Genomic DNA, 72,089 nt, shown 5'->3' with positions numbered 1-72,089 from the left:
TGACCTCCAGTGAGAGATTATTTTGTGATGATAAGTGTGAGTGAAGTTTACAATATTGCACAGCACAGCCATCCAGTAGCTATTAGTGAAACAGTGATGAATCACCCCCATGCAACTCGCATGACAATAGATTATCGATAGTATATGTGTACGCATGCATGCTCGTGGCGTGCACTGAAAATCGTTTCTCCTATTTCCTGACGGCGCGCATAGTCAAACAGCCATATCACATAATCACATAAAAACTTATATATCCGTGAAAACGGGTCTGATTATCCTTAGACTGGTAACATAGATTCCTTACCTGAGATCAGATGGTATCCAAATGGATTATTCCAATTCCTGATCGCCATTCGAAAAAATCGCTCCTTTTATTGATCGACCGTGTATACTGTAAAACACATATTCCCTGCTGCTCTGAGAGTCCAGCCGGCTGCGTGAGTGAGAAGTAAAATGTGGAGTGCAGGTTTTTTTTTCTCATTCATTTTCATGGAGTTCAATCCAAAAGGGTGAATTACCACTTGGGAGACGATAGGGGGCGCTTTTTTCACATCTGAGCGCCTGAGGTAGCTGAATTTCCAACGGTAGACTCGGTTGATGAAATATGATTTCAGATTGCAAAAAAAATTTAAAAAAAGAGAACAAACGTTCTCGTGAGTGGGCATTCAACCCGCGGGGGGTAAACACGAGAAAACTCGTGGATGGCATTCAAAGTGTTAATCATGAATTGTTACTAGAGAGGAAAGGTTTGTCTCCCTCTCCCTCTGTGTGTGTGTGTGTGTGTGTGTGTGTGTGTGTGTGTGTGTGTGTGTGTGTGTGTGTGTGTGTGTGTGTGTGTGTGTGTGTGTGTGTGTGTGCGTGATCCAGGCTAAGTGGTGGTAATTGTCACTCTGCTTGGCCTGAAAAGGTTGCCCACCCCTGCACTAATAGGTCAAACCTACTATGGTTCAATATGTGGCAATGTGACATCTTTAGCTTCAGCATACAGAAAGCATGACATGTATTGAAAGAATATAAGTTGCAGACGTGGAATTCCTGGTGAATGGGTGCTTGTTGCTAATTTGCATATTCATAGATCCTTGCATTTTGAATGAGGGTAAATGTGTAGAGATGCTGCTATGCCATTTTCAGTAGTTTATTGGAACATAATATACATGTTCAATACATATAATATACAAATTGGAGTATGAGTATGTGAGAGTACAGTTTTAGACCAGTGTATCAGAATAGGTCATCAAACAGAGTAGAGGGGAGTTTAATGAGATTGGGTTAGCGCGGTTAAGAAACACAACACTCTCATAGAAGTAACATGTGTCAGTGCTGGAATCCACATGTATAGATGAATAAATCCCTCTTTGTTTAAAAATAATCCAATCCACACCAACAGTGCAAAAAAACGCTCACATGAAATGACCTGATGGCATCATGACCTAAAGCACCATTTTTGTGTGGATAGGAGGCTGCAGGGAGCTCTCCATGGTCCTGATTGCAGAGGGAATTTCAGTTACACCCACAAAAAGTGCCTTAAGAAGTGGTTGATACTGTATGTCCATAAACTATTGATGCACCAAGGTCAGGGTCCAGGGTATGAAGAGTAAAAAATAAAATGTATTTTTCATAGGAAAAAAATATAAATGATTTGGTGGGAGGAAACAATATAACATCCATCAAAAGTCAGTCAGGCCTAAGGGCGACCAAATCTGTATCTCTGGAGATTATATATGTGAACAAAAGAATCATGTGATCTCCACCTTGGCTTTCACAAACATTGTTGAATGAAATTGACTGCTATACATTTTCCAATTCACTGTCAGTAATTAATTATGCACCACTGTGGCTACTGTCACCTGAATGGACTGCATTTATATACTGTAGCGCTGTATTTGTATTTGAATGTATTCAAATAAAAAGGAAATAACTATGAATTTGCATGTAGCCTAATGAGCTTGGTAAGGTGGTGTGATACTCTGTACAGCAGACCTGGACTGGCCATCAGGAGAGTCGGGACCAGTGTTGGGGGTTTGTAATGCATTTGAGTACTCAGATTACTTTTTTGTTGAAACCAGTTACATAACGCTTTAGTTTTGCAATTCAATGTAATCAGTTGTTTAGTTAAATGTTCAAATAAGCAATCTGTTACTGTTAAAACATTACTGTGTTTCCATGTTTCTTTTGTTGCCGGAAAAAAACAACCCCCCCAGACACATTTGCATGGTTTCTTCTCTGTTTCCTGCGGTTGTGTCCATGTGTTTGCAAGATGGCAGAGAGAACAGTCTTTACGTTGTGGACGTCTGGGGCATAAGTGTCTGTCAGCTGCGAAGAACTCTACTTGGAATTTGAAGAAGCACCTGCGAGCTAATCACAGCTCCACAGCGCTGGTGGAGAGGCCCATCGAAGAGGAGAACGATGCCGGCGGTACAGCCTCTGCCCAGTCCGCTATCATATAGCAGCCAACAGGTTTCCTATTTACTTAAACAAATGTAACTGTTTCCATTTTCGTGCTGTTCCATTCTGCACTCCCAGGGCACTTCACCAAAAAGATCTATGCTGAATTATTTTGCACACAATCCCACACACATACAAAAACAGTTTTGCATGTAATTTATTGAGAGTAAATGAGTTTGGCCACCAGTGATGTCATCGGGGACATTGAATCCTTGCGTTGTGTTAACTACAGCTCAATGGAATGACAAGGTAGCAGTTCCCTGTAAGGTATTGCATTCAATGTCCCGATGACTGGTCACTGGTGGCCATATTCAAACTCATTTACTCTCAATAACTGTCAAACTAAATGAATGTGTGCAAAACTGTTTAGAGTGTGACATATAAATCAGCGTTGCTTTTTGTTATTTTTTTACATATTAGCCTAAATATCCTGCCCTGTATGGTCTACAATCAGTGTTAATTTTGTCAACAAAAATGGTGACGAAAGATGTTCGTCAACGAAGGTTTTTTTCATGACGACAACGAGACGTGACGTCATGTTATTGAAGACCATGTCACGCTAACGAGACTAAATAGTTTATTAATTATCGTTGACCACAACTGAGGACACAAAAATGTCATTTACAAAAACCAGGACAAGATTTCTCTTCATGTATGTTGATATTGTTGACTAAAACAAGACGAGACAAAATAATTATAACTTTTCTTAATGCCGAGTAGAGCAGTGTGATGGGGAGCTCTGTTATTAGCATTAGCTGAAGAGATATTTGAAAAGCTAATTTTAGCTTAACGTTACCTTGGCTAAAGTTGGGACTATTCATAATCCAGCTGCAGACCTACAGTACAGCAAGTTGGCAAAGGAGTATTTCAAGGTAAATCACTTTTTCACCATTAACGTTACATTGTTTGTATTTCCATCTAGCTCGCGTTAACTAGTGGCTAACCTAGGCTAGCTCACGCTAATGTGGCTAACTGATCGACCTCTTGCACACAATTAATGACATGTTGCGGACAGCCATACCGGTGACAATGTTTAGCTTTTAGTGCCAAATGATAAGAGTCTGAGGCGGAGTCTCAAAAGAGAATGTTGAATATTTATTGTGCATTAAAAATCACAACAGAGCCTCTGCTACTAGCTAACCTAAACGGAGCCTTCTGGAAGGAAGTGCAACAACGTATAATGTCCGTGTGGAACCAACGTGCCAACAACCTTTCCGTGGTTGAACTCATTGAGCACATTTGTCATTTAATGATACTACACTGCATAGTACACTGCATAGTATTGTGTATTGTATATTATATGGTAACTCAGAACATTGTACATATGTCTATACCGAACACTGTGACCTCATTTTCTTCTTCTAAATTCATGCTATATTATGTTATTATGTTATTTGATACTATCTTGTCTAGCACAGTCTCTGGAGCGTAACAGTAAGAAGCATTTTGTATGAAAGTATTCTGTACTTCTGTATGACAACTATTAAAGAACTTGAACTTGAACTTGAACTACTAATACTAATCTATACAATCACCTGTTGTTGAATAAATACCATTACTTTCTAGTTATTACTAAAAAACAGTATATATAAAACAGTAGCTGTAAAAAAGAAAAGAAAAAAAAAGTTTTATAATTTATATAATATAAAAAAAAATTAGTAGGCTACATTAACTAAAAATAGACAAAAATATCATCCGTTTTCGTCGACTAAAACAAAAAAGAAAAAATGTTGACAAAAACTGACAGACTAAAATGCTCAGACATTTAGTTGACTAAAACTGACTAAACGAAAAATAAATGAAGATGACTAAATATGATGAAAACGAAAAAGGAGCACTTGACACATGACTAAGACTAAAACTAAAATGAAAATAGCTGCCAAAATTAACACTGTCTACAATGCAAGGAAGTGCAAAGAGAGGTGTGGTAATATTGAGTTGAATTTCATAAACAGCCTTGTATACTGTTTAGCAGAAGTGGTGGCAGGGAGAGTTGAATAGACAAAGGTCACACCCACTATGTGGCCAGATTAGTACTGTATGGTAATAAGGCCCAAAGGGTCAAAGCGTATTCACACCCCCCCCCCGAGGACATCATGTCACACCCCCCCTCGTGAGACAAGACAGGCCCCTTCATCTCAGCAAAAGATCACACGGACGTGGGCCACCGATGGGCCCCTTCTGTCTCTGTCCCATCACGTCGCCACACCCCAGGGGGGGGGGGGGGGCTGCCAGCGCCCACAGGAGACCCCCCACAGGAGACGCCTGATTGGATCAACTGTAATAGTGAACTGTATTCTATTTTGGCTAGAAATGGTAGTATAAAGGAGGGGACATTTTGGTAATTCGGGAGCTCTCAGACCGGACCAACCCAGGGGGTCTGGGGGCTCCACCGCTCCTTCCACCAGAGAGACTGTGCTGCTGCATTTTATGTGAGTAAAATCAGGGACCCATGGTTGGTTAGAATAGAATGTATAGATACTTATCTTAGAAACCAGATTTACTCATGTATAATGTGTGCAGTATGGTTAATGTATGTTCAGATTATGTTAACCAAGTGACTGTTTTATGTACATTATTGAGGTTTGAGATGCAAACCTGATTGTGATATTTCTGTACAACAGACAGCCCTGTTAATGTTTTCTGATAATCTTTTGTATGTGAAAGGCAACCTTTTATTCACTCTTGGCCCTGACTCAAATAAATCAGTTGAGTTGAACTACAGTTCTGGTTTGTCTGGTGTACACGTTTTATTCCTCATCTGCTAAGTCAGATGAGGAGACCAACAATTCTATCAAGTATGGTCCCTTTCCTCCTCCTTCCAGATAGTCAATCTCATTGTATTGTACTACAATAACCTCAAATTATTGTAGAAAGTCTGTGGGAATTTACCACAGAGGTCAAAAGCTTATGGAGAGACCTCACCTCAAAATAAACCAGGGAGACAGTATTCCTATGTGTTGGCAAATGCCACAGAACTAGACTACAGTAAGGATTATATGTAGAAATCTGCCAACAAATGGTAGTATATATGCAAGATCAAGCCATTGGCTATTTTCACAATGACAGGCACCTTTGTGCGTCTCTCCCTTTATGTTTTGACTCGCCAAGACAAGTGAGCGGTAGCCTGTCGGATCTCCGCTAAGGAATTCGGAATATCAAAAAAATGTTTTAGCTCAAGTGCAGATTACCAAACCAAGTTTGGGCTCAACACAGCCATCACCTAATTTCCCCCCTGAAAACCTCCTCATCAGACTCCAATTCCTCGAGACGTTTCCTCTACGGTTTGCAGGAATATGACAGCGGATGAGTTTGTGCTTCTAATGCAGGGCTCTTAAATTGGGTGCTGTATTACCCTACTACCCATCACAGCTGTTGAATGCAATTAGATCTCTCTGCGTCTAAGCGGCTGACATTAATGTAAGCTCGGGGCAGCGCAGACACTGCACGGCGCTGGGATTGACAGGTAGCAGTTTGTGTGAAGTCACGGCTGTTGAAGCCACTTTCTTACAGAGCCATTTATTACTTCCATTGGTTTTTACAGATCCCCAGGGGAAAGGGACACGCCATCACCATGACAACGTTATCTCTGCTTCCCCCCCCCCCCCCCCCTCCCCCCGGTGAGCGCAGCAGGGAGGAGTCGATGGAGGTGACTGAGGTAGAAGAGAGGGCTGATGACAGGGCTAGGACATCACGACACCATCCCCCTTTGTCTGGGTCAGAGTCAATTCACAATTGACATGGAAACAGAAATTGTAATTTTATTTGCAAATGAACCCTAAAATGATTACACCAGTGCGTGAATCACAAGGGGGTAATGTAATGATTAGACCAGAGCGTGAATCAAAAGGGGTCAATGCAATGATTACACCAGTGTGTGAATCACAAGGGATTAATGTGATGATTACACTAGAGCATGAATCACAAATTACACCAGAGCATGAATCACAAGGGGTTAATGTAATGATTACACCAGAGCGTGAATCACAAGGGGTTAATGTAATGATTACACCAGAGCCTGAATCACAAGGGGGTCATGTATTCACTTGTGTTTGTGTGTATGTGTGTGTCCGTAACTGAGCTAACTTGTGTATACTGTACATGACGGTCAGCCTCGGAAAAGAGGCCAGTTGCAAATTCCCTAGTTATACAGCCTGCTTTATATGAATTGCTCTTCCCAGTGGTTACCTATGTTATATATCGTCTATCATAGTGCACTGAGGTTAGTGATTGCTGTAAAGCTCTCACTCATCACTGTACATCAAGGATAACTGGCCCTCTTTGTCTATGCAGAGGCACACCTATTGTGAGCCAATAGGTGTAGTGAGTCCTTGGTATGCTCCCCTCATATCTGTGCTCGTCTGACCTGTACTCATTATCTGTACCCAAGGTCCTCTCAGAACTAGGTAAGTTGGCTTTTACGTATTCCGCTCCCTCTTCCTGGAATACACTATCTAACTTGCGGCTGGAAAATCTGATTACTTTTGATTAATTTTAAACATTAATGAAAGACCTGGAAACAGAGTCAATTGGGAGCTGTCTGTGTTTCTGAATATTCACTTTGTTTAACTCTGGCCCTGAACACTGACTTTTAATGTGTTTTGTGTGATATTATTCCATGTATTTATTCTGCATTAGTTTTATGTTGTAGGGTCTGTAACTTTGATGTATGTTTTAAATGCTGATCAGGTCTCTCTTGCTAAAGAGATTCTTAATCTCAATGAGAATTACCTGGTTAAATAAAGGTTAAATAAGAAATTAAACAAATAAGACCGTCTGTTGCATAAACATTAATACAGACTATTTCTGAGACAGAAAGGCAGACTGGTAATTCACGTTGTCTGTGGAGCCTTGTTTAGTCACTGTGTCCATGGGAACAACGATGAACACAGTCATAAAGGTATGGTTTCCTTACACAGAAAAGACATAGAACTATAGACCGTTTACCCTTCTCATAACTACATCACTGCATAACTCATAAATGTTAAAGGGGCAAATCTATGCTGATTTATTTAGCAAATATTTAGATTAGATTAGAATATATTCAAATGTATTGTCATTATACAGCACAAGTACAGTACAAAGAAACAAAGTTTGTCATTCAACCAGAGTGCAAATGTAACAGGAAAGTGCAATAGTAATATACAATGTACAGGTGATTAAACTGGGGATTAAACTGGGTATTGTTATGGTTTGACCGTGAGACTCTAGCGCAGAGAGAGAGCAGACGCCTGGACAGGTTCCAAGGGTGTTTAATATAAAAAATGGAGAATAGTTGGACAAGCGTGAGGTCAAAGACGAGGCAGAGTTCTCAGGTGGTGTGTGGGATGATCCGGGAGAATCGTAGTCCGACAGGCGGAGGTTCGTAGACGAGGCGGGCAATGCACACAGTTCATGGGGAGATCCAGGAGCAGGGTAGTCCGACAAGCGAGGGTCATACACGGGATACTGAACGAGCCAGGTAGTGGACTAGAGACAAGGGAGGACAGGAGGGGTTAGACACGGCAGGACAGGTACAGGAATAAACAGGCTACAAGCAAAAACAATGACTGACTGGGCTAGCTGAGAATACAATCTGGCGCCAACTTGCAGTATGGGCTGGGTACCAGTAGTCAGTTGATCGACAGCAGCTGTCGATGCCTCAGGACTGCCTCCATACCAGGTTCCAATTCTGTAATCACTTCCCACATACCCACACCCGCACAGAGACAACAGCACTAGGACACAGGGGACATAACAGGTATAACATATATAAATGAGTACTATTGAATGTAGTGCTAATCAGATGTATGTACAGAGTTGTAGTATTAATATGTACAGTGATACAGGTATAAAGACATTATGGTAGTAGTCATATAATTTTTTTATACAGTGTTATCGCTGCACAGACCCGGCAATGCCCCTGACCCTCCACCAGAGCAAGGCCAGAGAGAGAGAGATAGAGAGAGAGCATGTCTGTTTGTGTGTGTGTGTTACAGAGAGAGCATGTATATGTGTGTTAGAAAGAGAGAGAAATATATATAGAGAGAGCATGTCATTTTGTGTGTTAGAGAGAGATATAGAGCATGTCTGTGTGTTAGAAAGAGAGAGAGCATGTGTGTTTGTGTGTTAGATAAGATAAGATAAGATATTCCTTTATTGATCCCCTTGGGGAAATTCAGGCATCATAGCAGCATGGGGGGGAGGGGGGGGTACAGGTAGTAAAACAACACAGTGTACAGGTAGTAAAAAACAACACAGGCAGTGTAAACAATTGATCAATATGGTCAATATAATTACTATCTGACTAGCTGAAGAAATATTCACATTATTCACAGTGTCACATAAGGTGCAGTATGCATAAGGTAGTGTTATAATTTACTATCTACTGAGTATACATTATTCACAGTATCACGGTATCCACTGAAATATACATTATTCACAGTATCACAGTATCACAGTATCACAGTATCCACATAAGGTGCAGTAAGCCTAAGGTAGTGTAGGTTGTCCTCCTTGGGTTCCTATGAGTCCCAGGTCAATGTCTGGTAGCAGTCGCTGTCGCTGCCCCCTGTTGTGGAGCCTGGAGGCTGCTAGTCGCTGCCCACTGTTGTGGAGCCTGATGGCCGCTGGTATGAAGGACTGTCCGAGGCGGTTAGTTGAGTCTCGGGGGGGAATGAGTCTGTGGCTGAACGAGCTTCTCATCTTGACTAGCTCGTCGTAGAGGGGGTGGTAGGGGTTCTCCATGATGGCAGCCAGCTTCCTTATCATCCCCCTCTCTGCCATCACCTCAAGTCTAGGTAGCTCGACTCCCACCACGGAGCTAGCCTTCCTCACCAGCTTGTTGAGCTTGTTGGTGTCCCTTGAGTTGATGTAGCCTCCCCAGCATGCCACAGCATAGAAGAGGATGCTGGCCACAACAGACTGGTAAAAAGACTGCAGCAGTCTGTTGCACACATTGAAGGACCTGAGTCTCCTCAGGAAGAACAGCCTGCTCTGTCCCTTCCTGTAGAGGGCCTCTGTGTTGTCCGACCAGTCCAGTTTATTGTTCAGGTGTACCCCAAGGAACTTGTATGAGTCCACCATCTCCACATCCACCCCTCGGATGGAGATGGGAATCGGGGGGGGGCTCTTCTTGCCCCTCCGGAAGTCCACCACCAGCTCCTTGGTCTTACTGGTGTTGAGTTGGAGGTGGTTGCTGTCGCTCCACCCCACGAAGCTCTCCACCAGGGCTCTGTACTCCTCCTCATCATCGTCGGTGATGTAGCTTACGATGGAGGAGTCGTCTGAAAACTTCTGTAGGTGGCACCCGCTTGAGTTGCGGCAGAAGTCTGAGGTGTAGAGGGTGAAGAGGAAGGGTGACAGCACAGTTCCTTGGGGGGCGCCGGTGTTGCTCACCAGTACGTCAGACTGACTGTCCTTTAGTCTGACGTACTGTGGCCTCTCAGTGAGATAGTCCTTGATCCAGGCCACCAAGCCGTGCTCCAGCTGCATCGCAGAGAGCTTCTCCGCTAGCAGTGACGGCTGGATGGTGTTGAAGGCGCTGGAGAAATCAAAGAACATAATCCTCACTGAGCTGCGCGGCTTCTCCAGGTGCGTGTACGCTCTGTGGAGTATGTAGATGATGGCATCCTCCACCCCGATGTTTGCCTGGTATGCAAACTGCAGGGGGTCGAGGGAGTCACGCACCAGGGGCTTGAGGTGTTGCAGGACCAGTCTCTCAAACGTCTTCATGACGTGTGACGTCAGAGCAACTGGCCTGTAGTCGTTGAGGGTGCTGGGACGTCCCTTCTTGGGCACCGGGACAATGCAGGAGGTCTTCCAGAGCTGGGGCACCCTCTCCAGCCTCAGGGAGAGGTTGAAAAGATGCTGGAGCGGTGCTGCCAGCTGCTCCGCACATACTTTGAGCACCCTGGGATTGGTGTTGTCCGGTCCTCTGGCCTTGTTTACATTAATCCTGGAGAGCTGCCTACTGACCTGACTGATTGTGATCGTCAGGGTTGGGGGTGGTGGGCAGTCTGCTGATGTTGGCGGTGGGGGTGGGGTGCCGGTGCTGATGGGTGTGGGTTGGTGGGGGGTGGGGGGGCTGCTTTGTAGGTGTGATCTGGTGCTGGTGTCAATGGGTGGGGGGAGGGGTGTGGGGAGGCCACTCTGGTCAAAGCGGTTGAAAAACGAGTTGAACTCGTTTGCACGCTCTGGCGGGCCCTCAACAGCTGTGCCCTGCTGTTTGAAACCAGTGATCTTCCTGACCCCCGCCCACACCTCCCTGGTGTTGTTGGCCTGTAGTCTGCCCTCCAGCCTGTCCTTGTAGCTGACCTTGGCTGCCCTTAGCTCTTTTTTTAGCTCCCTTTGGACAGCCCTGGCCTGCTCAGTGTCCCCTGCCATGAAGGCCCTCTTTTTCCTGTTTAGCAGGTGTTTAATGTCCTTGCTAATCCAGGGTTTATTGTTTGAAAAGCAGCGTACCTTCTTTGTGGGTACGATGCTCTCCTCACAGAACCTGATGTAGTCTGTGGTGCAGTGGGATAGTCCATCAATGTCATCACCATGGGCCCTCTCAAACATGTCCCAGTCTGTCGACCTGAAACACTCCTGTAGCTCCTCCTCGATGTCGTCAGACCACTGTGGGACAGACATGGTGGTCGGCGGCTGTCTCTTGATGAGAGGCGTGTATGTGGATACAAGCCTCACAAGGTTGTGGTCTGACTGGCCGAGGGGGGGCAGGGAAGTCGCACTGAAAGCCTCCTTCACGTTAGCATACAGGAGGTCCAGTGTTTTGTCTCCCCTGGTTTTGCAGGTGACATACTGGGTGAAGTTTGTCAGGGTCTTGTTCAGTCAGAGAGAGAGAGCATGTCTGTGTGTGTGTGTTAGAGAGAGAGCATGTATGAGAGAGATAAGCAAAGATGAGCCCCTAAAGGATATTCAACTTTTAATGGAAGAACAAAACAGAAGGAAAAGATAACTTCACAAAGGCAACATGAATATACATAGATCCAAAAGGACAAAGATCAACACTTAAATCCAAAGAGAAGAGGGTCTATACCAGAGAAAACAAAGTAGCAAGGAGCCAATGGCCGACATCAGCTAAATAGGCTAACTGCAAATAGAGTATCCAGGTACTGACACCAGGCCACACACAGCTTTGTCCAACGCTACCCAAGCTACACAAACGACCAAGACAATTCACACACAGCACATGTCGTATCTCCAAATGTTGTGAAGTAACATATGTTTTGCCTGGAAAAAAACATTGTTATTAACAAAACATTCGGGAGGGGAAGGAAGGAAGAGTGGGGTAATGTCCAATGGACATCTTACCTGCACCAAGGAACGCAGGGCGAAAGGCCGCAACACAGGTCTCCACGTTGACGAAAGGCCTCTCGCTGGCGGGACAAAAAGAAGCTATGGCCGGAGCCTTGTCATGGTGCAGGCCCGACTACATCTTCTGTCAAAGATGATGTCGTAGTCAGAGTGCCAGGGCCTGCTATTCTCACGGCTAATGTCAATGGTCGTAGCACAAGCTAACAGCTAACTCTAGGCTAACTGATAGCATCAAGCTAACGTTCCCAGCCGAGCGAAAACGAGCAGCTAACGTCGTAGCTAAACAGCTAACTGGCTAACAGTTAGCTCAACCCGGCTATCGCTAACCACTAGCTAAGGCAGAAGCAAGCTATGCGGCTACCACTGAAAAACTGTACAACGTGAGAAAAGCAATACAGGCCAACACTTCAGACAGCCGCTGTGTTTTCCTCTTCTCATCCGAAGAGGGAAGGGAAAAAGAAGGCAATACACGTCCCACTACAGAGTGGTGTTTACCATAGCGGTGCCGGCAACAAGTCCCTCGCAGACTATAGCCGACTTGAGCATGGAGATATTCTCATAATGAAACACCAAGCTCTCCTCCCTCGCACCAGGTGCTGACACCAGGCCACACACCGTTAGCTACTACAACAGCTAGCCGGCCCGTTTGGCTCCCGAGAGAGAGAGAGATATATATCCACGGCGGGACTAGAATAGAGTGCATTAAAAACTCACCAAACGTCCAAGAGGATGGAGACAACCGCGTGGAGTTGACGAAGTTCATCTGCCGAATGACCGTCCTCTTCATCTTGGCATAACAATGCTGCACACGCTCTCTCTAGGTTAGCTAACGCTAGTTAGCCTTTAGCTAAGCTAGCTACTAGCCGACATCATCATGGCTATCCCGACTGAACCACACGTTAGCACTCAATATTATAACGTAGCTAAAGCTAACTAGCTGTCCCTGCCTTTAGCCGGGATGGCTAGCCTGACTGAACTGTCTAACATGCAACAACTTTCATCTTCAGTCCATCTGCCGAATGACCGTCCTCTTCGTTTTGGCTGGCATAACTAAGCATAACCTCCAAAGCTGCACGCGCGAAATAGTCAAACGCAGCTGACGCACGCCAGCGTACACATAATGTAACCCCTCCCTTCTTGAAACCAATAGTATGTCTGCTGCAGAGCCCCAGAGCTCCAATAGAGAATAGTGCAGAGCCGCAGAGCCAGGAACATTCTACAAACGTGTCTAATGTGAAATATATAAGCATATAAGCAAAACTAGATTTTAGGTCTGTGATGAAAAAGGGCCTCGCGGGAAGGGGGGCCTCGCAAAAAAGAATACAAAAATAAAAAAAAATAAAAAAAATTATAAATAAAAAATATTTTCTTTTTATTTATTTATTTTTTGTGCGAGGCCCCCCTTCCCGCGAGGCCCTGTGCGACCGCACTGCTCGCACACCCCCTGAGGCGGCCCTGATCATTATCATCACCATCATCATCATTTTATGAAAAGCCTGTAATGCCAATCATTTGTAAGCCTGATGATATTACTACTCTTTTAATAAGTATTACTACTGCCAATAGTGTAATATTAGCGCAATAACACTAATAATCATTTGCCTTGAATGAAATAGATTACAATTTTTTTCGTCCTCTTTACTCTGGTTTAGAGAAAAGACAGACATCTTTACATAGTATACTTAAAATCTATACATTATTCCTCTCGAAAGATGAGCTGAATGTAAATCTAACGTTTAAAAAATGACAGACTACCATCGTACATAACTGGTCTCGTGACCATGCTGCGCATCTGGCTGGCAGTAGGTTACCGCTGCCTTTTGTCAGGTGTATTCCTGAACTTAGTTTTACTTCTGCATGGTCTTTGCATTTGGCCAGAGCATAGCCCAGCCATGAGCATCCGCACCTGGACGCTAACTGTGTACTCATAGGAGGGTACGCTGCCAGCACTATACGGGGTCCGTATTCCATATAACATGCCTGGCAGATGATGGCTCTGCATCCCCTCGGGCCCTCCTTCGGCCCAAGGGTGTAGGTGTCATCGCCGGGGCGATACAGAGGTCTGTGATCCGTAGGGACCCGTTCGGGGTGATTCCGTGACAGTCAGTGCCACAGTAGGTTAGTCACCTGGACGAGGCACCGGGTGCTATTATCCAGGTTGTGTCCCCCTTACCAGCGCACATTGTTCACAGGCCTTTCGGAAGCTTGTTTGCAAAACCTTTTGGACTGCGTTAAATAGTGGTATTTTGGTGAAGATGTTGAGTAATCAGAACTGTGTTCAGTTTCAGAGGTACTTAGCTCCCCATCATCTTCAGGCTCAGACTTAGTTTCACCTGAAGGTGTCATCTGTGGCCTCGGGTTCTGATCCCCGATCTGAATGTCGCCATCCTCCTCCTCTGGGCCAAAGAGAATGGGATCATCCCATGTCGATTCCAGCTCGTCCCAGGTAGTGTCGAAGTGTTCTTGAGCGAGACACATAACCCCTGACTGCTCCCGTTAAGCAGGTTGGCACCTTGCATGGCTGTTTCCGCCATCTGTGTTTTTTAAGTTCTAACTTTCTCTTGAAGCTCATGTAACACTGGTCACAGTAGTAAGGTTTCTCTCCTGTGTGTATCATGTGGTTGTGAGGATTAGCCTGTTCGCCTCATAAAGGCACAGTGTCGCATTTTCCATATTTCCTTGACTCTAGTGTTTTTTGTTTTCCCTTAAAGGGACTGTGCCGCTTTTTGTTCTATAATAAATATTTGCCCTGTTTTGGCTTACTCTCATACCTGTCTTGTGTTGTGCGATTGGGGTCGGTTACAAACCATAACAGTACGACCCGACCCGTCGACGACCCCAGCCAGCACAGACAGTGTATGTGAGTTAGCCCCTGTTAGTTCCCTCTAGTTCCCTCTAACCCACTCTAGCTCCCTCTAGTTCCATCTAGCTCCCTCTAGTTCCCCTGTTAGTTCCCCTGTTGACTCCCCTGTTAGCTCCCCTGTTAGCCTCGTTAGCTCCCCTGTTAGCTACCCTGTTCAACACAGCTAGGACTGTCCTTCCAGCTAGCTTGTTCTCATGCTGGTCCAGCCCTGTCTGCTAGCCTAGCTCCGGCAGCTAGCGCAGCCTCTATGTTAATGTAGCAGTACAGCTAGCATTGGCCCTGTAGCTAGCAATGCTCTGGCAGCTACCCAGTCCCTCTGCTAGCCCCACTTTAGGTGTAGCTTCCCCTGCTAGCATGGCCAATTTCTTTTGTTTGTTGCTTTGTCATGTCCCCTGCCCCGCTGTCTGCTTTTTCGGTCGCCCGGTGGCTCCCGTGGAGGGGGAGGTACTGTGAGGATTAGCCTGTTCGCCTCATAAAGGCACAGTGCCGCATTTTCCATATTTCCTTGACTCTAGTGTTTTTGTGTTTTCCCTTAAAGGGACTGTGCCGCTTTTTGTTCTATAATAAATATTTGCCCTGTTTTGGCTTACTCTCATACCTGTCTTGTGTTGTGCGATTGGGGTCGGTTACAAACCATAACAGTGGTGTCGTTTAAACTCTGACCGTCTCTTGAAGCTCCTCCCACACGGGTCACAGCAGTACGGTCTCTTTTCTGTGTGTAACATGTGGTGTTGTTTAAGGTATGCCTTTCTCTTGAAGCTATTCCCACACTGGTCACAGCGGTAAGGTTTCTCTCCTGTGTGTACCACGTGGTGTCTCTTAAGCTCTGTCCTCGTCTTGAAGCTCTTCCCACACTGGTCACAGCAGTAAGGTTTCTCTCCTGTGTGTACCATGTGGTGACTTTCAAGAGATTCCTTTACCTTGAAGGTCTTCCCACACTGGGCACAGCAGTACAGTTTCTCTTCTGTGTGCACCCTGTGGTGTCGTCCAAGTTTTGCCTTATTCTTGAAGCTCATGCCACACTGGTCACAGCAGTAAGGTCTCTCTCCTCCAAATCCAAAGCTTCATTTAAACTTGTGTAATTCAGCAGTTCAACAAGTTGAAAGTACTAAACTCCTTGGAGTGATGCTGGATTGCACTCTGTCTTGGTCTCAGCATATTAATTATATTGTTTTAAAAATGGGAAGAGCAATTGGTATTTCCAGGAAATGTGCTTCTTTTGTTGCGCGTCCCCTTTTATGTCAGATAGTGCAAAGTTTAGTTTTATGTCATCTTGACTATTGCTCTGCGATGTGGTCAACTGCTGCCAGTGGTGACCTCAGGAAGCTCCAGGTGGTCCAGAACAGGGCAGCACGGTTGGTACTGGGCTGCTCACTAAGGTCTAATGTGAGCCGTATGCATGCCCGCCTCTCTTGGCTTAACGTTGAAAATAGATTGTCTTTTAATATACTTGTGCTGTTCAAGTTGGTCATGAGCAGTAAGACTCCTGTTTTTATACATAATCAGATTGTTTTTAGTAATACTGTGCACGAGCATTACACTAGAGGTTCCAGTAGTGGGCAGCTTGAATTGCCAGGTCCTAGAACCAGCGCTCTGGGGAGATCTTTTATTTTTAGAGCATTAACTCTGTGGAATGGCCTGCCTCGGAACCTCTGCTGCATTTACAGTAGATTCACTTCTAAAAAGAATCTTAAATTGTTTTTAAATTGTTTTTAACACTGTAAAGTAATTTTTTGTTTTTGTTTTACACTAATGTAATTTTAGCTATATTAATTGTTACAGTAGGTTCATTATGCATTGTGTGTACTGACTTTTAATAATTTTGTTTTTTGCAATAGTGATTGTTTTTGTGTGTTTTTTTGTGTGTGGACCCCAGGAAGACTAGCTGGTTGCTATCGCACCAGCTAATGGGGATCCCTAATAAAATCAAATCAAATCAAATCCTGTGTGTACCATGTGGTGTTGTTTAAGATCTGACTTCGCCGTGAAGGTCTTTCCACACTGGTCACAGCAGTAAGGTCTCTCTCCTGTGTGTATCATGTGGTGTCGTTTAAGATCTGACTTTCTCTTGTAGCTCTTCTCACACTGGCCACAGCAGTAAGGTTTCTCTCCTGTGTGTACCATGTGGTGACTTTTAAGTTCTCTCCTTTTCTTGAAGCTCTTCTCACACTGGCCACAGCAGTAAGGTTTCTCTCCTGTGTGTACCATGTGGTGTCGTTTAAGCTTCTCTTGTGCTAGCTTCTCCTGAGCTAGCGTCTGTTGCACTAGCATCTGCTGTGCTAGCATCTTTTGTGCTAGCATCTCTTGTGCTAGCTTCTTTTGTGCTAGCTTCTCCTGAGCTAGCGTCGGTTGCGCCAGTTTCTCCTGAGCTAGCGTCTGTTGCACTAGCATCTGCTGTGCTAGCGTCTTCCGTGCTAGCATCTCTTGTGCTAGCTTCTCGTGAGCTAGCGTCGGTTGTGCCAGCTTCTCCTGAGCTAGCATCTGTTGCACTAGCATCTGCTGTGCTAGCATCCTCTGTGCTAGCATCTCTTGTGCTAGCTTCTGCTGCGCCAGCTCCTCCTGAGCTAGCATCTCCTGAGCTAGCATCTCCTGTGCTAGCTTCTCTTGAGCTAGCATCTGCTGCGCCAGCTCCTCCTGAGCTAGCGTCGGTTGCGCCAGCTTCTCCTGAGCTAGCGTCTGTTGCACTAGCATCTGCTGTGCTAGCATCCTCTGTGCTAGCATCTCTTGTGCTAGCTTCTGCTGCGCCAGCTCCTCCTGAGCTAGCGTCTGTTGCACTAGCATCTGCTGTGCTAGCGTCTTCTGTGCTAGCATCTCTTGTGCTAGCTTCTCTTGTGCTAGCTTCTCTTGAGCTAGCATCGGTTGCACTAGCATCTGCTGTGCTAGCATCTTCTGTGCTAGCATCTCTTGTGCTAGCTTTTCTTGTGCTATCTTCTCCTGAGCTAGCGTCTGCTGCGCCAGCTTCTTCTGAGCTAGCGTCTCTTGCGCCAGCTTCTCTTGAGCTAGCATCTCCTGAGCTAGCTTCTCTTGAGCTAGCTTCTTCTGCGGCAGCTTCTCCTGAGCTAGCATCTGTTGCACTAGCATCTGCTGTGCTAGCGTCTTCTGTGCTAGCATCTCTTGTGCTAGTTTCTCTTGTGCTAGCTTCTCCTGAGCTAGCGTCAGTTGCACTAGCATCTGCTGTGCTTGCATCTTCTGTGCTAGCATCTTCTGTGCTAGCATCTCCTGTGCTAGCTTTTCTTGTGCTAGCTTCTCCTGAGCTAGCGTCTGCTGCGCCAGCTTCTTCTGAGCTAGCGTCTCTTGCGCCAGCTTCTCTTGAGCTAGCATCTCCTGAGCTAGCTTCTCTTGAGCTAGCTTCTTCTGCTCCAGCTTCCCCTGAGCTAGCGTCTGTTGCACTAGCATCTGCTGTGCTAGCGTCTTCTGTGGTAGCATCTCTTGTGCTAGCTTCTCTTGTGCTAGCTTCTCCTGAGCTAGCGTCAGTTGCACTAGCATCTGCTGTGCTAGCATCTTCTGTGCTAGCATCTCTAGCGCTAGCTTTTCTTGTGCTATCTTCTCCTGAGCTAGCGTCTGCTGCGCCAGCTTCTTCTGAGCTAGCGTCTCTTGCGCCAGCTTCTCTTGAGCTAGCATCTCCTGAGCTAGCTTCTCTTGAGCTAGCTTCTTCTGTGCCAGCTTCTCCTGAGCTAGCGTCTGTTGCACTAGCATCTGCTCTGCTAGCGTCTTCTGTGCTAGCATCTCTTGTGCTAGCTTCTCCTGAGCTAGCGTCTGCTGTTAGCTCTGGCTATTTAGCCAGCTGCTAGCTCGGGCTAGTTAGCCTTCAATTAGCTCTGGCTAGGGAGCCTTCAATTAGCTCCTGTTAGCTAGAGCCATTTAGCTCCCAGTTGGCTAGGGCCAGTTAGCTTCCAGTTGGCTAGAGCCAGTTCACTTCCAGTTAGCTCTGGCTCGTTAGCCGGCTGTTAGATCCTGTTTGGCTAGGGCCAGTTCACTTCCAGTTAGCTCTGGCTCGTTAGCCGGCTGTTAGCTCCTGTTTGGCTACGGCTATGTAGCCTCCTGTAGACTCGGGCCAGTTAGCTTCCAGTTAGCACTGGCTCGTTAGCCGACAATGCCAGCCTGTATGGCTGTGCTGATGTCTCTTTAAGCCGTCTCCAGAGAGGGGGTTTTCTTTTATTTAATCCAACTTTTAGGCCTTAACCGCTCCACCAGCAATGCCCACAAAAACGCAGATGCCTTTTAATTTGCCACTGCTTTCCACTGAGGGCCATACAGATCAATATCCTTTGTCTGGCGCATTCTAAAGTGGAAGGTTATGGCTTCCTAGGTGCTGATAAGAGCACATTCAAGTAAGGTTTAAACTCACTTTTGTAATCTGTTCATTTCAGAGTTCTCCGTTATAAATATTCTAGTTTATTTTATTTGGCTGTATCTCATACCGATCTCAGCCCGAACTCAGGGACGCCATGTTGAAAGCCTACGGGTGTCTCTTATCTATCTCAAATCACCTACTCGAGATAGAGCCCTGTGGCCGCCCGATATCCCCCAGCGAGGTGCTAAACTCGCCAAGTTCTCGGGTCAATTACTATTCCTAATCACACTTACTTCATAGTCACTAGTTAGTTATATCCAGTTGATATGAAATATAAGCATAGAAGAGTTGTTAACCTCTTCTTTGTTTGTAATAAACCGAATGTATGTCTGGGAGAACTCTTTGCCTATAATAATAATAATTATATTATCATTGTCATTATCATCACCATCATCATCATTTTATGAAAAGCCTGTAATGCCAATCATTTGTAAGCCTGATGATATTACTACTCTTTTAATAAGTATTACTACTGCCAATAGTGTAATATTAGCGCAATAACACTAATAATAATTTGCAAGCCCCATAACCTCTTATCAGTTCGACAGGTCCATCAATCCGTGCCCCGATCGTCAGGCCCTGCAATGGCCCGACTCTCAGTTTCCCACAAACCCAATGGAGCCCGTCGAACACAGAGATACCGGCTCCTGCAAACAACAAACAGTGATATATATATATATATATATATATATATATATATATATATATATATATATATATATATATATATATATATATATATATATATTATATCCTTTATATAACTTTAGCTAAAAGCAGTAACCAGCAATTGATTTAATCTGCATGGCTTCCAGAATATAGCTATACCGAGTTACCTCAGATGAGAGCAGGGCGAGGCCAGCGTCGTGACACATTGTGATAAAGCAGCTCAATGAAAGCAGTCCACAAATTGGTAAAAAGTATTTTAACAAAGTTGGTTTAATTAGAAAAAGTAAGTTACAAAGAGACTGCATTGGAAATGTCCAATTCAGGAATAATAAGTATAAAACAAAGCATCTCTCTCAAGCATAGCATAGCATATAAAAAACAGAGTTTTGTCATAGGGACTCCACTCTGAAAAATAAGAAGACTCTGTTCCAATACATCGCTCAACAGTGTCTGCTGCTATACGAATGGCAATCAGAAATCTAAAAATCAAAAATCTAACCCGGAGCGAGCGAGCCAGGCTTTATATACAGGTTCTGCATCATATCAAGACCTCTTACTATTGGTCTAAATACAGTGATGTCATTCTACCAGCCAATCAACACATAACACATAACACATTGAGTAAGGATGAACTGCTCCCTTTCTAGTCGTTACAGTTACTGGAGAAGTAACAGATTACTTTCTGTTGGGAAAAACCCTATTACGTCACTTGTCATGTTTATGCATGTTTGCAATGATCTAAATTTTACAGAAAGCAGATATAGCATATATATACATGTACAATTCAATACTCATATACTTAAACACTTGATTGATATGTTCACACATCATATATGTAGTTTTCTTTTAAAGTGTATAATAGCTCTCTGCCCCATAACTGCAAGGGTTAAAACCCTGCAGCAGCGATTCACCCACCGTCAAGGTCAGGCCACATTCCTGGCGTCACGGAACAGTAAGAGAAGAGGCCCCTTCTCTATCCATTCTCCAGAACTACACAAGATATGGTAGTTTACACAAGTTACTGTTTTAGAGTCTATAGTTATAGTTCTTACAGTTTTACACAAGTAGGAGGAAGAATACACAAAGACATTCTTCATAATCACTGACGCTTAAGTCATCTCTTAACATAATGCTTAGATTTAAAACAGATATATTGTTATGGTTTGTAACCGACCTCAAACGCAATGGCACAGACAGGTAGTTCAGAGTTAGCCAAATGCTAGGGCGTATTTATTTACAGAGTCAAAAGAAGGATAAAGTACAATAATCAAACAAACAGGGAGACTGCCTTCGGCAGAGTCATCTGCCGCTCTGCAGAATCCTCCTGGTGATAGTGGTGGGGAATTGGCATGTGACGTTGTAGCGGCTCTGCAGATACTCCCAGCTGATAGTGGTGGGGAATTGGCATGTGACGTTGTAGCGGCTCTGCAGATACTCCCAGCTTTCACTCAAGGTGGAAAACGGAGAGAGAGAGAGAGATATCAGAAACAGTCCAACGAAACACAGAGGCAGTGTGGCTCCCTCCTCCCTAGCTGGGTCCAGAACCAATTGACAGTGACAGTCTTCAGTGTTCCCCACAACACACAATTTAGCTGAGTTAGTGCAACAAAACGAAGTCTTCAGTGTCTCTTCTAAAACACACAATCAGAATAATCCAGAACCAATTGACAGTGGCAGTCTTCAGTGTTCCCCACAACACACAACTTAGCTGAGTCAGTGCAAACAAAACGAAGTCTTCAGTGTCTCTTCTAAAACACACAATCAGAATAATCCAGAGGGGTTTGGTTCCACTCACCCAAGCGCAACGCGTAAAGCGGGCAAAACGAGGCGCAGCTCCAAACGGGGAACAAGGTTCTCAACAGCGGTTCTCCACAGAAAGGTCCTGGAGAGAAAGTAGACCAGGAACAGCAACGGGGAAAAAGCAGGCAAATGCAGTTGAATTCCAGAACGATAGAAGGAAGGTCCCGGTATATAAAGCCCTCTGGGGCGCTAATCACAAACTATGACAGCTGCGTGATGAAAGTGGCAATCGTTCAAAAAGCGTGTGGCGGGGAATGCACCAATCAGCACCATACCTCAGGAGAGCGTGTGGCGGGGAACCAACCAAACCTCACAGTACCCCCCCCTCCACGGGAGCCACCCGGCGACCAGCCCGACCCGGCTCGCCCGGATGGGCACGATGGAAGTCAGTGATTAGGCCGGGATCCACGATGAGCTGGCGGGAGACCCAGCTCCGTTCCTCCGGGCCGTACCCCTCCCAGTCCACCAGGTACTGGAACCCCCGACCCCACCGTCGAACGCCCATCAACCGGCGGACCTGCCACTGGGGGTGACCGTCCACCATCACGGGAGGAGGTGGTTCCAGAGCAGGAGGCATCAGGGGACTGAGAGAGACAGGCTTAACCCGGGACACATGGAAAACGGGGTGAATGTGCATGGACGCAGGAAGCTTAAAGGGGAACTCCAACATTTTGGGAAATTAGCTTATTTAACATCTTCCCTGGAGTTAGACAAGAAGATACATACCTTTTTTGTCTCTGTGCGTGTATTTTAGCTTTGGGAAAGGGGGTCAATGTCAGACTTTGCAATCAAAAGTTAGGGGGCTAATAACCCTTGCCATAATTTCAGTGCGCCCCTAACTTTTGATTGCAAGGTCTGACATTGACCCCCTTTTCAGGAGTTGACCTAGAGCCCACCAAGGTCATGCATATCAAGTTTGGTCAATGTCAGACCTTGCAATACACTGTAAGGCACTGTAAGGCTCTAACCCTCCCCCACTTCCAGTGATGAAGCTAAGCTATGCTAACGGAGCGTCTATTCCCAAAGCTAAAATGCACGCACAGAGACAAAAAAGGTATGTATCTTCTTGTCTAACTCCAGGGAAGATGTTAAATAAGCTAATTTCCCAAAATGTTGGAGTTCCCCTTTAAGACTCACCGCCGCCGGACTGAGTACCTTCAGAACCTAAAAAGGACAGACGAACCGGGGGTTAAGCTTCTTGGCTGAGGACCGAAGCGGAAGGTCCCTTGCGGAAAGCCACACCCTCTGCCCAGGGTGGTACGTCGGCGCAGGGACCCGGCGCCGGTCAGCCCCACGACTGGCGCGCTCCGATGACCGGAGCAGCGCAGTCCTGGTGATCTCCCAGACCCGACGGCACCGGTTGAGGTGGTCCTGTACGGAGGGAACTGCCACCTCCGACTCCTGTGCAGGGAAAAGAGGGGGTTGGTAGCCCAGGGATACCTCAAAGGGTGAGAGGCCGGTGGCGGAACTGACCATGGAGTTGATGGAGTACTCGACCCAGGGAAGGAAACGGCTCCAAGAAGCGGGTTTCTCGGCAGCCACACACCGAAGAGCAGACTCCACACTCTGGTTCATCCTCTCCGTTTGTCCGTTAGTCTGGGGATGATAACCAGAGGAAAGACTGACCGTTGCCCCCAATCCCTTGCAAAAAGCCCGCCATACCTGGGAAGTGAACTGGGGCCCCCGGTCCGAGACGACGTCCTGGGGAAACCCATGGAGGCGAAACACGTGGCGTGTCAGGAGGTCCGCCGTCTCGGCCGCCGAGGGAAGCTTGGGAAGGGCCACGAGGTGAACCCCCTTGCTGAACCGATCCACCACGGTCAGTAGGCACGTGTTCCCCTGGGATGAAGGAAGACCCGTGACGAAGTCCAACGCCACATGGGACCAAGTGCGGCTCGGAATGGGAAGCGGCTGCAATAACCCGGAGGGTGCCTGGTGGGAGGCCTTGCTGCGGGCGCAGACTGCGCAGGCCAGTACGAACTCCTTGATGTCGTTCCTCATGGTGGGCCACCAGAATCGACGAGCCAGGAAGGAGAACGTGCGATGAACGACTGGGTGGCAGGCGAACCGGCTGGTATGGCCCCACTGGAGGACCCGGGACCGGACTGAGTCGGGGACGAAGAGACGATGAACCGGTACATTGCCTGGAGCGCGATGGAAGCATAGGGCACGCCTTACCACCCCCTCGATGCCCAAGGTGACTACTCCTACCACCCTGGCCTCTGGGAGGATGGGAGTCGGGTCCTCAGTGGTTGGAGCCCCCTTGGAGTGTAACCGGGACAGGGAGTCGGCCTTCGTGTTGCGGGAACCAGGGCGAAACGTCAGCGAGAAGTCGAACCGACTGAGGAAGCTGGCCCATCTTGCCTGCTGGCCATTGAGGCGCTTGGAAGCACGGATGTACGTCAGGTTCTTGTGGTCCGTCCAAATGGTAAATGGCTCCTCGGCCCCCTCTAGCCAATGACGCCACTCCTCCAAGGCAGCCACAATTGCCAGCAGCTCCCGATTGCCGATGTCGTAGTTCCTCTCGGCAGGGAGGAAACGACGCGAGTAGAAGGCGCACGGATGTACCTTCTGGTCCGTTGCCGACCGCTGGGATAAGATAGCTCCTAGTCCAGTATCCGAGGCGTCCACCTCTACGATGAACTGTCTCTTGGGGTCTGGATGGAGCAAGATCGGGGCGGAAGTGAACCTCTTCTTGAGGGAGCGGAACGCAGCACACGCCGCTGAGGACCAGTCGAACGGCAGGGCGGGAGAGGTCAGCCTGGTAAGCGGTTCCGCCACCTGACTGTAGTTCCGGATGAATCTTCTGTAGAAGTTGGCGAACCCGAGGAAGCTCTGTAACTCCTTCCGAGAGGTGGGTTCCGGCCACTCCTCCACGGCCCGGATCTTGCGAGGGTCAGCTCGGGTCAAGCCTCTCTCCACGATGAAGCCCAGGTAATCGATGGAGTCGGAGTGGAATCGGCACTTCTCTGCCTTGACGAAGAGCCGATTGTGGAGGAGGCGCTCCAGCACACGGCGGACATGCTGGATGTGTTCCTCGAGGGTCTTGGAGAAAATGAGGATGTCGTCTAGGTATACTACCACAAACTCCTCCAGCATGTCACGAAGGACGTCGTTCATGAGCGCCTGGAATACCGCCGGAGCGTTGGTGAGGCCGAACGGCATTACCAGGTACTCGTAGTGGCCCCTGGGAGTCTTGAAGGCGGTCTTCCACTCATCGCCCTCTCGGATACGGACCAGATGGTAGGCACTCCGGAGGTCCAGCTTGGTAAAGACGGTAGCCTGGGTGAAAGGCTCGAAGGTGGAGTTCATGAGAGGAAGAGGGTACTTGTTCTTAATGGTGATCTCGTTGAGCTGGCGATAGTCGATGCAGGGTCGAAGGTCTCCGTCCTTCTTCCCAACAAAGAAGAAACCGGCCGCCACAGGGGAGGAGGAAGGCCGAATGAGTCCTGCTTCCAAGGACTCAGAGATATATTGATCCATCGCTGCCTTCTCAGGGACGGTCAGACTGTAGAGGCGGCTGCCGGGAAGGGGAGCCCCTGAGTGGAGGTCGATGGCACAGTCGTAAGGCCGGTGAGGCGGAAGGGCCTGAGCCCTGGACTTACTGAAAACCTCCTCGAGGTCGTGGTACTCGGGGGGTATGGTCGAGAGGTCCGGAGGCGGCTCACAAACGGATCTCCGGGGCGAGGGACAGGACGCCGCCTGAAGACACTGGGCATGACAGGAGGAGCTCCACTCCCTGATGGTACCGGAGGACCAGGCGATGTGGGGCTCGTGCAGCGCGAGCCAGGGCCGGCCCAGGACTACTGGGACAAGAGGGAATCTGGTGATAAAAAACTGGAGTCTCTCAACGTGGTTACCAGCAATGGTGAGCAGGACAGGACAGGTGCGTTGAGTGATGTCAGCCAGGCGGTGTTGGTCCAATGCGAACACCTCCAATGGCCTCACGAGGTCCTCTAGTGGAATGTTGGCCCGGGTAGCAAACTCGAAGTCTAGGAAACTCTCGTCAGCACCCGAGTCAATGAGTGCCTCCACCGTGGCCCGTTGGTCCGCCCAGGCCAGGGTGACGCTCATCAGACGGCTAGGTGGTGCACGGCTCTGGGAACGAGAAAAACGGCTCACCAGGATCTCCCGGGGTCCCGGCGAGCCTGGTCTTTTGGCCGGGTGGGGCAGTTGGCGATACAGTGTCCATCCCGACCGCAGTAGAGGCAAAGGCCGGACCTGAACCTCGCCTCCCGTTCAGCTTGGCTAAGATGTGAACGTCCCAGCTGCATGGGTTCCTCCCCGGGCACCGAACGGGAGGGGAAGGAACCACCAGTTGTGTTGGGAGCAGGGCGGACCGCAGTACCGTCACAAGTACGGGGGGTCTGGGGAACCTCTGGAGGTCCCGGTCGGGTTCTCTCACGTCTTCTCTCCTGGAGGCGTCCGTCGATGCGAATGGCGAGGCTGAATAGGTCTTCGAGGGACTCAGGTTCCTCACGGGTCGCGAGCTGGTCCCTGACAGCGTCGTTGAGCCCCCTCATGAAGGTGAGACGAAGCGCTTGATCGTTCCAACCGCTCTCCGTTGGTGGAGAATATTAGTCTGCTGATTACCCTGGGCTGTCTGCAGGCTAGCCAGAGAGCCAAGGGACTCCTGAATAGGCAGGACCTGGTCTCGGAGCTCCTGTACAGCAGCCGCAGCCGCACCTAGCTGTAGGCTGTGGTCGTTGGTTAACTCAATCTGGACCGCCAACGCTGTTCTGACCCTGTCTGTGTCGGCTGAGGTCGTCATGGTCGGGGTTGTAATGTTATGGTTTGTAACCGACCTCAAACGCAACGGCACAGACAGGTAGTTCAGAGTTAGCCAAATGCTAGGGCGTATTTATTTACAGAGTCAAAAGAAGGATAAAGTACAATAATCAAACAAACAGGGAGACTGCCTTCGGCAGAGTCATCTGCCGCTCTGCAGAATCCTCCTGGTGATAGTGGTGGGGAATTGGCATGTGACGTTGTAGCGGCTCTGCAGATACTCCCAGCTGATAGTGGTGGGGAATTGGCATGTGACGTTGTAGCGGCTCTGCAGATACTCCCTGCTTTCACTCAAGGTGGAAAACGGAGAGAGAGAGAGAGATATCAGAAACAGTCCAACGAAACACAGAGGCAGTGTGGTTCCCTCCTCCCTAGCTGGGTCCAGAACCAATTGACAGTGACAGTCTTCAGTGTTCCCCACAACACACAATTTAGCTGAGTTAGTGCAACAAAACGAAGTCTTCAGTGTCTCTTCTAAAACACACAATCAGAATAATCCAGAACCAATTGACAGTGACAGTCTTCAGTGTTCCCCACAACACACAACTTAGTTGAGTCAGTGCAAACAAAATGAAGTCTTCAGTGTCTCTTCTAAAACACACAATCAGAATAATCCAGAGGGGTTTGGTTCCACTCACCCAAGCGCAACGCGTAAAGCGGGCAAAACGAGGCGCAGCTCCAAACAGGGAACAAGGTTCTCAACAGCGGTTCTCCACAGAAAGGTCCTGGAGAGAAAGTAGACCAGGAACAGCAACGGGGAAAAAGCAGGCAAATGCAGTTGAATTCCAGAACGACCCGACAACGATAGAAGGAAGGTCCCGGTATATAAAGCCCTCTGGGGCGCTAATCACAAACTATGACAGCTGCGTGATGAAAGTGGCAATCGTTCAAAAAGCGTGTGGCAGGGAATGCACCAATCAGCACCATACCTCAGGAGAGCGTGTGGCGGGGAACCAACCAAACCTCACATATATACAATAAACATATGCTTAATCCTTTACATCATAGGTGTCAAACTCACGGCCCGCGGGCCAAATGTGGCCCGCCACGTCATTTGATGTGGCCCCCCAAGAGCTCAGGTACATTTTTTTATTTTTATTTTTATACATTAATATTGGGTTAAAAAATAGCAGTGTTAAAATAATTGTGGGTTAATGCGTTAATAAAGCTTTAACTTTGACAGCCTTAGTTATTACACATTCTTACACATACATGTATGTTGAACATCTGAGGTATTGATGAAGTAACAAAGGAAAAAAGCCAAAAGCACTTACTCCTCAGACATTCTTTGACAATTGTACAGCCCAAAATACAAAAAAGATCCAGGCAGAATAGGTAACAAAGGGTTGAAGAAATATTGTCTGAACTGTCAGATGCAAACTGGCTGTGTGACATAACCGAGCATCTCGCTCAATTGAATAAGAAGCTGTAGGGATGCAAACAAGTCCCACCCAAAACTTGACCAATATAGTTGTGAACTGAGACAACCCTTATTTTGTTATTTTTGAGTACAGTTACAGTTGTGTGTTCATGCAGACACATAATAGCAATTTCATTACGAATTGAAAATGGGGGACCCTGATGTAAACAAGTCGAAAGTCTTTCTCTGGTCTGCATCCCCTTAACAATTGTGTGTATTGAGCTGTACTGTACTGTACCCATTCTGCAATCTGTTAATTAAAGTTAATTAAACTATCTTCCATTAGTTGGATGTATGGCCTCTGCAAGGTTGTGTGCAGCCATTTGTTTTTGTAACATCTGCTACATCTGTCCCACGTGTTCTTTGCAGCTCACAGTTGTTAGTTCTGCCCCTCTTGACTGTGACAAAAAGGTTTTGAACAAACTTAATGTCATAGCTTGTATTTGATGATATTCTTCTTTGTTATTTACTTGAATGGTTTGATCATTGATTGATGGAGTAATATGGGGTTCTGATAAACTAAAATTATTTGTTAAAATAACATAAGCTAACATATATTTTTACATCTATGCAAATGCATATGCAATATGTATAACTTGAATAAGTAATAAATACATAAAACAACATGTTTAACAATATGTAAATGAGTAGCTACATTTATTTTACATTACATTAACATTTATACGGTCTTTGGCCCTTTGAGGGCAACCATAATGCTGATGTGGCCCTCTGTAAAAATGAGTTTGACACCCCTGCTTTACATCCTACAAGTGACAGAGAGAACAGGATGTCATAATAAGGGGTGTAAAGGTACACGTAGGGGTGTAAAGGTACACGTATCCATACCAAACCGTTTCAGTACTGGACCTTATGGTTCAGTATGGCTGTATACCGAACGAATACAACGGTATGTTAACCACTAACGACCGTCCACCGGGGGATGTTTTTCTCACAATCTATAATTATTTATTTTTCTTTTTTTAACGAGTCGATTATTAATTTCAATATAGAATATTCATTGACAGCCCAATTAGTTACTGCACACTACATCACCCCTCAGTGGAACATGGAAAGCCAAACTTTTCCCCACTGTACCGAAAACCCGTACCGAACCGTGACTTCAAAACCGAGGTATGAGGTGGTTTTTGTGTACCGTTACACCCCTAATATGGTATACAGTGTTTCCCCTACCATTGCCTTGGCGGAGCGGCCCGCCCCGCCAACGGGATGCCCCGCCCCTCCAGAAGAAATTATTAAAAAAAAAAATTATTAAAAAAATAAAAATAAAGTTTTTTGTAACTTTTTTTTTTATTAAAGTTTGCTTTAATCACAGTAACGTTGGTGAGCTAGCTAAATTATACATAAATTGGTTTTGATATAAATCAATCTTCACTAAGACATTAAAACGGTGGTGCGGCACGGTCTACGCCAGGATACGCAGAAAAAAGCGACTAAATCCATTCCGAGACAACTCCGAGACTGACTAGCATCGCGTGTAACAAGTCTCAGGTCTAGATCCACAAAGAATGGATTGCACAGTGCTAATTGCACCCTTACTTACAATTCATTATGAATAAAAAATGGGGGACCCTGATGTAAACAAGACAAAAGTCTTTCTCTGGTCTGCATCCCCTTAACAATTGTGTGTATTGAGCCCATTCTGTACCCATTCTGCAATCTGTTAATAAAATTTTCATTCAATCAATCACCTTGTTAATATTTATTTACCTAATTTATGTGCAATCGTTTCATTTCAGCTCAGTGTAGAGAAATGCACCGATACTAACAACCGCCTTACTGCACGCGTCTATGATGACACTGTTGACACCACGTATCCGTGACACGCGCGACCCGCAAAAACACTAGTAATTTTGGGGGCCTACCACCCCCCCTGAAAAATATCCTAGGGGAAACACTGGTATATATAGCATTATTGAACATGCTATCATACAGAGTTATGGGTTATGCAGGTGTATAAGTAAGTTTTACAAAGGGTCAGATTAAACCGAATATATATATTTACTGCTTGAGATCCCTTGTATAATATTTGTATATCGTTTGATATCCCCTGTATATTATTTGTATATATACACGGAATATCCCTTTACCTGGGTACAAACCAGACCATAATATTCGTTCTCCTATTGGACAGCAACCCCTAGGCGCCAACGACCATACCCCCAATGGCAAGTTCAAAGGCAACGCCAAGGCATGTCTCAACATGTCCAGGTTTGCGCAGTAATACGAGACAGAACTGAGGTTGGCACTAGATAATTCACCTTACGTATAAATACGGCGCAGGTGGAAACAGCAGCAGTTCGTTCATTACTAGTAAAGCCTTCACCACGAGTCAACGACCAAGTGAAGTGAGCAACCTTGCATCTAAATAGAGCACGTAGAACATGTGCGAATAGGATAGTAAAGTGGCATAGTTTGGTGAAGTAACGTCAAGTTCAACCTAGTTTAATGTGACGGATAGTGCACAGGAGAACCTACACCGGCGAATGCAGAGCCTTTTCTGGCTGGATTATATTGCTTTGGTACCGTGACTGCTGGAGCAGAGAACCGTCTACCCCACTATCGTGTGGGATCTACCCCTGTGAGGAGCACCCTCGAGCCCGCCTCTAGGACCAGAGGCTGGCTAGCTTTCATCCATGCTGTCGAGCATACTGGATTATAGCTGTTGCTTTGTCTGCGGACCAAGGGAGTACTGCACTGGCTCCTGTATCTGGAGCCTCGTTATTCCGCGTTGACCCAGACTTTGCATCCGAGCATTCCTCTACCCTGCCGGCTTACAACCGGAGGGAACCCCCCAGTGTCTCCAGCTGACTACTAGTGTGCCTTATGTAATTGCTATGCTACAGGTGGCGTCAGTTATACCCATCTTACTATTCTCATAGACTTACGCTCTTGACCTACTTTAAGTGTTCTTCGCCTTACAAGCGCAAGTATAATTCTCAATCTGTAACCTACCGTTGCTTGCCCTTATAATAATAAATCCCTCTAACTAGAACTTTATGTGTCATTGCCGTATTCTTGTGCGGGTGTTCACCAGATATATTCATGTACTGTATGGCCAGTAATTAAAGTACATAACTAAGTAGTGGTTTAATAATACCATACTCTCAATACAGTCATGGAATTGTACCCCTCAGTTACAATTGGTCCTTCGAGCCGGAGGGTATCAGTGTAATATCTAATATAATATTGATATTAACCATGGCCAGCGGTGAACACTCCCCAAGCGGCTCTCCCAAGCTAGAACGCCCGCAGCGCAGACGTCAGCCACCTCCCTATCTAGAGGACTACGCTGTCAGTCTAATACCTAGCTTTAAACAGACGTTAAATGCGGATAAAGCGGATAGTCAAAGCATGTCAAATCATACCGACCAGGCGACCCGACCAGTAGAGACCCCAGTGGATTCAGACCAAACTGACTCAGCTCACAGGGGGGACCAGGTGGGACATGACCAGACTATACCTCCAGACAACGTCACCGGGAGAGTCCCCGGAGAGCTCCAGGATAAAGAAAGCGCTCCGGGGACAGAACCCGACACACAACCAAGAGAAGAGAAGCGCGCCCAGGAGATGGACCTCGGAGCGCGCCAGGAGAACAGATCTCCAACAAGCCCTGTCAGAAGCCGATCACCTCCGTCGGCGTCATCCCCCAGCGAAGCGGACCAGATGCTGGCGCAGGCATTCATCGCCACCCTGGCAGCCTCCACTGAACGTGATCGACTTCAAGCACAGACGCTTAGTGAGCGCGAACACTCTACTATGGAAAGAGAGCGCCTCCAGGCTCAACAGACGAGCGAGCGCGAACAATCTGCAGACCAACGAGAGCGCCTTCACGCGCAACTCCAAGCGCAAGCCCTTAGTGAACGAGAACACGCTGCAACCGAGCGAGAGCGCTTCCAGGCGCAACAAAGGAGTGAAGACGACCGCATAAGACTGGAGACCAGACGCCTTCAGACGGAAGAGAACATTGAAAGAGGCCGCGCCGATGCACAGCGCGCCGCCGCCAATGCACAGTGCGACGCCGCCCATGCCAGCGCCGATGCACAGCGCGCCGCCGCCAATACACAGCGCGACGCCGCCCATGCCAGCGCCAATGCACAGCGCGACGCCGTCAATGCACAGCGCGACACCGCCAATACCCAGCGCGAAGCACAGCGCGACGCCGCCAATGCAGAGCGCGACGCCGCCCATGCCCAGCGCGAAGCAGAGCGCGACCGGCTGCAGGCGCAGATGATAGAACAATTGATTGCCATGGCGACACCCCCTCGCTCCGCACGGAGCTCCCGGAGATCATCACGACAAGGGTCTAGGGCACCTTCCCCTACCCGACGAAGCGACCGGGGACCCGGCCAACAAGAGGATCCTATCTACGTCTCCGACCCCCCTCCCCGACCGGTCCACACGAGACCCAGCCACCGGGAAGAACCGGCCTACGTAGCCGAGAGACTGACTAGAAGACTCCAGGACCTAGCAGAGGAAGAGGAAGAGGAGGAATGTCAAGCCGACCAGCAGCAACGTACTCTGGACCAGGAGGCCCAGTACAGCCCCGACGTCAGCCCGAGTCACTGCACTACAAACCCCCGACCCAACTCACGGGTGAGTTTGACGTACAGTCAGCACCGAGGAACAGCACCTGGGTACCCGGCCCCTGGTACCCACCAAGTACCAACCCACGACAACACGTACGGGGAGACGCGCCCAGGAGGCCCCTTCCCCTACGCTCACCAATGTGCCAGCCATCCATGGCATCGTACCTTGGCACACCGACGTTCCCAGACTTTACGCGCGAGGACAGAGCACAGTACACGGAATTACGGATGTGCTTGGAGACTATGATGTCCGACGTCCTCGATGAGTCGTACAAATATGCCATCCTCCTCAAGCACCTCAAGGTGCCCAGAGCGCATAATATAGCGCTGGCATATTCCAACTCAAGCACCCCATACTCCGCGGCTCTAGTGGCCCTCAACCAGCGTTATGGACGCATATGGGACTACGTGATACAAAAAATAAGGAATATTGATTGTCTCCCCCCAGCCAAAGACAATAGAGCATTGGATGACCTCTCTATCAAGGTACAATCCCTGGTAGGGATGCTGGGGTCCCAAAAGGAAAAAGGGATACATGAACTATATGCTAACTCTAATGTGGAACGAATACTAGAGAAGCTCCCTCCAGCCCGCCAAGAGCGCTTTCGACGGCAGAGAGACCACCGTGATCCCAACGGTCCTGAGCCATCCCTCCTAGACCTGGCCGACTTCCTCGCGAGAGAAGTCAGCAGCCTACGACTGGATACGTTCGTGTGGAGTGGACCAAGCCCAAGGGATGGACCTCGGAGATCTGATGATAACCGCCGGTCAGTGACTGTTATGCACCAGGCCGAGTCAGTGCCGCAGCACGAGAATCACAGCAACCCCCCGACCAAGGGGGAGTGGAAGATTGAATGCCAGTACTGTGAAGGGGAACATCGGCTGTATCAATGTGACACTTTCAAGAAGCTGACCACGGACGAGGTGAGTCAGTGGATCAAAGACAACCGCCGCTGCTTCCGCTGCGCGCGCAGCCATATGGCAGCTGAGTGCCGTTTAAAGAAGAAATGCAGCAAGTGCGACGGCGCCCACCTGGAGGTCCTGCACGACATCAACAAGCGTCCGCCAGGGGGCCGGAGTGTGCCCGTCACGGTAATGTACCAGGCCGAGGCGGTGTCACCACAGACCAGGCCTGAAACCACCCCCTGGTGTCCCGACGGTCGCAGCAGACACGGGGACCGACAGTGCCACCCGTACTACCCCGAGTCGGCGCCACCACCGCCGAGTCACAACTCCCCCGCCAAAGAGGAAGGGGAGATCGTCTGTACCTACTGCGACGGCGGACACTGGCTGGCACAGTGCGACGAATATAAGACACTGAACCCCGTCCAAGTTGATCAGTGGCGTGAGGCGGCCCAGGCGGGCGCCGCTTACCGCGCATCACTGTGCGGGGCCCACCAGCGAAGATTAACCAAACAAGGCAACCGGCCAACAGGAGTGCTCCACATAGACCCCAAGCATAGCGGGACCCCCCGAGTGCTCATCAAAGTGGTCAGAGTGCTCCTGAGCTACGAGGACAAGGTCCTGGACACTTACGCCGTCCTAGACGATGGGTCTGAAAATACTCTCCTCCTCACATCCGCCGCAGCTCGGCTGGGTCTGCAGGGTGCCAAAGGAACAATGACAATCCGTACCATTAGAAGAGACCAGAAGACCATAAAGGGTGAAAATGTCTCCTTCAAGATAGCAGCGGTGGACCAGCCCGAGAAGCAGTATAGCATCACCAACGTCTTCACCAGCCACGACATAGGCCTGTCACAGTACACCTACCCCATCCCACAGCTGATGGCGAAGTACGAGTACCTACGCAGACTACCTATACCGCTTATCGACGGCGCCACACCGACCCTGCTTATAGGCTCCGACCACGCGGACCTCATTCTCCCAATTGAGGCGGCCCACATCGGACCCAAAGGATGCCCAGTCGCGGTTCAGACCCGACTGGGGTGGACGCTCCAGGGCCCCCTCTACGGACTTGACAGTCAACCCACGTTTACACGCTGCCTGCACACAAAGGTGAGCGACACAGGCCACTCTCTCGTACAGCCCGTTGAGAGGCTATTGACATTAGACGAGAGGCCTGTGAGAGAACCGTGGGCCCAAGAAGAGGGAGTTCCGAACTCCACCCCCCTCAGCTGCGCTCCAAGCGACGTAGCTGACCTCGAACCCAGCACCCCAAGCGACTCCTTGATGGGGCGGCCGGAACCGGCCCCTCCTCAGACGGGGTACAGACCAAACAAGAGAAACAGACGGAGGATGTGGAGGCACAGCCAAGCACAGATCAAAGCAGTCTCAGGCCCGCTTCCTCCTAAGCTCCCTACCATCCCTTCCAGCCCGTCAGAAGCGGGTCAAGGACGGGGACAAATTAAAAGTGGACACGGTCGTTATGATCATAGACCAGTCACTACCCCGAGCTGCGTGGCCGGCCGGCCGCGTAAGCAAAGTGATCACTGGTGCCGACGGAAAGGTCAGAGCGGCAGAAGTTCTTGTCCAGGGACGGACATACACCCGACCCGTGGCGAGACTGATAGAGTTGCCAAGGCTCCCTGACTCCCTTGATGACGATCATGACCCACTGACTTTGTAGATTGCCCTACTCCCCACAACAGACATTGAGTAGTTGACAAGACGATTAATCTGTCTTTGCTTTATCTAATTAGGTGCGGACTAATTAGGAGGCGGCTGTTACAAAGGGTCAGATTAAACCGAATATATATATTTACTGCTTGAGATCCCTTGTATAATATTTGTATATCGTTTGATATCCCCTGTATATTATTTGTATATATACACGGAATATCCCTTTACCTGGGTACAAACCAGACCATAATATTCGTTCTCCTATTGGACAGCGACCCCTAGGCGCCAACGACCATACCCCCAATGGCAAGTTCAAAGGCAACGCCAAGGCATGTCTCAACATGTCCAGGTTTGCGCAGTAATACGAGACAGAACTGAGGTTGGCACTAGATAATTCACCTTACGTATAAATACGGCACAGGTGGAAACAGCAGCAGTTCGTTCATTACTAGTAAAGCCTTCACCACGAGTCAACGACCAAGTGAAGTGAGCAACCTTGCGTCTAAATAGAGCATGTAGAACATGTGCGAATAGGATAGTAAAGTGTCATAGTTTGGTGAAGTAACGTCAAGTTCAACCTAGTTTAATGTGACGGATAGTGCACAGGAGAACCTACACCGGCGAATGCAGAGCCTTTTCTGGCTGGATTATATTGCTTTGGTACCGTGACTGCTGGAGCAGAGAACCGTCTACCCCACTATCGTGTGGGATCTACCCCTGTGAGGAGCACCCTCGAGCCCGCCTCTAGGACCAGAGGCTGGCTAGCTTTCATCCATGCTGTCGAGCATACTGGATTATAGCTGTTGCTTTGTCTGCGGACCAAGGGAGTACTGCACTGGCTCCTGTATCTGGAGCCTTGTTATTCCGCGTTGACCCAGACTTTGCATCCGAGCATTCCTCTACCCTGCCGGCTTACAACCGGAGGGAACCCCCCAGTGTCTCCAGCTGACTACTAGTGTGCCTTATGTAATTGCTATGCTACAGGTAGCGTCAGTTATACCCATCTTACTATTCTCATGGACTTACGCTCTTGACCTACTTTAAGTGTTCTTCGCCTTACAAGCGCAAGTATAATTCTCAATCTGTAACCTACCGTTGCTTGCTCTAATAATAATAAATCCCTCTAACTAGAACTTTATGTGTCATTGCCGTATTCTTGTGTGGGTGTTCACCAGATATATTCATGTACTGTATGGCCAGTAATTAAAGTACATAACTAAGTAGTGGTTTAATAATACCATACTCTCAATACAGTCAGGGAATTGTACCCCTCAGTTACAGTAAGTATATAGTTATACTGCTTTATTACTTGCATGTGTTCATTCTTTCAAAATGCTATCACTAGAGGTAACTATTCCAAAAAGCAGGAATCTGGCGCATTGCTCATTTGCTGATTGACAGGGCATATTCCGATGACCTGTCAAAAGACTTGTGTATCCCCAAGATGTCAATGTGCTTGTGCCTATCCTTTGGGAGACATGATTGGCCACTGCAGGGTATAAGTGGGTAATATAATTTCATAAATTTAACATGCATAACATACCAATACAATTATAGGCATAAATATTTTTTTTTAATAATTTTTTTTCTCCTCTTTTTCCGATTTGTCTCCCATCCCACTGTTAGTCGTTATGCGAATTCCCAACTCCCTTCCTGGTTGTTGCGCACCCCCCCTACTGTTGGTCCGGGAGGCCGGAGACTATCACATGCTATCCTCCGACACATGTGCAGCCAGCCGGCAGCCAGCCTGGCAGCTCAGATTCTCACTGGGAGAGTGTAACGTGTGGAAGGTCACACTACCTCCCTCCAGAACCTTCCTTCGCTGAGCAGGCGCCCCGACCGAACTGTAGGAGTATTTTTCTGTTTACAACACCCAGGACCCACCCATCAGCTTTACCACCCTCTAATACTGCCAATTGTATTAGTACGGACGACCAGCCAAACTGAAAACAATGTGGATAGCTGGGATCGAACACGCGAACCGAACCCAGCGTCTCCAGCATTGGTGGTGAGTGCCTTGCCCACTGCACCACCTGGCCGCCCAGATACTGTAGGCATAAACATTAAAGGATAAAAATAATTCAGGAGTATAGTTTTGAGTAAAACATCAAACATTTGTTTTTTCTTTCAAAACATTATATCTTGCAGCATATTTTAAGTTTTTCTTTCTTATATTAAAATATATTTAGTTTTTAAGAATTTGTAAAGGATAGGCAAAATAAACATGTGCTTCAGCCTATTCCTTTTTTTCGGTTGTTGATTTTGGATTTTGTGTGTGAGCTTGCCTTGAATATGTACATTTGTGATTATTTTTTTCTTTTTTCTTTTCCTTTTGTAAGTCCACACAGGTGTGTTTGATTTGTCTGTAAACAAGACCGAAAAATAAACTTCATTCATTCATTCATTCATTCATTCATTCATTCATTCATTCATTCATTCATTCATTCATTCATTCATTCATTCATTCATTCATTCATTCATTCATTCATACATTCATACATTCATTCATTCATCAATGGCTGCAAAATGTCTGTTCAGCATGTGGATACGGATTCATTGGCCACTTTGACTCTTTTTGGACGCTGAAGGATTTGTACAAACCTGATCAACTTCATCCCAGCTATAAAGGAGTCTCAGTTCCATCATTCAACTTCTCCTGCCATCTATCCAGTCTTGCAGACTGATGCCATACCCCTGTTAGCTATCCCACAGCAGTTAGTCCTAGTGTTGAACTCCCCATCTCTAAATAGATTATAATTCTTCTGTTAGTTCTATAGGGAGTTGTAGTCTGACGTCACTGGTTGTTCCACCCGTATAGGGATTTATCATTGGGAAAATGGATTATCGGCTATTGCAGTGCTTCTCAAACTTTTTCTGTCATGCCCCCCTTTGGCGGACCAAAATATTTTGGGCCCCCCCCGCCCCCCCCCATCGCCCCAACAAAATAGTCATGAAATGGGCCATGTCTAAATTTTTTGAAATAACACCAATATCGTGACCTTTCTAATTGACAACACCTTCCCTCGCGAGAGCCACCTTGCCTCGCTGTGAAACAGCACTGCAGAATGGTCAGCTCCCATCTCCTCACACAGCGCAGAGAACAGGCCCGCTTTCAGGGGTCGGGTTTTGATGAAATTTACCACGTTTATAACTTCTGTCAAAACCACATTCAGCTCAGGGCTAAGCTGTCTTGACGCTGGCGCCTCTCTGTGAATTTACAGTGCGTCCATTGCGCGTTTGGCGAGACCCCCTTGATGAGCGCCTGTAGCCCCCTCCTTTTCCCTGCCATGGCCTGCGCACCGTCAGAGCAAAAGCCCACACAGTTCTCCCATTTCAGTCCATGTTCTGTCAGGTAACTGTCAATAATTTTGAAAAGCTCATCAGCTGTCGCTCTGTTTTTGACATATTTGCAAAACAGCAGATCTTCATTCAGTGACTGGGAATTTACACGCATGTCATCCTCAAGGCTCAACTTGGCCCTATATTTTGTTTTCAGAGCTGTCATGGATGAAAAGCCAGCTTCACACAGATATGTGGTGCTGAATGGTATCAACACCTTAACTGCTGCATCATGAGATACTTGGTACTCAGCACCACACTCTGAAACTAGCTCTCCAGGTGGTATCAGATGAGATTTCAATGAGTTCTTCCAAGAGTTTGGATGGAGAATAGATGTGTCAGGAAGCTTTGTCTCAATGTTGTCTGTAAAGTTTTTTTTTATCCAGAGTAACTTGGTGATCCTTTTCTGTGTTTTATTAAATAATGATTTTCAGATTTTGAGAAATGGTCAAACGTATCCAAATATGGCAACAGATAGCACTTTAGTGATAATTTTCTGTAATCCAAAAAGAAAAAAAAAAAAATTGGTTTTGTTTTTTAATCTCAAGGCCCCCCCTGTCATGCCTCTGCGCCCCCCCTGCGGGGCGCGCCCCACACTTTGAGAAACACTGGGCTATTGTAACAATCCTGCCGCATGGAAATTGAAAAGCTTTCCATTTTTGCACAAAATGAGTTCCCTTCTACCACTAACATTCTTTTTTAAGCATTTTTAGTTGAAATATTGCGAATATTTTCATGTTGAGCTATATAATGAAAATGTTAATGCTTTATTTGTTTTAAACGAGACAATCTAGAAATGGGCAATGGGGAAATGCATTGTGTTCCACAGAGGGTGGAACACGAAAAACGGCAATGGCGTAACCACTACACCTCCCTATTCTGGTGCATTATATAGCAAGGACGTCAGAATTCCAGCGACGTCATCGTTATGTTCATAGAGAATCAAGGCGGCATAAACATGTGCACAAATATGCGGATACTAATATATGTTCATTTTAGTCCAGTGGCCATCGTATGGATAGTAGCCTGTGCCATTATAACATTGATAATAATAATGATGTTTCAAATATACATTTGTCATTGTAAATAATAGACCTACAAGCCATCATTTAGGGATGGTCACTAATCGTCAGAGTAGCCTAGTAACGGTTCAAACTACAATTCATATACAGTAGCTACTGTCTCTGATTTGGGAAGACCGGGGCCGGACGGCGCTTGCGGTTGGCCTGATGCTGGGACCTGACAGACGCCCTCTGCAGCGCCGCCCTCCAGGTCTGGCGACAGCGACCAATGTGAGCTAGGACGGAGGGAACCTCAGCCTCCTTCTCCTGCTCTGGAAACAGGGGGGGTTGATATTAGCACTGAAATGGGGACAGACCAGTGGACGAACACAAGTGGGTGTTGTGAGCTTACTCTGCCCACGCCAGCCGCCGACTCCACATCGCCGGATTGTCGGAGACGTAGCACCTCAGCACACCCTCCAGATCCTGGTTGATGCATCTGCCTGTTGGATTGCGGATGGAATCCGGATGACAGGCTGACGGAGGCGCAGAGGCTGGTCGCAAAGCCTTCCAGAACCTGGAGGCAAACTGAGGACTCCGATCGGAGACAATGTCCTGCGGGAGCCTGTGCACCCGGAAAACGTGCTCCACCACAAGGTCAGCTGTTTCCCGGGCCGAGGGGAGTTTGGGGAGAGCGATGAAATGGGCCGCTTTAGAAAAGCAGTCCACCACCACCAAGATGGTAGTGAGGCCATTAGAGGGCGAGAGACCTGAGATCAAATCCAACAAAATGTGAGACAAAGGCCGTTTGGGGATGGGGAATGGCCAGAGGAGCCCCGCAGCGAGAGGTCTTGCTGTGCGCACACACAGGGCAGGCTGCCATAAAGGTACGTGTATCCCTCTCCGCTGTGTGGCCACCAGAACCTCCTGCGGATGAAATCCAGGGTCCTGGCGGCCCCACGGTGACCGGTGAGGGATGACGTATATCACGGGTGGGGGTATGTGGGTATCTGTATGGGGGTGTGGATGTACCTGCGGGATCCCAAGAGGAGGACATGCCCCGGGATGGTCTGGAGGAGGACCTAAAGGCTTACCTGGCTGATATAACAGGCAAGTGTATATCGGCCTATGATGGGTATTCGAATCACCGTCACTGTACTGCACCATGCTGTCCCTTCTTTCTTGTCTAGACGGAGTCCAGGAAGTCCCGTTGGGAGAGTGGAGAGCCGTCCTGGAGGATGGTGATTTTGTGCAGAAGACAGCGACAGCAGGCGAGTGCAGGACCACCAGGGGGGGGTAGCCTACTTAATGTCATGCAGTCTACACATGTGTTCCCTCTTTCTTACGCAGCTGGGGAGTGTCGTTGGAGGGAGCAAGAAGTGGCTGGCTGGCGTGGCGGGGTGGTGCTCGGAAGTACTGGCGCTGTTGAAAGGAGGATCAATGGTGGACAGTAGCAGAAAGAAACGGGGGTCGAGAAGACGACAACAGAGGACGCAGAGCTGCAGGAGTACGAGGACACGCAACTCTTTTTGTCTTGTGCTTTTCTCCAGTGGAACATTTTCCGGTTGCCGACTGCGGTGTCCCCCCCGCTGTGGAACGGGTGGAGCCTCAGACAGGAGAGACATTGTCGCAGCACTGCACACCGTGAGTAAATGGATACAAGATATCAGAATACGCGCCTGACAAGCAAACTGTTTCCCGAGCGGTCAATGAAGAAATAGAAGGACAGTGACTGCATTGGAATTATGAATAATATTAGCAGCGTGGAGCTGAAGATTATCAGAACGGCATGCAGTAAGCCAGTAAAACTGTAGAAGATTTGAGCCCAGTATTTTGGACGCTCCACCCTGAACTACCTCTCTCTCTTTGTTTTATCATATGGAGTATATATATTGTGCATAGTGACGAACCAGTGAACGGGGGGACTTTGCTATTACTGATTTTGCCTTCCATTGCAGGCGGGAGGACATTATTATATGCCCTCGCTTGGAGTATACTAAAACACCCCAGTACGGACAGAACGGTTTTAGCCCGAAGGCGTGAGGGGCTACGGGAGCGGAAGGGGGAGGCGTCCTTCCGGCCCTCACCTCACGGCCCCGGTCATAACTAAACCTTTTTGTTGTATTGTTTGTAACTCAGCACTTCCACTGCCCCAAACCTAGGTTCGAATATGAGAGGAGTATTCTAGGCCTGGTCACAACCCCTAGCGGTGAGCAGCACCCACTATTCTATCCCAGCCCCCTTAGTTGCTGTGTGACACTTAGTGTGTATTTACATAACCTGTGTTCTCTATAATCATTTGCCGTGACTCCCCGAGAGATGGTGTGATATATATACCTATTTTAGACTATTTGCAGTGAACTGTGTTTTGAGGTGTAGTGTGATTCTAGACTAGTGTGTGATAGTCATAGACCCGTGTGCAAGGTGAGCACTTTTTATCACGTGTGTAGTGCCTCAGGGGCGTGGATAGGTAGCGTGGGTGGGAGTAACAGCCTGGGGGTGGGCTGTCAGGGCATTGAGCGCTTCCTCCTTTTTAACTACCCTAGGCCTAGGAGGCGTGGGTCTTTTAACAATAGGTTAACTAGTAGTTATTTATGTAAAGTATAACCATTGTGTTAGATATCTATTTTTCCTACAATAAAAGCTTTCTTACTGTTTCTCAAAGCATTCTCCTGTGTCTGTTTGTGGTCTTGGGGAAATTCGTTGTGGTAGGTCGGCTGAGCCCTTTGGGAAGTGTATCCGTGCATTTGCACACCTTAACCTTAGACCTGGATACTTCCCGTGGGGGTCTGGCGACATATTTTGGCGTAGTCGGTAGGATTTCGCCATAGTCCACAGCAAACATGGTCGATGAGAATGTTAGAGAAACTGGAATGCAAGCAGTCATGATGCCCTGGTACTTGGGGTCGCATTGGGTTCCTAAGTTTAGTGGAGAACAGGGGACCACTAAATATAGTCAGTGGCTAACCCAGGTGGAGGCCTTTTTGCGAGCACAAACTTTACCCCCCCCCCCCCCCACAGGGAATAGATTTCCTGTTTAGCTCCCTTGATGGCCCTGCACATAGAGGAGCCATGCTCCTCTCAGCCACTATTAAATCTTCCCCCCAGGAAGTAATCAAGGCGTTAACCCTGAAGTACGGGGACCATAGGTCTTCTGATACACTTCAGGAAGGTTTTTTTTTAATTGTAGACAGGCTGAGAAGGAAGGGATAGAGGAGTTCACCCTGCCCCTTAGAGAGTGCCTTCACATATGGAGGGTTAGTGACCCAGGTGGGGCGGGGGAGGAGAATAAGAGGCTGAGTGCGCAGTTTACTAAAGGCCTACGGGAAGGCCCTATCAAGCGCGAACTCCTACGCCACCTGAGACGGAACCCAGAGACAACCTTTGAGGAGGTTCGGCAGGAAGCAAGCTCCATTGAGCGGGAGGAACGAGCTTCCACTGAGGTGGTGGCGGCTTGCCAGACCCGAGCTGCCCCACCTATCCCACCTCCCGGCGTGGAAACAGTACCCCAGAGCGGCCTACAACAGCTGAGAGACTCGCTACGGGTGGAGCTACAGAAAGAACTATGTGACCAGGTAGCACTGCTGGGGAGCACCCTCGCAGAGGAAATACGGAGCCAGATGCTGGGTTTTGGACATAGACCCGAGCCAGCACAGAGGTGGGAACAGCCAGGCCCTTCAGCTAGACCTTCTGCCAGGCCACGCCGGCGCCCTGACAACCGGGAGCCGCGAGACTACCAGTGGGATGAGCAGGGTCGGCCCATTTGCAGGAACTGCGGGGAGTCAAGTCAAGTCAAGTCAAGAGTTTTATTTGTCACGGCATACGAGTATACAATGAAATGCGGATGGTCTTGCCCGCAACGATGTGCAATACAGTGGGTACAACATATAATAGAATCAAATACAAAAAACGTTGTGCAATAACAGGTAACAGGTAACATGGTGTGACATCTCGGTATCTGTACATAGTTATTTACAGAGCATATAGGACATGCTAGGTAGCTTTGGTAGTGCAATACACTGTTACTGTTGCTAATACTGATTTAAAGTGGCCTTTCCTTTTGGCAATAAGTGTGGGTGTGCGCGGCTGAGTGTGTGCCCGCTCATGTTAAAGTGTTAAAGTGGCTGCTAGTGTGTGAGCGTGCACAGCGTGCATGTCGTGTGTGTGCTCATGTGTGCTTATGTGTGGATAGTTCAGTGTTCTGTGGTACTCAATGTTCATTGTTCAGGACTCTGATGGCCTGGGGGAAGAAGCTAAGCCTAAGCCTCTCTGTCCTAGTAGCTGGGGTTCGCAGGCGTCTGCCTGACCTCAGCAGCTGAAACAGGCTGTTATTGGGGTGGTGGGGGTCTTTCATTATTCTGCAGGCTCTGGATTTGCACCTCTTGTTGTATAGAACCTGCAGGGGAGGTAGTGCAATACCCGTGGTACGCTCGGCTGAGCGCACCACTCTCTGTAGGGCCTTCTTGTCCTGTGCCGTGCTGTTTCCATACCAGGCAGTGATGTTTCCGGTCAGGATGCTCTCTACAGCTCCTGAGTAGAAGGACTGGAGTATCTTCCCCGATACTCTGAACTTCCTTAACTGTCTCAGGTGGTAGAGGCGCTGTTTCACCTTCTTTACTTCTGTGTCTATGTGTGTTGACCATGTCAGATCCTCTGAGATGTGGACCCCCAGGTACTTAAAGCTGCTCACCCTGTCCACGGTAGCCCCGTTAATCATCAGTGGTGTGTGCGTCTCCTGCTGTCCTCTCCTATAATCCACGATCAGCTCCTTGGTTTTACCAATGTTCAGGAGCAGGTTGTTGTCCTGTCACCAGCGTTCCAGTACCTCAACCTCATCCCGGTAGGCCTTCTCGTCGTTGTCCGAGATCAGCCCCACCACCACCGTGTCGTCTGCGAACTTCACTATGGAGTTGGAGCTGAACTTGGACACACAATCGTGTGTGTAGAGTGAGTACAGCAGGGGGCTCAGAACACAGCCCTGGGGGGACCCGATGCTCAGGGTGATGGTGTTGGAGGTCTGACCCCCCATCCTGACCGCCTGGGGTCTTTCGCTCAGAAAGTCCAGTACCCAGGCGCTCAGGGCGGAGCTCAGACCTAGCTCGATCAGCTTGTCCACCAGTCTGGTGGGGACTATGGTGTTGAACGCTGAGCTGTAGTCAATGAACAACAGTCTCACATAGCCCCCCTTCTGACGGTCAAGGTGAGAGAGGGTGCTGTGCAGTACCTGGGAGACCGCGTCGTCAGTGGACCTGTTTGTCCTGTATGCAAATTGCATAGGGTCCATATCACTGGGGAGGGAGGCACAAATGTGGTCCTTGACCAGCCTCTCGAAACATTTTATGACCACAGAGGTGAGTGCCACCGGTCTGTAGTCATTTGGACATGTTGGGGAGGGTTTCTTCGGTACAGGGATGATGGTAGACATCTTGAAGCAGGCAGGGACCACTGACTCCGCCAGGGATTGATTAAATATGGCGGTGAACACCGGGGCCAGCTGGTTGGCACAGGACTTAAGTATGCGTCCTGTTATACCATCTGGGCCAGCAGCCTTCCTGGTGTTCACCTGCATAAATGCTCTTCTCACACTGTGTTCCGACAACGAGAGAGCGTCCCTGCCCCCCCGCGGTTGCCCCCCCCCCTCCACAACAGCCGGCGCGCCAGTGACGTCACTAACCGGAGAGCTAGCAGTGCCACTGTTTGCACCAAACCGAGCGTAGAAGGTGTTGAGCTTGTCCACGAGGGAGGCGTCGTCGCTCCCCATTGAGGGGGCGCTGACTTTATAGTCAGTTATTGTCTTCAGTCCCTGCCATAATCCTCTTGTGTCGTTTTGTGCCATTTGTGTCTCCAGTTTGTCAGCATATGTCCTCTTAGCAAGTTTAACAGCCTTGCGTAGAGTATAGACTGAAGCCTTATACTCCTCCATGTTTCCTGACTCTCTACCCAGGTTGGAAGCGGTGGTGCGAGAGTTCAGAGCTGCTCTAATAGTACTGTCCACCCACGGTTTCTGGTTTGGGTAAACCTGCACCTTTTTTGTGAGGACGATGTTATCAGCTATTGTTGTTATGTAGCTCACCACTGTGTCTGCGAGCTCGCTGACGTCACTGGCGCTTCCTTGGAACATATCCCAGTCCATGTCTGCTAACACGTCATTGAGCGTGGCCTCTGATTCGTCGGTAGGACAGGACATATCGAGAGGTACTGCACGCATAGGACTACACTTCCCCCGGATTTTCAACAGTCCCGGTCACTACAGGGCAAGTGACCGGTTCAGGAGGTACGATGGAGGCCCTACAGAGACCAACCATGGTGGGTCGCTGTCCAGAGGTAGAGGTCCTGATTCGGGGCAAGAAGATACCCTGTGTGCTGGACACGGGTCTGCAGGTGACTATGTTTGGCAAATCATTCTTTCAGCGCCATTTCGGGGGCGAAGGGTTCCAGGGGCCCGGAGGACTACCCTGGCTGACAATGGACTACAGATTCCGTTTGTGGGCTACGTGGTTCTGGACTTTACCATCGGTGGCATTGAGGTACTGGGTCGGGGAGTGGTGATTGTAAACGATGACGGAATATGGGCTGTTGGGCATGAACGTTATATCAGAATGTTGGGAGGGCATATTTCAGGGACGACACCCGGGGCGGGAAGCTTTCACATCCACTGTTCCTCCAACGGCCCGGAGGGTGTGGGAAAAGGCGTTTAACCTTTGTCAGCAGGTACAAAGCACCCCCCCAGCCGATGTGGCCAGTGGCACAGCTAGACTGCGGCGGCAGGCCCCTGTCCTGGTGCCCCCCGAGTCAGAGATTGTGGTCTGGGCAGAGGTTAGTCCAAGGATGAGTCGCCTGGACTGCCCGGTGTTGTTGGAAGACCACACTGACCTGGTGGTAGGAGAGCGTGGCTGGCAAGTGGCTCGGTCAATCAGCTGGGTACGGGGGGTAAGGTGCCACTGCGTATTTGTAACCCCCACCTCTCCTCTGTGCTAATCCCCCAGCGGTGCTCCCTAGCCACAGTGTCACTGGTCCCCCTGCAGGATATCCATGGGACCAACCACCTGATTCTGAGAGACACCGGCCCTGGGGTGGTAGAAGTGGACGTGCGTCGAGTAGCTGAACCCCCCCTTGCCGACCACCCGGCCCTAGATCTGAGAGGAGAGGGACTGACCGGAGACCAATAGGCTAAGCTCGCGGCCCTGCTGCGCCGATGGGCCCATGTATTCGCTGCACACGAGGAGGACTTCGGACGTACCAAGGTGATTCAACATAATATCCCCACTGGAACCGCACCACCGATTCGGGAGAGGTACCGTCCGATTCCACCCAAGCTATACGCAGAGCTGAGAACGCTGCTGCAGGGGATGGTCGACAGCAAGGTGGTGTGCGAGAGCTCCAGTCCATGGGCGGCCCCAGTGGTGTTGGTCCGCAAGAAGGATGGATCCTGGCGCTTCTGCGTAGACTACCGGAAGCTGAACGCCGTAACCCACAAGGATGCATACCTGCTGCCCCGGATAGAGGAGTCATTGACCAATCTGACCCAGGCGACCTGGTACAGTACCCTGGATCTGGCCAGTGGCTATTGGCAAGTGGAAGTGGCGCCCGAGGACCAGGAGAAGACAGCCTTCGCCAAACCCCTGGGGTTGTACCAGTTCGAGCGGATGCCCTTTGGTCTGTGCAATGCCCCCGCCACCTTCCAATGACTGATGCAGCGTTGCCTGGGTGGTCAGGTGAATGAACATCTCCTAATATACCTGGACGACGTGATCGTCTATTCCCCAGACTTTCAGAGCCATCTGGATCATCTAGAGATGGTGTTCCATCGCCTGCAGGAGCATGGTCTCAAACTCCAGCCAGGGAAGTGCAGGTTGTTCCACCGGGAGGTGAGGTACCTAGGACATATAGTCAGCGGCCAAGGGGTGGCGACTGACCCAGAGAAGACTCAGGCCGTCCGCAGCTGGCCTGTGCCCACCACGGCCAAACAGGTGAAGTCATTCTTGGGATTCGTGGGGTACTATAGGCGGTTCGTCCCTGGCTTTGCCCGGATCGCCGCCCCTCTTACCCAACTGCTCCAGGGCACTGCTGGACGACCGTCTGCGCCAGTGACCTGGGCGCTGCCCTGTCAGCAGGCATTTGAAGAGCTGAAGAGGAACTTGTTGGAGGCCCCCATCTTGGCCTTCGCTGATTACGGCCAGCCGTTCAGGCTATACACGGATGCCAGCTTGGAGGGACTGGGGGCAGTCCTGTCCCAGGTCCAGGGGGGCCAAGAGCGGGTCATTGCCTACGCCAGCCGTGGCCTGTCCCAGACGGAGTGCAACGACCAGAATTACAGCTCCTTCAAATTGGAACTGCTGGCTTTGAAGTGGGCAGTAACCGAAAAATTCAAAGATTACCTCTGGGGGGCCTAGTTCACTATCTTCACGGACAACAATCCACTGGTGCACCTGGAAACAGCCCGGCTGGGGGCACACGAGCAGCGCTGGGCGGCCCAGCTCACGAACTACTCCTACGTAATCAAGTACCGGCCAGGGGCTGTCAATCAGAATGCCGATCTATTGTCTCGGTTGCCAGAGACTGGGAACACGACGGTCCAGGCAGTGGAAGGACGGGACCCGCCGGGGAGGGAGGCGGAGGAAGCTGCGGACACGGAGGCGGCAGCCACGGAGGTACGGGACTGGATACAGAGCCAGCGGGAGGATCCGGACCTGCGAGAAGTCCATCAATGGCTGACCCAGGGGGCACCGCCACCTCCAGACCGCCGTCATCCCTTATCTCCGGGCCTACGAGGTCTGCTGGCCAAATTGGAGTGCGTGAACCTCCACAGAGGGCTCATTGTGAGAAGAGGGGTGGAGTCTGATACCCACCTGACCGCTGACCAACTGGTTGTACCCCTCAGTCGGGCCAAGGATCTCTGGAAGGACTATCATCAGGCCGCTGGCCATTCTAGTGCCGAGAAGGTGCTCTCCTTGCTGCGGCGGCGGTTCTTCTGGACAGGCATGGGCAAGGCAATACAGCTCTGGACCAAGGAGTGCCCCACATGTGCAGTAAGCAAGGCCGGACCAGAACAACGGGCGCCTCTGAGCTCCATCCGGAGTAGTTACCCGTTTGAGGTGGTGGGTTTGGACTACTTATCCTTGGGGCGGCCAGCCGATGTCTACCCCTACATCCTGGTGATGACTGACCTGTTCTCTCGCTACGCCTTTGCCGTTCCCACCAACGATCAGACAGCGTCCAGTACGGTCAAGGCGCTATGGACAACACTGATCCAACCCTTTGGGTGTCCAGAACGGTTTTTGACGGATCAGGGGGCTGCGTTTGAGTCCTGGCTGATGCAGCAGTTGTGTGACGTGTATGGGTGCGTGAAGAGCCGCACAACTCCATACCACCCTCAGGGCAATGGGGCCTGTGAGCGCTTTAATAAAACGCTGCTCTCTCTGCTGGGCTCCCTCGACCCAGACATCCAACCAAACTGGCACCATCAGCTTCCATACCTAGTCCAAGCCTACAATAATGCCATACATGCAAGTACCGGTATGACTCCTCATTTTGTGGTGTTTGGTCGGCATGCCAGGTTACCAGTGGACTTGATACAAGATGTCTCACCCCCGCAACGGAGAGCCACCCTGGAGGGATGGGTTCACGGCCATCATCAGACGCTGACGGAGGCCTACGAGTGTGTACAGGCGAATGTGACCAAGAGACAGCGGTGGGATCAAGCTCGTTATGACCGAGGGGCGCGAGCAGTACCCTTGCTGCTGGGGGAGCGGGTCTTGATAAGGAACTTTCGTCGGCGGGCCCAGGGGAAGTTGGCACCCGGTGGGTACCAAGACCCCATGTGGTTATCGGACAGCCCCGACCTAACCAACCCGTGTATCTGGTTCGGCCAAAAGGCCAGGAAGGGCCTGGTCGCACCCTGCATAGAAACAATCTCCGCCCCTGCCCAGCAGGAGTGCCCTTACACCCTGATGAAGTGCTGGAGGGACCGGCAGAAGGTAGGGCCCCCCTGGAAACCCAGGGTCTCCGCTTCCCCTTCCTGCCGCTCCCGGCGACCGCCCAGGACGGTTACATCCTCCCGGTCCCAGAGCTTCACCTTGGCCCCGCTGTACCAAGACCTGTGGAGGAACCCAGGTTACCTGTACAGCTAGAGGAAGCAGAGCCTGCAGTGGTCCCCCTGGAGGTGGTACCGCCTCGACGATCCCGGCGCCTGGAGTCGATTGGAATGGAAAGAAGTCCTGGAGAGGTTGAGGTACCTGTCGATCCCAGGGAAGGAGGGAGCAGCCAAGGGAATGGAAGGGCCAAAGCCGGGCCTGCAGTGGTCCCCCTGGAGGCGAGACGATCCCGGCGCAGCAACCTGGGCAAGCCCCCCATCCGCTTGGTCCAGCTGTGATGACCGGGACGGCCATCGAAATAGGGGGGGGGAAATGTCGCGGGTGGGGGTATGTGGGTGTCTGTATGGGGGTGTGGATGTACCTGCGGGATCCCAAGAGGAGGATGTGCCCCGGGATGGTCTGGAGGAGGACCTAAAGGCTTACCTGGCTGATATAACAGGCAAGTGTATATCGGCCTATGATGGGTATTCGAATCACCGTCACTGTACTGCACCATGCTGTCCCTTCTTTCTTGTCTAGACGGAGTCCAGGAAGTCCCGGTGGGAGAGTGGAGAGCCGTCCTGGAGGATGGTGATTTTGTGCAGAAGACAGCGACAGCAGGCGAGTGCATGACCACCAGGGGGGGTAGCCTACTTAACGTCATGCAGTCTACACATGTGTTCCCTCTTTCTTACGCAGCTGGGGAGTGTCGTTGGAGGGAGCAAGAAGTGGATTGGCTGGCATGGCGGGGCGGTGCCCGGAAGTACTGGCGCTGTTGAAAGGAGGATCAATGGTGGACAGTAGCAGAAAGAAACGGGGGTCGAGAGGACGACACCAGAGGACGCGGAGCTGCAGTAGTACGAGGACACGCAACTCTTTTTGTCTTGTGCTTTTCTCCAGTGGAACATTTTCCGGTTGCCGACTGCGGTGTCCCCCCCGCTGTGGAACGGGTGGAGCCTCAGACAGGAGAGACATTGTCGCAGCACTGCACGCCGTGAGTAAATGGATACAAGATAACAGAATACGCGCCTGACAAGCGAACTGTTTCCCGAGCGGTCAATGAAGAAATAGAAGGACAGTGACTGCATTGGAATTATGAATTATATTAACAGCGTGGAGCTGAAGATTATCAGAACGGCATGCAGTAAGCCAGTAAAACTGTAGAAGATTTGAGCCCAGTATTTTGGACGCTCCACCCTGAACTACCTCTCTCTCTTTGTTTTATCACATGGAGTACAGTATATATATTGTGCATAGTGACGAACCCGTGAAAGGGGGGACTTTGCTATTACTGACTTTGCCTTCCATTGCAGGCGGGAGGACATTATTATACGCCCTCGCTTGGAGTATACTAAAACACCCCAGTACGGACAGAACGGTTTTAGCCCGAAGGCGTGAGGGGCTACGGGAGCGGAAGGGGGAGGCGTCCTTCTGGCCCTCACCTTCGGGCCCCGGTCATAACTAAACCTTTTTGTTGTATTGTTTGTAACTCAGCGCTTCCACTGCCCCAAACCTAGGTTAAGATATGAGAGGAGTATTCTAGGCCTGGTCACAACCCCTAGCAGTGAGCAGCACCCACTATTCTATCCCAGCCCCCTTAGTTGCTGTGTGACACTTAGTGTGTATTTACATAACCTGTGTTCTCTATAATCATTTGCCGTGATTCCCCGAGAGATGGTGTGATATATATACCTATTTTAGGCTATTTGCAGGGAACTGTGTTTTGAGGTGTAGTGTGATTCTAGACTAGTGTGTGATAGTCATAGACCCGTGTGCAGGGTGAGCACTTTTTATCACGTGTGTAGTGCCTAGGGTGACCACCTGTCCCGCGACTCGCGGGACAGTCCTGATATTGGGCCGTTTGTCCCGCGTCCCGCAACAACAAAGCAATGTCCTGCAATTCAAAGATAAAAAAAAAAAAAAAAATATATATATATTTTATATTTTTTATTTTTTATTTTTTATCTTTCAAAGATTATTATTTAAAATTTTTTTTAAATGATGTTAATTTAATGCCTCGTTCCAATACCCTCTTATATTTAAAATAAAAAAATCGGGCGACGTCACAAACCAATGCATTGCGCAGCCGAGCAATAGTATCCATCTGCAGGACCACAGCACCGACACATTTAGGACCGCGACACTTTGCGGACCCACACTCTCCAGACCCTCGCTCCCATTGGCTGATTTGGGTCACGTGACCGTCCCACCCAATGGCTGAGTGGGGAGTGTGGGTCCGCAAAGTGTCACGGTCCTGAGAGTATCGGTGCTGTGGTCCTGCAGCAGGATGCATCTCCAGCCGAGGCTGCTGAGCAGCTCACTCGAGTCGCGCTGCCTGTCACCTGTCCGAGCCGGTGTTCTGCGAAATTCTACTACTCTGCTGAGAACTGCTGCCGTAGCGCGAATCGCCTATATATGTTTGGACAGCTGGGTGACGTCACCCTATAGTTCACTCCGAATTCCAACAGGTGTACCGACATTTTATCATCTACAAATACATTCGGCTGCAAAGCCAATTACATGCAAATATTTACATGCATATACAGTTCAAAAGGTGCAATGAAAAACATATGTTTAAGATATTGTTTAAGATATATCAACAACAAGACTCAACAAGACGTTCATCAGCAAGGTGGCAGGATATTGTAGTGTGAACGATTGTGGGTCATGCGAATGCGTGCGCCATGCGTGCCAGCAGGTATAGTAGAATTTCGCAGAACACCGTTTCAGATGATCCCCAAAAGGTAGAATGCAGGATCTGCCACTGACAGGAGCTTCACCATCACACATGGAGGAGAGGGGGACGTCACATATAGTTGTTCAGCAAGTCTGGCCCGACTATTATTGAGAACTGAATCAATCAGAGGGTCGGTTTGTTATAATAACAGAATAATTACACAGGGAGTATCGCCGGGACACTGTCCAGAGGGAAGGGGGCAATAGAATCCGGAGGCTAATATCCCCAAAACCGGAGGTGAGTTTAATAAGATTAATAACAAAATTAGCTATATATAGCCTACCGTCTGCGTCGAATATGATATATAGGCATTTAAATAATAAATACATTTATTTAATTTTAATTAGCAATAAAAAAAAAATGTAATAATTTTTTTTTTTTTTTTTTGCCACCCTCCCCCCCTACGTGTCCCGCATTGTCCCACAAAAGCAGTGCTGCTGTCCTGCGACTGAACCATTTTGACCTGGTCACCCTAGTAGTGCCTCAGGGGCGGGGATAGGTAGCGTGGGTGGGAGTAACAGCCTGGGTGTGGGCTGTCAGGGCATTGAACGATTCCTCCTTTTTAACTACCCTAGGCCTAGGAGGCGTGGGTCTTTTAACAATAGGTTAACTAGTAGTTATTTATGTAAAGTGTAGCATCCCTGGGAGAGTGATGGATGGACTCCTTTACTGGTGTTTCATGAATGTTTATTTCAATTCACAACGTAAGAGCTGAAGTGAAATGACAGAGAAAGACAAAAGAAAAGATACTCAGATATATATACATTATATACATTAGTGCCACATTCACATTGTTCCATAAGCTAACATGACACTTGACACAAATGGCTTCCAATAACAGTGACATAGCCAATACATTAAATGAATACAAATATAAAGTAAACAGCCCATATCAATAAATAGGACAAATAGATATCCCAGTACCTTGTCCTCTCTCTCTCCAACAGGGGCTTAACCATAACCCACATGAAAGTCTTCTTTTCCAGATCTACAATCAAACAAAAACTCTTAAAATGCTGGTACTCTGGACCTTATTAAATGTGTAGACAAGCTAACAATTTGCAATGACCAAGTTAGCTAGAAACAACGTATTTTCACAGTAGCAGGAATAACTTTAAGTTGTCAAAACACAAACAAAAGTGAATTCAAACCAACATTAAAACCATAGAAAGTGCACAGCAGTTACCTTGTAGACCATTTCCATATAACAAAAGAATAAAGAAGATATTCACGGAGAACTCTGTTTCCTTGTAGCCGTGTGTATAACGTTCATTTGGACCATCAAGCTGCGCTCATGCTCGCGGCATCTGCTTCCGGTAGCTACTTCCGGTTTGGCGGTGCTTCAAAATAAAGGTTCCCTATCACACACAAACTGAATGACGCTACCTAGAGGGTCGTTTACACTCCCACCAATCAGGAGTGATTTATATCACACTGTAAATCCGACTGATTCCATAATAAGGAATAACCTAGTTGGCCTGTGTCCCCAGGTAGGGAGGCTTAGGGCGTGCTACCACTTGCCCAAGGTGGACCCCCAGACTAGTGGATGGAAGGAGTCATCTTACTTCTCCATTCTAGTTCATTACGGACTAGCCACTGCCGCTAATTCTATATGACTTCTGATTGTTCGAGAGGTTAGAGTGTTAGACTTGATATACTGTAAAATAAGACTATATAGCTGTAGGTTTAAATGGTCGGAAGAAGCAAGATCAGCTTCTGTACTGGTCGGTCGACAGTGGAAGGTTTTCCAGTACGTGGTCCATTGTTTCCCATCTTCTGGTCTCCAATTCGAATCCTCACTCTTCTAACAAGCCCATCCCTGTCCGTCACCGTCTCGACAACCTTAGATAATTTCCACTCATTACGAGGCAAATCACAAGACTTCTCCATGACAATGTCACCGACTTTGAGATTTCTTCTTGGGGTGTGCCAGCGCTGTCTAAGAGCGATGTTGGCGAGGTACTCTTTTTTCCATCTGCTCCAGAACTGTTCTGCTAAATACTGGACATGACGCCATCTTTTCTTGCCATAAATATCCTCTCTGCTGAAATCCCCTGGAGGAGGTAGAGCTTTGGCAGACTTCATGGTCAGCAGATGATTTGGCGTGAGAGGCTCAGGACTCAGAGGATCGTTGAGGTTGGTAACAGTCAGTGGGCGACTGTTGACGATTGCCATAGCTTCATAGAGAAAGGCCCGTAGAGAGGCATCATTGAGTCTTCCGGAGGACAGAGCCAGTGTGGACCGTAGGACGCTTCTCACTGTTCTAATCTGTCTCTCCCACACACCTCCCACATGACTAGAGTGGGGAGTGTTCATGCTGAAGTCGCATTGCCTTTCGGCGAGGAATGTGGCCAGCCGGTCTGGGTTTACTTCCTTTAGAGCCTCCTTGAGTTCATTCTTGGCTCCAACAAAGTTGGTTCCACAATCTGACTTGATTTCACGAACAGATCCACGTATTGCAATGAAAGATCGAAGGCCATTGATGAGTGCATCTGTAGACATGTCGTCTAACATCTCAATATGAATTGCACGGGAGCTGAAGCAAGTGAAGAGAAGGCCGTATCTCTTATTTTCCTTTCTTCCTTGTTTTGTAAGAAATGGGCCAAAGCAGTCCATACCGCAGAAGGAGAAGGGGGGAGATGGCTCTAAACGTTCCGGGGGTAGATCGGCCATCCGTTGTTCTTCCGTAGGTTTCCTGAGCCTTCTACAGCTCACACATTTTCGAATGTAAGATGCTACTGCTCTGTTGATTCCTGGAATCCAATAGCCGTTGGACCGGACTTCGTTGATGGTGAGACCCTTGCCTTGATGCTTCGTTCTTTCGTGATGATGAGCGATTATCATTTCGGTAATGTGATGATCTTTAGGAATGATGGCCGGGTGCTTGACGAAGTGAGGAAGAGTGGAGTTGCGCAGTCTTCCTCCCACCCTGAGTATACCATCTTCATCGAGGTAAGCATCAAGAGAGTGCAGGGGATTGTTAGATGGCAGAGGAGTGCCCTTGCTCAGCAGCGTTAGCTCTTCGCGATAAACTGATCTCTGCAGGCCCTTGACTATGTGGCATTCAGCTTCCTCTCTTTCTGCCACAGTGCTGAGGCCGCTAGACCTATTCTTGTGGACGCGTCTCTGAATGCGTGCGATAGCTCGAGTAGCGAGTGACCAAGAAGAAAACTTAGACAAGTGATCAACTATAGTGCTTTGCTCCTTGGTCGTTGTGCTAAGTGTGAAAGCACTTCTGACTTCTGGATCTCCAATAGTTAGTTCTGGAGCATCATCTGCCGGCAGCTCCATTTCTTTGTTCCACAAGAACTTGGGTCCAGTGAACCAGTTGGATATCAGCAGCTCGCTGGGAGTCAAGCCCCTGTACGCATGGTCAGCAGGGTTGTCACTCGTTGGGACGTATCTCCATTGTTGAGGGTCTGAGCTGAGATGAATCCGTTGGACACGGTTAGAGACAAAGGTGTGGAATCGTCTTGCTTCATTTCTTATGTATCCCAAGACTACTTTCGAATCAGTCCAGAAGAACTCCTCAGCACCAGGAGAGCCAAATTCCTCTTTGAGCAGGCTGCTCATTTTCACAGAGATAACCGCGGCTGTCAATTCCAATCTTGGAATAGTTGTGACCTTGGTCGGCGAGACACGCGTTTTTCCGATAACCAGGGCGCAGTGGACATCTCCTTTCTCATTTTTAAGTCTTACGTACGAACATTGACCATACCCTTTAGTACTGGCATCTGAGAAATGATGCAGCTCCACCTTTGAGATTTGTCCAAATCCAGCAGGTGAGTAGGTACGAGATATGGTGACGTTTTCCAACTGTACTAGTTCAGCTTTCCATTTCTCCCATTTTGGACGAAGCTCCTCTAGGAGAGGGTCGTCCCAGCCTGTTCCACGCCTGCACATCTCCTGGAGAATCATCTTCCCTTTGAGCAGGACCGGTGCCACAAACCCGAGGGGGTCGTACAGGGAGGCTACTGTTGACAGGATGCCGCGGCGTGTAGGAGGCTGTTCTTTAAGGTTGACGTTGAGACATAAGTTGTCAGACTCCGTGTCCCATTGAATCCCGAGAGCTCTTTCAAGTGGCAGCTCGTCAAAGGTGAGGCGCATGCACTTTACGTTGGTTGCTCGTTCAGAGAGCGGGATACTCTCGAGGACATCTCTGTTGTTTGACACAAACTTATGTAGACGGAGGCCACCTGTGGCACAGAGTTTGCGTGCTTCTTTGGCTAACTGAATTGCACTCTCAGTGTTTTCAACACTTGTGACCCCGTCGTCCACGTAAAAGTTTCTCATGACGAATCGCGATCCATGCGGGTAAGTGTGTGCCTTCTCCTTAGCTAAGTGCTTTAGTCCATAGTTGGCACACCCTGGCGAGGAGGCCGCATTGAACAGATGCACCTTCATGCGGAACTCCCTGGGCGGTGAGCTCAGGTCTCCTTGCTTCCACCAGAGAAAGCGCAAGTAGTCTCGATCAGCTTCCTGGACGTGAAATTGATGGAACATTTTTTCAACGTCGCACATCAGAGCAACTGGGTGCTGGCGAAAGCGGATGAGCACTCCACTCAAGTTGTTCAACATGTCGGGCCCAGAAAGGAGGTGGTCATTGAGGCTTGTTCCTTTGTATTTCGCTGAGCAGTCAAACACAATGCGAAGTCTGTCAGGTTTGTTTGGCTGAAAGACGCCGTGATGGGGAATGTACCACGTTTCGCCTTCTCTCCCATCATCTTCGACTAGTTCTGCGTCTCCCTTTCCTATAACCTCTTCCATGAACTCGACGTATTTCTTCTTGTACCCTTCGTCGCGCTGCAGTTTCCTTTTAAGGTGATTAAGGCGTATCAGGGCTGAGTTCTTATTGTTGGGGAGGCTGGGTCTGTGTTTGAAGGGCAGGGGCATTTCGTAATGGCCTTGTTTGGTTTTCCGTATTCCTTCATCCATCATTTTCAGAAACGTGATGTCATCTTGAGACACTGTTTTTCCGTCTTCACTGCCGTCCTTAAAGTCTGACTCTAGAATGCGGATAACATCGGCCGGTGTGGCAGGGGGTAGCTCTTTAACTGTGGTTCTGTGGCACATGCGACTGGTGCTCAACGAATCCTGGCTTTGAGCTGAGGGCCCCACGATACTCCACCCTAGATCTGTCCGTACAGCGTATGGTTCCTCATCTGCTCCGAGGATGACTTGCCTTGGAGCCATGGCTCTCGAGCAGTTATAACCTATAAGAAGACCAACTTCGCAGTCCTTTAGTGTTTGGATTTCGTCTGCTATTCCTGCTAGATGACTCCATTTCTTAGCCGTCTTACAAGTGGGGATGTGTGCACGGTTTACGGGTATGCAGTCCTTAGTGTAGGCCACCGGAAGATCGACTTGAGTGGCAGAGCTATATCCTCTTACGCGAAGGCCGCAGACTCTCTCACTTGTGAGGATTGTGTCCTTTCCGCTCATGGTTGTCAGCTTCAGTTTAACTGGATGCTTGTCTGTATTAAGACCGTCACTCACCTCTTGGTCGATAAATGTAGTATCGCTTTGAGTGTCGAGAAGAGCGTAGACAAGTCTCTCCACAGTTGGGTTACTTTTGGAGGAAACCCATACTGGTAGAATCATTGATGTGCTGGATGAGCCTCCAACTGCTACACTGAGGGATCTTGCCTCAGGGTCTTGATCTGATTCTGTATCAGGTGCAGGCCTTTCTTCTCTTTGATAGTTGTTATCGTGGAGGGCTGTAGGATGTTTTCTCTTGCAGGTGTCACAGGAGTGACGATGGCGACAGTCTTTCGCATTGTGTCCTGGCTTTAGACATCCATAGCATAGTCTCTTCTCCTTTATGAATTTGCGTCGCTCATCCAATGACATCTCTGTGAATCTTTCACATGCGTGGAGCTGGTGTCCATCATCTTCACACTGAATGCATGGAGCATTAGTCCTAAACTTCCGGTTCTCATTGTCAGTGTTCGCTTGAGTGGCAAGAACGCTGGCTTTGTTTCTCTTAAAGTCTCTGACATTTCCCTTATCGGCGCTAGTGGCTGATGAGTGTAGAGCTTGGAAAGACGTGATTGGATTGCAGGCAATCTCCGCTTCAGTTGATATGAATTTTGTGAAGTCCTCGAAAGTTGGAAATTCTTGACATTCATTCAAGCGTTTTGTGACTTGACGGTTCCACTGGGCGGCTGCCCAGTCTGGCAGTTTGTAAATGAGCTTTCGGTTCTCCTCACAGTCGTTGAGTATGTCAAGACCCTTGACATGAGGAATGGCATCCCGACAGGCGTTGAGAAAATCAGAGAAATCCCTGAGTCCCTCTGCATCCTTAGGCTGAATCCTCGGCCAGTTGGATAGCTTCTCTCTGAATGATCTCTGATAATTGTTTGTTCTCAATCAATCAGGCTCTCTTCACCCCATTGGGTTTGAAGTGAGCAGCCTGTGCTAATTAGTCCAATCAGTCAGAGACTAGCCCCCTACAGGTGTGGGACAATATTCAATAGGGATTTAAGTGTAGTCTATCCAAGCGCCAGCAGAGCGCCGGCGACCGACTAAGACAGACAAAGACTTGGAGTTTTCCTGCTGGAGTTATTCGAGGAGGCAACCGAGTGCATCAGAGTATCTACTGCCCCTCACCTGCCCTCCTCTAGCAGGCCACTCCTTTGTACCTGCATTTTCTGGTCTTGCCTTGTTAGCTTGTCAACTTACTTGACCCACTGGTTTTAGCTCATTAGCTAAACCTTCAATCGGCTTCATACACATAGCCTTTAGCAGTTGATCCATAGTACTTTGTATCTTTATTTGTTCCTGCTCTACCTGGTGTAAGCTTGGCTATGTGTTCTGTCTGTCCTGTCTGTCCCTCTCTCCTAGAAAGGTTAACTCTGTTAGAGAGCCGTGTCCTTGAACTTGAGTCAGGAAAACAGTTAGCTTTAGACGTCTCGGACACTATAGGCTGTTCTGAGGAGCCTCTAGCGAGGCCTTCTCGTCTGGAGAGTCCCAGACATAGTGCTCAGGACAAGGCCTTTGCGCCCATTACGGAGCGGCAGTGTAACTGCTCGGCCTCGGCCTCAACAGCACCTGCTCCGCAACATGATTTTACACGTGTTGCGGGTTCCGGTCCCAGTACGCAGCCGGTTCCACTGCAACCCCGTCGTCCCGTCCTTGTGATTGGCGACTCCATCACCCGGCATATTATGCTAGAGAAGCCAGCCGAGATCAAATGTTATGGGGGAGCCAGAGCTACCGACATTGAAGCCAACCTGAGATTTCTGGCGAATAGCATAGTCAAGGCAAAAAGTAACCCACATATCCCACCCACTGAAGATAAATTCGACCATATTGTTATACACGTCGGAAATAATGACTGTAGGATGAAAGTCTCTGAGGTCACAAAGATCAACATAGTTAGGCTTTCTGACCTCGCCAGAAAGATGAGTCGGCATCGAGTAATCTTCTCTGGCCCCCTGCCTGTAAACCGGCATGATGATGAGTTCGTGAGTAGGACAGCTTCTCTACACCGATGGCTGGAAAAATACTGTAAAGAACAGGGCTTAGGGTTCGTGGATAATTGGTCCTCTTTCTGGGGGCACCCTGGCTTGCTGAGAAAGGACGGCGTGCATCCTAACATGCAAGGCGCCTCTCTCTTATCTCGCAACATAGACAAGATTATAGCTTCGGGCTGACAGCCACCCCACAAGCATGCCAGGGTGCAGGCTCTTAGCGAGCCTGCTAGTCATGCTAAACTGATGGACCCTGCCAATCCTTATACCTTTCTTGCTCGGCCCCTCCTCCACCAGGCTCCCCACTCCTCTCTTTCTATCTCTACCCCTAAACCCGTATACCCAATCAAAACTAGAATATCCCGTTACGCTCCGCTTTACCCAGCTCGTCCTTGTGCGATAAACCATGCCAACTTAATTGCGATTAAACCTACCCGCATGGCTGAAAACCGCGCTGCTAACTATACAGAGTGTGTGAAGGTTGGCCTTATCAACATCCGCTCTCTGCCAACCAAAGCTCTTTTGGTAAATGAACTGATAACAGACCATAGTCTCGACCTATTGGGCCTCACTGAGACATGGCTTAAACCTAATGACTCTCTGCCCTTAAACGAGGCCTCACCCCCTAATTTTAGTAGCTCCCACATCGCACGCACCTCCAAAAAAGGAGGCGGAGTTGCTCTAATTTATGACTCTAAGCACAACTTTACATCCGACGCAAACTGTAAGTTTTCCTCGTTTGAGGTGCTCCTGTTCCATCCCTCTCCACCCAACAGAAAGTGTGGCGGTCTGACTCCTACCTCCACTGCATCCTTTGTAATGGCTGTCCTATACCGCCCCCCAGGCCCTTACACCCTCTTCCTAGATGAATTTTCAACTTTCATCTCTGAGCTTGTTATGCGCTCAGATAACATTTTAATTGTTGGTGATTTTAACATTCATTCCAATAAAACTCTAGATCCCCTAAATAAGGCTTTTACCGACATCATTGACTCTGTCGGTCTCATTCAAATCGTTGACCAACCCACTCACAGTGGTGGGAACACCCTTGACCGAGTCCTAGCCCGCGGTCTCACTGTGTCAAATTTGACCGTCTCCCCCTATGTTCCTGCTCTCTCAGACCACTACCTCATCAAATTTCAAATTGATCTGACGGTTTCTCGCCCAGACAGTGTAGAATCCTACATGAGCCGTCGTATTAACGCCTCAACTGTCCCAATTCTAGTTAACTGCCTACCAGACACCCTCTCTCCCTTCCTCTCTTACTCTGGCCCCCTTGATCTCTTTACAGACAAACTTAATGCCGCCCTTCGTAGCACGCTCGACACTGTCGCTCCCCTTAAACCTAAAATTAAACGTGCTCCGCAAAAACTAACTCCCTGGTTTACGGAGGAAACGCGCTCCTTTAAAAAGGCTTGTCGCAAACTTGAACATAAATGGCGTTCGACCAAACTCGAAGTATTCCGCCTCGCCTGGAATGATAGTTTACGTAACTACAAAAAGGCACTCTCACTTGCCAAAACCTCTTATTTTTCCAGGCTCATAAATGAAAACAAAAACAACTCAAAGTTTCTGTTTGACACAGTTGCAAAACTTACGCAGAAACAACCAAGTGCCCTAAACCATGCGTTCTCGGCTAACGAATTCATGAAATTTTTTACCAAGAAAATTGACCTCATTAGAGATGAAATTGTTGCTTTACTCAACAATCAGAGTCCTTCCCAACCTTTGATGGGCATTCCCCCTGACTTTGATTCCAGTCATACGCTATGCTGCCTTGAAAACGTCTCACTTAGTGCCCTCTCTAAACTGGTTGGCGCGGCTAAACCTTCAACCTGTCTGTTTGACCCTCTCCCAGCAACTCTCATCAAAAAACTCTTCCCAACTCTAGGCCCTGCCCTACTCAATATCTTCAACACCTCTTTGTCTACTGGCGTGGTGCCCCTGGCCTTTAAATCAGCCGTCATTAAACCACTACTTAAAAAACCGAACCTCGACCCTCTAATCTTGAAAAATTACAGACCTATCTCCAATCTTCCATTCCTATCCAAAGTGTTAGAACGGATCGTCGCAACGCAACTTACTGACCATTTATCAAACAATAATCGTAATGAATCATTTCAATCTGGCTTTAGAGCCTTACACTCCACCGAAACGGCGGTTACCAAAGTCACAAATGACTTACTGCTCTCTCTTGACTCAAACCTCACTTCTGTGCTCTTATTGCTTGATCTCAGTGCAGCCTTTGACACTATCGATCACTCGATTCTTCTAGGTCGGCTTGAGAATCATGTTGGCATTCGAGGTCTCGCACTAGCTTGGTTTAAATCCTATTTAACTGATAGAACACACTGCGTGGTCTATAATGATTTAACATCTGAGACCCTCCCAGTGCAATGTGGTGTCCCACAAGGCTCTGTCCTGGGCCCTTTGCTATTTTCGATTTACATGCTACCCCTCTGCGATATCATACGCAAATTTGGCATAAACTTTCACTTTTACGCTGATGACACCCAATTATATATACCTATTAAGCCAAATGATTCCTCCCAACTTCAAAACCTTGAGGCCTGCTTGCTTGCCGTCAAAAAATGGATGTCGCAAAACTTTCTACTCCTTAATGCAGATAAAACTGAGATGTTAATTGTTGGCCCCCCAAACCACAGAGGCCTGTTTCAGGACATCTCCCTCAACTTTGATACCTGTCATGTATCCCAGAGCTCCACCATAAAAAACCTCTGAGTCATTTTTGATTCCTCCCATTTAATGCACATATAAAAAATGTCACCAAAATTGCATTCTTCCATCTTCGTAATATCGCAAAAATACGCCCCATTTTAACTCTGGCTGATGCTGAAACCCTGATTCATGCTTTTGTCTCATCACGTCTGGACTACTGTAATGCACTTTTTTCAGGCCTACCTAATTCAAGCATCAAAAATCTTCAACTCGTGCAAAATGCGGCTGCACGGATACTAACTAGAACTAGAAAATTTGATCACATCACACCAGTTTTGTCCGCCCTACACTGGCTTCCTATCCAAGCCCGTTCTGACTTTAAAGTGCTACTCCTCACCTACAAAATTTTAAATGGGCTTGCACCGCTCTATCTATCCGATCTCATCTCCCGATACTCGCCCGCTCGTGCTCTGCGCTCACAAAATGCGGGGCTTCTATCGACCCCTAGGGTTAAAAAGAAATCCGCCGGCCACAGAGCCTTTGTCTACCGCGCTCCCTACCTGTGGAACAAATTACCTGCCGTCATCAGGGGCGCCTGCTCTGTCGAAGCTTTTAAATCCCTGCTTAAGACTCATCTTTTCTCTCTCTCCTTCAACCTACCCTGATCTCACCTGGTCGGGGACTGACCTTTAGATTAATCTGTGTAGTTTAGTTATGGTACAGGGTACTACATGGTACCACTGGGTAGTTTACTACAGGGTAATTTAGTTAGGGTACAGGGTACTACATGGTACTACATGGTACTACATGGCACTACAGGGTTCTACATGGCTCTACATGGCTCTACGTGGCACTACAGGGTACCACACGGCACTACAGGGTACTACATGACACTACAGGGTACTACAGGGTACTACAGGGTACTACAGGGTACTACATGGCACTACATGGCACTACAGGGTACTATAGGGTACTACATGGCACTACGGGGTACTACATGGTACTACATGGCACTACAGGGTACTACAGTACCCCCCCCCCCCCCTTCTCTCTGAGTGCCCGTCTCCTGGCGCTGACTAAGGTGATGGATGCCTCGGGGTCTTGGCCAAGATTGTAGTGACTGCTCTACATGCACCTCCGAGGCCTTGGATCAGTTATTCACCGCCATCTGTCCGTGGTCCTGTCAACTGATTAACAGTATTAACAGACTGTTAACAGATTAACAGTCAATGCGGTTTCATTGCTGGGTTAAGTACTTCCATTTCTATTCACATAATACGCCTACTTCATATATCTACTCCTTTCACATATATGCCTACCACTTGTATCTATTGCTATGTCCGCCTACTACAATCTCATGAGCCGTCTAACGCCTGTCCCGTCTCCCTGTCTCCCTATGACTTGCTGTCCTGGAGTGTTGACCGGAGTGTTGGACGTCCCGTGACGAAGGCCGGGAGGTTGCGACCCCCTCTGCGTGCCCCCCTGTCTCCGGAGGTCTCGTAGTGGTGACCGGAGTGCCGGATGTCCCGCGATGATGTCGGGGAGTTCGTGACCCTCTCTGCGCCGCCCCCTATCTCCCTGTCTCCGGCTGTCCCTGAGCAACGACCGGAGTGTTAAATGTCCCTTGACTAAGACGGGGAGGACGTGACCCTTTTTGCGCCGCCCCTGTGCCTCAAATAGATTGCTATCAGCTCTATCTTTAATCTTTCAAAATGTTCAGTTGCTATCGCTATTAGCTCTATCTTTAATTTTTCAAAATGTACAGTTGCTATTGCATGCACTCATCTGTGTTCCACTACACACATGAGTGCATGCTTACCAACTGTCCGTCTGCAACACTACTATCACCAACATCTAAGAAGGGAGATCCCCCCTTGAATGGCCCTTCTAAGGTTTCTCTCCTCCACACTGCCTGTGGAGCTTTTTTCCCTATTGTTAGGTTTTAGTGAGTTTTTCCTTACCTTCGCATGGGGTATGTCTGGGAGTGCTTGCATTCTTTCATTTATTTGCATCCATCTAAAAATGTTTGCACCTTATGGTGTTCTTGTTCTGTTCTTGACTTATTGTTATGTTTTCTTCTTGACTTGTTTAAAGAAGATCTGTACGGCCCATGGGGACATTAACGTGTGTTGTCGGGCCCTATAAATAAATTTGATTTGATTTGATTTATGATTCGTTGTGGTAGGTCGGCTGAGCCCTTTGGGAAGTGTATCTGTGCATTTGCACATCTTAACCTTAGACCTGGATACTTCCCGTGGGGGTCTGGCAACACGTATGCACCCATTGCAACAGCCGTGAGCATGCAGCCTTGGGTACATGCAGCCTCCCCGGGGGCCCTCCCCCAGGATCAGGCTCCTGTCCCAACACTGATCTCACCACTCTGTATATCCCCCACAAGCAAAGGCAGTCTTCCACTCATCCCCCTCCCTAATCCTGATTAAATTATACATGTTCCATAAATCCAGTTTGGAGAACACATGAGCCCCCTGCAGAGACTCAAATGCGGTGTCCATGAGGGGAAGGGGGTAGCGGTTCTTGACAGAGACGTCATTTAACCCGCGATAGTCTATGCAGAGACGCTGTCCTCCGCCCTTCTTAGCTACAAAGAAGAAGCCTGTGCCAGCGGGTGAGGTGGAGGGACGTATATGACCCACGGCTAGTGCTTCTTCAATGTAGCTATATATAGACAATGTCTCTGGGCGAGAGAGGGAGAACAGACGCCCCCGAGGTGGAGAGGTACCTGGCAGTAGGTCAATGGTGCAGTCATACGACCTATGGGGAGGCAGTGCTTTAGCACAGGCTTTACTAAAGACCTCCCCTAGGTCCGAATACACGCTGAGCAGTTGGGTCTGCAGGCTCCTCATCTCTTCCCAGGTCAGGACTGGGAAGAGATGAGGAGCCTGCAGACCCAACTGCTAGCTTGGGATGAGAGGCAAATGGGAGTAATGTGGATAAACCTTCGATGGAGACTGGCAGGGAGCCCTTCTCCAGCGAAAGCCTACCTGTCGACCAGTTAATGTTGGGGTTGTAGTGGCTACTGGGACATAATTCACGTCATCCTAGCCTTAGGTGGTGTTGACTACATCTCCCGTGATCCTTAGCGGGGGATGACGTAGTTAGACGAATGAAAGATGAATGAGTGTTGTTGTGCGACAGTAGAGTGCGTATTAAAATAGTATTATTGCATCGGAACACGACTCCGTTTTCACTATTATTACCTGCATTCCTACATTGGTGACCCTGACGTTTCTCCTGGACGTATTTCGGAGATTACATTGAACATGCCTGATGAACAACAGAACGCGGATCGCGGCACTTTGAACGCCGTTTCACTCAAGCTGCCGGAGTTTTGGGAGCGGAGCGCCAACGCTTGGTTTGCACAGGCTGAAGCCCAATTCGCTCTGAGGGACATTACCGCGGACGCCACAAAGTACTACTATGTGGTAGCAGCCCTGACGAACTCAACTGCGGCGAGAGTGGTGAGTTTGCTGGAAAACCCACCTACACACGACAAATATGTGGCTATAAAAACACACCTGAAGGAGGCTTTCGGTCTGTCTGAATCTGACCGTGCTCGCCAGCTTCTCTCTCTACCTGGATTGGGTGACTCAAAGCCCTCTGAATTGATGGATCACATGTTAGCTCTGCTGGGGGACCATGGGCCATGTTTTCTATTTAAGGAGCTTTTCTTGCAACAACTGCCAGACTATGTGCGTTTACCTATGGCTAATTCCATCAAAACTGACTTTCGCCAGCTAGCTAGGGAAGCGGATGTATTTTTCTCAGCTGGGAAGAGGTGTGTGGCAGCATCAGCCTACACCGTTGATGAGCAGGGGTTCCAGCCACTCTCTATCTCTGCCGCGGCTATGCCCCGCCAGGTGAGGCCGTCGGGGTTGTGTTTTTACCACGCAAAGTTTGGGAACAAAGCTAAAAAGTGTTTGCCACCTTGTAACTACGGGGGGTCGGGAAACGCACTGGCTGCCACTCATTAGCAGCCGTGAGTGTTGGCCATCCTGTAGGCTTGCTGTACGTCACCGACTCACTCTCCGGCCGCCGTTTTTTATGTGACACGGGTGCCCAGGTGAGCGTGTTGCCGGCGTCCACTCAGGATTTTCACTCAGCGAGACGGGGGCCCTGCCCTTGAAGCTGCCAATGGCAGTGCGATCCCTACATTTGGCAAACGCACCGTGGCATTGTGTTTTGCTGACCAGCGTTTCAGCTGGGATTTTGTGTTGGCCAAGGTGTCTACTCCCCTCCTAGGCACTGACTTTCTCTGCGCCAACAGTCTCTTGGTAGACGTGGGGAATCGCCGGCTCGTCAATGCTGAGACTTTTGGCTCCTTAGCATGTGAGCGCAGTGACACGGCCACAATGACACTGTCCAGCGCCGTCGCGCCCACTGATGATTTCTCCCGCCTCCTGTTGGAGTTCTCGGACATCACAACACCCACCTTCTCGTCCGCGGCCACTAAGCATGGAGTCGTGCATTACATCTCCACGGAGGGCCCGCCAGTACATGCTAGGGCTCGTCGTCTCGACCCACACAAGCTCACCATCGCTAGGAATGAGTTTGCCTCCATGGAGGCACTGGGCATCGTTCGTCGGTCCGACAGTCCTTGGGCCTCGCCACTCCATCTCGTTCCGAAGGCCAACGGCGGCTGGCGTCCGTGTGGCGACTACCGGCGCCTTAATGACGCCACTACACCTGATCGTTACCCGGTTCCACACATACAAAATTTTTCAGCCCACCTGGCTGGAGCGTCTGTTTTTTCAAAGGTGGATCTGGTGAGAGGATACCACCAGGTGCCGGTTAGCCCTCAGGACATCCCCAAGACGGCAGTTATAACCCCATTCGGGCTCTTTGAATTTTTGAGGATGCCTTTTGGCCTCAAAAATGCGGCTCAGACCTTTCAGAGGTTAATGGACGCCATGCTGCGCAACCTGTCTTTCGTGTTCGTCTACCTAGACGATATCCTGGTAGCCAGCACGTCCAAGGCGGAACACCTAACACACCTCCGACTCCTCTTCAGTCGCCTCAGAGAGCATGGATTAATCATCAACCCAGCAAAGTGTCAGTTTGGTCTGCCTGCCATGGACTTCCTTGGCCACCACATCACTACTGCTGGAGCGGTCCCATTACCAGTAAAGGTGGAAGCGGTGCTGCGCCTCCCACGCCCTACCACGGTTAGGGCCTTGCAGGAGTTCCTGGGGATGGTGAATTTCTACCATCGGTTCATCCCTCAGGCTGCCCACCTAATGCACCCCCTGTATGGGGCTCTCAAGGGCAAGACTCCCAAGCATGCCATCGCCTGGTCCGACGACATGTCAAAGGCGTTCTCGGATACCAAGGAGGCCCTTGCGAGTGCAACCATGCTGACGCACCCCGTGCCTGAGGCTCCCGTGGCATTGACAACTGATGCCTCGGATTATGCCGTTGGAGGCGTATATGAACAGTTGGTCGAGGGCATTTGGCAACCCCTGGCGTTCTTCAGCCGACAGCTCCGTTCTAACGAACAGAGGTACAGCACCTTTGACCGTGAGCTCCTCGCCCTGTATTTGGCGGTCAGACATTTCCGTTTCCTGCTGGAGGCTCGCCCTTTCACTGTTTTTGTAGACCACAAACCATTAATTTTTGCTATGTCGAAGGGGTCTGAACCGTGGTCTGCCAGGCAACAGCGCCATGTGGCTTTCATCTCTGAGTTCACCACTGACATCCAGCATGTGGCGGGGAAGGACAACCCCGTGGCTGACTGCCTCTCGCGGGCCGCCATTGGTGCTGTCCACCTGGGAATTGATTACGCCTGTATGGCTGCGGATCAGGTTTCAGACCCAGACATCCAGGCATGCAGGACGGCGGTTACTGGCCTCCAGTTGGCGGACGTCCCCTTCGTTGATGATGGCACGACGCTGCTATGTGACATATCTATGGCGCAGCCAAGGCCAGTTGTTCCACGGGCATGGAGACGACAAGTTTTCGACGCTATCCATGGCCTTTCGCACCCGGGCAGGAAACCATCACAGCGCCTAATGGCAGCAAAATTCGTCTGGCCCAGGATGAAGGTTGACATTGGAGGTTGGGTCAAGACCTGCATGGCATGCCAACGCGCGAAGGTCCATCGACATGTTAAAGCCCTGTTGGAGCGGTTTGATGTGCCTGAGAGGCGTTTTGACCACATCAACGTGGATCTGGTGGGACCCCTTCCTCCCTCCAGGGGGTACACTCACCTTCTGACGATGGTGGACAGGACCACCCGTTGGCCGGAGGCTGTCCCACTCACTGCGACTACTACAGCTGACGTGGCTCGCGCATTCATCGGTACCTGGGTCACCCGGTTCGGTGTTCCCTCTGATCTGTCCTCTGACCGAGGGGCCCAATTCACTTCCGCGTTATGGACTTCCATTACCCAGCAGTTGGGTGTCTCCCTCCACCGCACTACGGCTTACCATCCACAGGCCAATGGCCTGTGTGAACGTTTTCACCGGTCGATGAAAGCTGCTCTCAAGGCCGATCTCCGAGGCGACACCTGGGTCGACAGACTTCCTTGGGTGATGCTGGGGCTCCGTACTGCTCCTAAGGAGGACCTTCTTTCATCTTCAGCTGAGCTGGTATACGGCCAACCCCTCCGTGTCCCAGGGGATTTTCTTCGCTGTGTTACGGCCTCCTGGTCAGCACTGGAACAGCGGGATGCTCTGCTGGACAAGGCCAAGGCTTTCTTGCCCATCCCCACCTTGTGCCACGGCGTTCCAAGGGTGCGTGTCCCGCCTGATCTGCAAGCAGCGGGGTACGTGTTTATCCGCTGCGACGCCCATCGAGGCCCCCTACAGCCACCCTACGATGGTCCTTACCGGGTTGTGAAGGCAGGCGATAAGACCTTCGTCGTTGACATGGGGGGGAGGGAAGAACGGATCTCGGTGGATCGCCTGAAGCCTGCTCATCTGGATTTGGACCGCCCCATTGAGTTGGCCCAACCGCACCGCCGCGGTCGGCCCCCTGGTAGGGCAGTCCCGACGCCTACTCTAGCTACGGCGGACCCCCGGACCTGCCGTCCGAGGCCTGTTCAGGGCCAGCCTACTGCTTTACCACTGCCTCGGGTTCCTGTGCCTGCCCAGGGGTACCGGAGTCGTTTTGGGCGGGTCGTCAGAGCCCCTGGACGTTTTTTGGGGCCAGTTCTTGTGAATTCTGGGGGGACGTGTGTAGTGGCTACTGGGACATAATTCACGTCATCCTAGCCTTAGGTGGTGTTGACTACATCTCCCGTGATCCTTAGCGGGGGATGACGTAGTTAAAGTGAGACGAATGAAAGATGAATGAGTGTTGTTGTGCGACAGTAGAGTGCGTATTAAAATAGTATTATTGCATCGGAACACGACTCCGTTTTCACTATTATTACCTGCATTCCTACAGGGTTATTATTTACCAACCAAGGGTGACCTACTGTAAGACAATTGGGCACGCTGGTGATGTAACGATAAAAAAGTGTATGGGTTCCCACTGTCCCCCTGCTACCTGAAGACGCACTAGCGCTGTGCGGTGCGTAATGGTACCTGTACCCAAAGGTTGAACGCCCAGAGCCTGGACAGGGACTGGTTCCTTTAGTCCCTCTAATGGAACCCCCCACCCCGGGCCAAGCCCTCATCCATTAACTTTCCTGCTGCCCCCGAATCCACCAAGGCATGTGCCTGCTTAAAATAATGCCCCCACCTTATACCAACATCAAAACATTTTAGGGATTCATTAACCCCAGAGGATAAGTCCCTACCCGCTAGCACTCCTCCCGATACTAACGGGCTGCCCCATTTCCCAAGGTCCTAGGACATGTGGCGTAACGGTGACCTTTGAAGTACACAAAGGGTCTATAATGCTGTTCTGATATCCAGAATCAGCTTACTGAGGTTCTCTGCGTTGTGTCTATCCGTTCTAATCTTCCCTTGTACTTTCAAAAAGCCAGGAAATGGTTTTGTTCGACGGCAGAGACGGCGGGTGAAAATGAGGAGGCAGAGAGGAAGTTATTATAAGGCTCCGCTTTTTATTGGCAGAGTCGAAAAGTTAATAACAACAGGCTTGAATGAAAAACGGTGCAATGAAACCCAACATGCTACGATACTGTGCCATCGACTGTGGGTTTCAGACTAAATTCACTACAATTAAAAGCATCTCTCGGCTCCTCGCTGTCCGTTGGTTTCCGTCTCGCTCGTCGTCCTTTCACGTCCAGTAGGGGAAAAACATACGTCTGTTCGGTTGTGTTCGTTCCGTGTTGTTTCTTGTTGTTCTGCGCTCTCTCTCTAAACCGCTAGTTTTTAAAGCTTAACTCCTCCCCCAATATTACGTCAGGAGGGGCGGACTTTTTAGAAGAGAGAGCGGTTGATTGGATGAGACGGTGTAGCGGCCGTCTTGAAGCTCGCCTACACCGGATATCTCCTTGTAAGGGCATATCTGCTGGCTTTTAATAGCCTGCATCTTGGTCTTAGAGAATTCACCTTTAAATGTATCTGGTAAATTAGATTTATCAAGTTATCAATCAAAAGTAAGGTTTATTTTGCTTGAACCTCTAATTTAATCTTTCTGCTAGGCAGTTTTACTTTAATCTTTCTGCTAGGCAGTTACACTTAACCTTTATATCTTGCTTAATGGCTTGGCGTTTATAGTTTTGAAACTCTTTGGGTTAATTTTACTAATTTTCTATGTTTAGGGTTTTCCAGTTATTGCTCATATCCATAGTTAGACTACATATTTTTGAAGTTAGTTTGCCCGCTAGGAAGTAATGTGTCTAAACAAATATTTCTTTATTTTATAGCTTAAGATTCTTAACAAGACTATACTTGAGGGTAAATGTGTGTCATTTTCTGAACCATATCACTAAGTATTTAGCCTTTTTGCTTGCTTAGAAAGGAACAAAGACGCTTCCATATTTCTTAGTAAAATATAAAATCTTCAACTGTTTAGCTCTTGTCCAGTTTTCCAGATCCAATGTTTTACAATTAAACTACATTTCTAGCATAAGAGTAACTGATATCCTATGTTCAAAGTGTTTGAGAGACCAGTTGTGAACCACCTGGTCACCTCCTGTTTGAGGTGTTCGCCTCCCCCACAATAGCTTGGGGGTTTCCCACTCAGCCTTGCGGGCGCTACCTCCTGTTAACCTATTGTTCTATTGAGAATGTTTCACTATAGCCGGCTATAAACCAACAACTCCCTTCTGTATGCTAAGTTCCATATCTATTTAGAATCTATTTTTAGCTTGTCAGCAGGAACCTGGGACCTTTCACATGCTAACTTACTCTATCCCCAGGCCTAGACTATGTGTCGTTTGCTTGTCAGCTGCCATTCAACGTCCTGTATCAGCAAACAGACCTTGTTCTAATGTCAATAGCTGGTTGATCGGCCTAAACCTGTCTTGGGGGGTTTGCAGAAGGAGAGAGGCCACATAGTATTCAGTCACTGTACTTTCCGTATGCTACAATAAAAACCTAACCAGATGTGGTGCTCTGATCATACCAGATGTTTAGTAACGACCAGTAGCGAACGGTAGACCTGTACATTTATACATTTTGAGCTTGGGAAAATCCACTACACCTCTACACCAGGTACCAATAGAGCAATCAGGGCAGATAGACAGGAAATTACCATCGGGTAACGCTAGGGCTTTTGCTCCCAGATGAGAGCAAAACCCCAAACGTTACAACTACGTTTGTTTACCAATGATTTTAAGTGTTATTGGTGAGAGTACCTCTCAGCTGGAACTCAAAAACAGGCATCTGGCAACAAGTAAACAGAAATGTGAGTACACAAAATGTTTACTTCAGTGTGTTCAAACCTCTGTAACTCTATATCATTAGCACTCAGAGTGATTCTTCTTTGAGACCAGACTCATGCATGTGCTATAACTATAAAGTATAATAAATCGCAAATTACTTTGGGTATGCAATCGTCAGGCGTGTTATGCAAAACTAACCCCATTTTTGCCC

Source organism: Notolepis coatsorum (assembly GCF_963971535.1).
Source record: "Notolepis coatsorum genome assembly, chromosome: 14".
In the NCBI taxonomy this organism is placed as follows: Eukaryota; Metazoa; Chordata; class Actinopteri; order Aulopiformes; family Paralepididae; genus Notolepis; species Notolepis coatsorum.
Note: the sequence above shows the minus strand (reverse complement) of the source record.